This window comes from Leptodactylus fuscus, chromosome 9 (genome assembly GCF_031893055.1).
Source record: "Leptodactylus fuscus isolate aLepFus1 chromosome 9, aLepFus1.hap2, whole genome shotgun sequence".
Taxonomy (NCBI): Eukaryota; Metazoa; Chordata; class Amphibia; order Anura; family Leptodactylidae; genus Leptodactylus; species Leptodactylus fuscus.
The window spans coordinates 68,761,193-68,833,281 of NC_134273.1; the positions used below are offsets into that span (position 1 = coordinate 68,761,193).

Genomic DNA, 72,089 nt, shown 5'->3' on the forward strand with positions numbered 1-72,089 from the left:
TGCAGATCATTTATGCGCACTGGAGCTTCATTCACATGGAGGATGCAGTGGGATTTTCGGTCTTCCGTTTTCCTGATCAATGGAGGCCCCATTGTTCAGACCCCCAGGCATCTGACACTTCCACCGTATCCTGTGTAGGACATGTCCCCAGTTGGTAAGGCATGGTTGTCAATTTGTAAAATTTTAGTAGTAAAAAAGTAACCGCCCAACATATAGCACTAAGGCCTCGTTCACATCTGCGTCGGTAATCCGTTCGGGGGAAATCCGCATGACGACCTCCCGAACGCACCACTGAACACATTTGCAAGTGGTGTGTAGTGAAAGCACATGGATCCCCATAGACTATAATGGGGTCCGTATGCTTGCCGCGAGATCTCCACAGGGAACATGCGGACAGGAAAATACTTCACAATCTACTTTTCTGTCCGCTTGACTCGTGCGGAGATCTAGCGGCAAGCACACGGACCCCATTATAGTCTATGGGGTCTGTGTGCTTTCACTGCACACCGCTTGCAAATGTTTTTGATAGTCCGTTTGGGGGTTCCCCATGCAGACTCCCCAAACAGATTACCAAACGCTGATTTGAACCAAGGGTCAGAGAAGGTGCTTCACAATTATTTCATGGGGAATATAATTGTCTACTAAGATAGACTAGTTGGATGAAGTAACAGGTCCTCTGTGATAGTAATAGGAAATCCTAAATTATCATCATGACATATTATAGTTGTAAAACAACAAATTATTTTATACGTTTGCCAGGGTCAAATGTGTTGGACGACAGCCCTTGAAAAAAAAAAAAAAGACTACATTTGTAGCGATAAGTTGAACCAGTAAACTTGAAGCATACGTGTGATGCATTCACAAACTAGGGGTTTTGGGGTAGAAGTACCCCCTTCATCAGATCATATTGATTTTTGTGGCTCAGACTGATAATGATAAAACAATTATCAGCTACAAACAGTTACAATTACTAATAACATAACATTGCTCAGCTGATGCTTAACAAAGGAGTTATAATGAGTAAGTGTAATAACTTATTGGAAATGAAACTATTAAACTAAGCTATATATTAGAGAGTATTGCTCTCTTACCGCTAGCGTGTCAGATTGTTCTTCGACATTTTGGGATTTCTATTGACTTTTTATGTGATGACTGTATCAATGGATTCAGCTGCTGAACAAAGACTTAGCACAGTAACGGCACCATTCTCCTGAAATAGCAGACACTGTGCTACACTACACAGTGGGGGACAAGTAATTGTGTGTATTATGTGCCCTGCTTGGCACTGTAATATATGTGTAATATGTGCTGATGGGTACATTTTGTACTTGCTAACAATCTGTATTACACACCGGGACAGATGTGACAACGAGTGGACAATAATTTGGAGCAAAACACCATCTCAACTTTGCTAAAATAGGAACTGAGCAAATATCACTTTGTATCTACTAGTGGCAATCCAAATACAATACCTATTGTCAAGCCTGTTACTGAAGATGTCGGAAGTGGTCTTTATGCACTCCTAGATACTTATTTAACCAGGGGCTATCGGGGTAGCAGCGGTAGTGGCTGTCACAGGGTCAGGGCACTAGGGGGCTCAGCGGGCCCCTGATGGTTTTTTCTTTTTTTTAATATCAGCAGGCAATGGGTCCCGTTGACTTACCAATCCCCACTTGTGCTCACGGCTGCCTGCGCTTCCCCTTCTGCAGATGCAGCTCTGAGCAGGAGAAAGGATCGGCAAGGAATTCTGGCAACTAAGCCTTCCTTGATGGAAATAGGAAACTCACTTCAGTGCCACATTTTGGAACGTAAGACTAGGTTTACACCTATTTAAGCCAATTAGGTTTCCGTTCAGGGAGTCCCGAAGCAGTCCCTCAAGCTGGCCTGCCGCTGAACTCATTCCTTGTGTTGTGCCCGTGATTGTTCCGGCATCTCAGCAGCTTGCTGGGACGCCATATAATGAGCCTGTTGTTGGCACCAATGATCCCCGTCAGCTCTTCTTGAGGAAAACTCTGTTGACTTCTGGTTACGTTCATAGCTCTCGTTGTATTCGAATTTTGCAACAAATTAGATTTTCTTTTTTCCCCGACATGTTTAAAAATAGCAAACTGCCAATTTGGATTAAAGGTGTTTTCCCATCCAGTGTTTCAGCATGTTGCCCGGAGCTGATCAGATAATATGCAAATGAATGTACACAATGGACTAACGGTTAGCTGAGTGTTTACATAGATAACAGACCAGGCTTTATCAGAACCTGAGATAATGCTGCTGCCAAGAGCAGTGTAATATAGTATGTGAACATAAATTCATAACAGTCATGAAGCCATGTCATTTACCAGGATATAAAGTAGCCTATATGTTAATGGAAGTTATAATCTATCTATGTGCCAAATTTCATTCAAATCCATTCAGACGTTTTTGCGTGATTGAGTAACAAACATGCAAACATCCAAACCCACAAACTTTCACATTTATAATATTAGTAGGATACCTGGTATTCTAAGAAACCTAGAGACATCATCTGGTATTAAAGCTAAACCAGAAGATTTTCTCTGAAAGGAAAAGAAACCCATCTGAATACAGCTCTTTTGGGGTTATTGCCCCTCAGGGTCTCTCTTCCTTTTGGAGAAGATATTCTGGTTTGACTTTAATCTCAAACAATGTCTCTAGGTTCCTCTAGTGCGAACTGACTAGGATCAATGTTTTCTCCAATTCCAGCTGTTACCATGGGGTGCCGCTAGTCAATCCCAACTGATGTTCCCCACAATCCCAGCAATCTATGTAATGGTTCCCAACACTACAGATCAATGCCGCATGGTGCCAAGGGATTAATTATTAACGTAATCTTTGTCAACATGTGATTATCATCAGTACACAATGTTGTATCTCTGGCTGCTCTCTATGGACACTATCTAGAGGGCAAACTATGCCAATACATAAACTGGATTTCAGTTTTATTTTAGAAATGGACCTTAGAATCAATTAATATGTAGAAATAAAGCTTGGACCCAGTTAGGCGTTATAAATACACAATGGACACACCAAAGTTAGAGAATACTAAATGTGTTTTACCAAGACAATATGTAACTCCTGATTAGTATTCCTGAGGTCACTGAAGTGCTTTTAGTACAAGGTGTGCTTATTCACATTGACATATAGCAGTACACCAAGTCAAAGTCACTTGTTTGTTTTGTCAACCAGCTACAGCAAGTGTTAATAGATGGCTTTGCCGTCTGATATGGATTAGAAATGTCAAACTAAATTTTGGAAGGAATTATTGACCATAGAAGACCTCCGCATAAAATATACCTCCAATTTCATAAATGAGCATAAACTTTGTAAAATATTTTTATTAAACAAGTATGTTTTATTCTCCACTTTATAGGCAGAGATACTTTCTACATATTAGTTAGTCTAAAGGGGAAGGGGGACAGAAAAGATACTGAAATAACTGCCGCTTCTATACTCTACTGCCCTGTATGCATTTAAAACTGCTAGGTTGTAGATAAGAGGCTACTAGTGCACAGAATGAGACAATAACTCAATTAACCAGCTGGCAGGAGCTTCATACTCCATCCCCTCTTTGTTTGAGGCAGAATATGGTACTTATCTAATGTATAAAAGCAGTCAGACTGAAGATAATGAACAGGAGAATAGCTTAAAAAGTGGTGAAAGCTATTATTAGTATTATATTTTTTTAGGGTCAGTGTAGGGATTATTCATGTGGCTGATGAATGTGACATAACTGGCCTGTGAAGGCACAGACGCCATTTCTAAAAGTTAATCAGTGTTAGTGTTGAGTGTCACCCCTTGCCTATGTAATGTTTATGCCCTATCCTGAAGATAGGTCATTGAGATTTAAGTCCCCGTAAATATTGGTAATGGGTCAATTGTAGGGATAATAGGTAAGGAATCCCAAGAGATGCTTAGTCTCAAAACAAGCCGAGTGTCATACATAGGATTAGGTTAGTAGGTAATAAGGTTGAAAGATAGAAACCTAGATCTTATATTTGGAGCGTTCAAAACTTCCAGATTGCCATGCGTCTCGCCTTTTTAGTACAAGGTTATCCTTTATTTTCAGGGGAGATAAACCATCTCCAGAGGTGTTTGGCAGTGGCACACTCCCTTCTCCCCATCGAGAACACATACACTCATGCAAACTTCTGCATAGATGATGGCAAACCTATTGAGCTGCAAAAATGATGGGAAAACTGCCAAAACAAAAATATTTTCACAAATATTTTGATGTCAGAAAAGGATGCAAATTTTATTAAAGGTTCTGTCCAGGATTAGGTTTTTATGGCTTATCCTTAGGATAGGCCATAAATATTTATTTGGTTGGGGCTAACTGGCGGTCCTGGCACCGTTCGGCCCTACTCTGAAGCCTATACTATATACAACACAGTGCTGGAGGACGATAGTCCCCTGCATAGTAACTGGGTGCCAGTACTGCAGTTCATATCGCATTGTCTTCAGTTGGAGCTGAGTAGAAATACAGATCTATGGCTAAACAATCTTTTTCTGGCCATGTGTTGTTTATAGTATGGTTGTCAGATGTGGTGGTTCGAGGGGGAACAGCAGTTGGCCCACCAATGAGAAATTTATGGCCTAAGGTAAGGCCTAAATCTTTCACTCAACTCCCACACCGATCAATGGTTCTCTGAGCAGTATACAAAGACAGAAGTAGTAGGCTTTGTACACTGCACTGAGCTATCCGCACTAGCTCTGTGCATTGTTCGGAAAGCGTGTGATGCTATCCGTGGTTGATGGTATCTGCAGGTATGCTTGGAACCTATTCCCCACAGATACCGGGGTCTTACTGTAAACACATTAGATTCTGATATATTTACTTTGAGCTTTGCCAGCTTTGATTTCTTCAGGCTTCAACATGTATATAAATAAAACAAGAGCCATACGTCATTGTTTTCCATTTGGCTACATTGATACCTCTCATGATATGGCTACGGTACACCGCTTTGCTCTTTCAGCAAATGTAAAATTGATAGTACGTAGAATATTAATTACACGGTTTTATTTTTCCCTTCTTGACGATTCGTCTTGAAAGGAAAATATCCAACATGTAAGTGCTGAGCCTGAACTATCACATAGAGTATTGTGTAAGGACATTGAATCAGAGTGGATTAGGCGCTTTAAAGTAATGTAACTCCTATTATAATGCATAGGAGCGTTATTGAATTAGAGCGATTATGGGTGTGTAGAGATGTAGCATGATCTATGTTTCCATTTCTCTTTTGCTGACTCTCCAGCGTGCATCATTGAAAACAAGATTAAATAACAATTTAAATATCAAATTTAATCTATAATGAAAATTATGATTTTCTCCATCCGTCACTGTAAATCCCTCCTTGGGGTAAAATCAGAAATAAATAATGAATAAAAAAAATAAAAATAAAAAAAAAGAGAGAGAAACGGTAGAAGAGGAAACAGGAACTGCAGCAGCCGACTGCTTTATGTAAATACTAATTGTTTTATATTCGTTTCTTTTTGCAAAAATTCTTGTACATGACATTTTTGCTCCTCTAATAAAAGCAAATACATTTTTCTCTACCTATGAAGCACAGTCATATTGCTTTCTACCATTTGTAATGAATAAAATCGGTACCTGATTCTAGTACATTGTGGGGCTATTAATTTATTGGTATCTGTATATCTTGCACTATATCAGCAGACTATTAGGCTGGGTTCACATGGGGTATTTTGGTCAGGGTTTTGAGGCCGTATAAGCCTCAAAATCCTGACCAAAAAGACGACTCCCATTGAAATCAAAGGAAGGCGGTCAGTACTTTTTTCCAGGAGCCGTTTGTTTCGGCTCCCGGAAAAAAGTACGGACATGCTCATTCTTCAGGCGGAGTCACCTCGCAAATCTGCCTGAAGACACTCCCTCCTCCTGACTAGGCCTATTCATTTGGGCCTAATTCGGATTGCAGTGCCACGACTAGATGCCAGTGCACTGTAGCGGCATCCAGTCAAGGCTGCCCCGTATTTTGGACTGGAACCTGAAACAGCCTCTGTGTCAAATTCCGATCCAAAATACTCCGTCTGAACTCAGTCTTATGTCTTTTTGGCCCTGCTGTTTCAGAGGTGGGGGTGTTTGGTATGACATAAAAACTGTTAGTATTTACATAGAACCAGTGGCGTAAATAGGAATGGCGGGGCCCTGTGGTGAACTTATGTCATGGGGCACCCCCAACTGACATCAAAGACCACGACCGACCCCTCCTCTGCATCGCTGCGCGCTCTATTATGTCCCTTAGTGGCCCCTGCATACAGTATTGTATCCCTTAGTGGCCCCTGCACACAGTATTATCCCCCATAGTCGCCCCTGCACACAGTATTATGTCCCATAGTCGCCCCTGCACACAGTATTATCCCCCATAGTAGTTCCTACACACAGTATTATGTCCCACTGTGGACACCCATAAACAATTATTTTAATCGGAGACCCAGGGGAATCTAAACATAAAAAAACTACTGTTTCTTACCTGTCCCCGGCTCCTACGCTGTCGGCCTCCGCTGCCGTCCTTCTTCAATTACGTTGGACGTCACATGACCAGGCTGGGTTCATGTGACGTCAGACAACTAGGAAGGAGGCCTGGCAGGATTGTGGAACGGTAAGTAACAGAGTTTTTTCATGTTTCTTACCTCTCCCGGGCCTCCGATCATTATACTCGGGGGTCTGCAAAGACCCCTGAGTATAATGATAGTGTTTGTGGTGCCGGCGGTGTCACTTACCGATCCCGACCCAGCCAGGATCGGTAAGTAAATAGGGCCCGTAACGGCCTATTAAAAAAAAACAAAAACAACAGGCCGCTACCACGGTAATTACGCCACTGCATAGAACAGCAATGCTGGCCTCCTGCTACTGATAAGGCCCGGATAGATGGACCTAATCAGCAGGGAGTTTCAAGCCCCAGAATCCGCGGCAAGATCGAGCAGGATGCTTCTTTTTTCCGGGTCCTGTTGCGATCGCTGCCTCCCTTTGAAAACAACGGGAGGCGGATTCTGGGATCAATCTGCTCTGGGTTCAAGGGCGAAACCGCTCCCAAATCCGTTGCAAATTCCTAAGAGGGTGATTGGAGTAAATGACCAACCACCATAAAATGCATCACCTACTAGATATCCTCTATTATCTGAATTAGACTGCAATTGTTTCCATGAAAACAACTAGGACTGGTTATGTTGTTTGCCATGGTGTGTTTCCTTGCATTTACACAACCGAATTTCTTAGATAAACTCGGTCAACCTATTGGTCGGATTTACCGGCCTGAACAGTATGCTGGGAGATGGACTCCGAGCAGTTTAGTTATCTATGATAGTAGGATTTCCTGACTGTCCAGGGACATTCTGTGCTCCAGTGTATTGATTATCTTATGTTTATACTTGTACTAGCAGGCACATGGATCACTGGGTGTGGATGCTGAGCCTGGTGCTGTAACAACTCCATTGAAAAGAAGCCAACTGCCCGGTTCAGTCTATTTGAAGTGTTCGCTTCCTTTGACGTATGTAACCTTGACCCCATGGACTTCTTGCCTTGGATGTTTTGTCCATCCTCAAGTGTAATGGCAGAAAGGGTATTCAGCACTGCATGTGGTGTTGTCAAAACTGTCTACACAGCTCCAGCAACACCTCTGGTAGATAGGGTCTTAGGAGCCCTGAGGGTGTCACAAACTGTGAAAAAAACAGCCCTAAAAAAACAGCCAGTGCTGGTCCACTTGGAAGGACGTTTCGGGGCGCTGTATCCTTTATTAAGTGTACAAATGGAAATACATGAATACTGACATATGAATGAATGGGCCTAAACAGGAACATGTCTCGAGCCACAGACACCAAGGCTGATTCAGCCACGGAATCCACGGTAGGTCATCTCGCTTCTATTTCCGCTACTAGCTAGTGGAAAATAAAAGCGAGCGACTCCCATTGAAGTCAATGGGAGCCGTTTTTGCAGGCAGATTTTGAGGCGGATTCCGGGAACTAGCCCGTAATAGCTTGGGGTGCAGGACTTTTCTGTGCAGGACATTTCACTCTCAGAGCCATATAAGGTCTTAATGTTTGTGGGACCAATTTTTTTTCATGATGCCGCCATTAATTATTCTGTGTAATGTACTGGGAAGCTAGAAAAAAAATCAGAATGGGGTGGATTTGAAGAAAGAGTGCATTTGTGCGACTTTCTTACAGGCTTTGATTTTATGTCGTTCACTGCGCAGCCAAAATATGTCCCCTGTATTCGATGTTTCGGTGCGATTCCGGGGATACCAAATTTTATGTAGTTTTATTTACATTTTAACCCCTTAACAAAAATCCAAAACTGTGACAATTTTTTTTCCAAAAGTCGCCATATTCTGACAGCCGTAAGTTTTTTATACGTCCGTGTACGGGGATGCATAGGGTGTCTTTTTTTGCGGGGCCGGGTGTACTTTTTAGTTCTACCATCTTGTGGAATTGCTATTGCTTTGAGCACTTTTTATTTAAATTTTTATCAGAGGCAAAACTGTGAAAAAACGGCGGTTTGGCACTTTTGATTTCTTTTTTCCTGCTACAGCGTTTACCATACAAGAAAAATATTTCTATAGACTTGTAGAGCGGGTGTTTATGGACACAGGGTACCTAATGTATATGTGTATTTAAGTACTTTTATATGTGTTGTAGGGAAAGGGGGGTTGTTTGATCTTTTAATTTTTTATGATTTTTTTTTACTTTTTTTTTAAGCATTTATTAGACTCCCTAGGGCAGGGGTGCCCAATACGTCGATCGCGATCTACCGGTCGATCGCAAAGGACGTATGGGTCGATCGCGGGATGCAGCCAGGGATCCCCGGTGTCTGCTTGTTCACAGTGCAGGCTGAGAGTCGACTCTCAGCCTGCGCTGTGAACAAGCACTCCGGACACTTGCCGGCCGGGCAGCAGCAGCTCCGGGGGATGATGCGCTCCCTGCTCTTAGGGATGGAGCGAGCCGGGGTGCGGCTTGTTCACAGCGCAGACTGAGAGTCATCTCCGGACACTGGCAGGCGGGGCTGCCGCAGCCCCAGCCTGCCAGTGTCCAGAGATAACTCTCAGCCTGCGCTGTGAACAAGCAGACACCAGGGATTCCTGGGCGGCCACAGAACGCCGCTGTCTCCTGTTCTCACGCTCCCCCCGACCCTGCCCACATGTCCGGCCTCGCCCACAGACACACCCCGCCCACACCCACAAGAAGTGGGTAGTAGATCTATTGCCTTGGTCAGTTTATAAAGTAGCTCACATGCTGAAAAAGTGTGAGCACCCCTGCCCTAGGGCGTTTTGAACCCCAGGGAGTCTGATCACTCATGCAATGCATTACAATGCTTATGCATTGCAAAATACTGGCATTTCTATTGCAGGCTACCTAGAGTAGCCTGCAATAGAAATAAATTACAGACAGGCCTGGGAACCTTCACAAAGCTCTCGGCTATCATGACAACGGGATGCTGGTCCTGGAGCTTGCTCCGGGTGCTAGTTATCCCCGGCAAAAGGCTGCCTGGGTCAGCTTTGACTGAGGTGCCAGAAGGGTTAATGCCCGCAATCAGTGTGGGCACCGATTGCGGACATTAGCGCCGGGTGCCTGCTGTATAAAACAGCAGACACTTGGCGCTATGGCGGCTGCCATCTTTAAACACCCAGCATCCTCTGTACTGGTACGGCGGATGTTGGGAAAAGGTTAAAGCAAACCACAGTGTCCGTATACAGCCTAACGTGAAACCGACATGTTGCACAGACACAAAGTCCTACGTGTCCGACCAAAAAAAAAAAACGGTTTCACGGCGGAGAGGCTGCCTATGGACACCGCGGTTTACTATATAAACCCATTGAAATAAATTGGTTTTTAGCAGTCCCCAAGATGTTTTTCCTGGACATTGGCGCAAGTGTGAATGTCCGATATGGGACCTCACGGACTGTCTCAGCCCGCAGCCAGCTATGTCCCACTCCTGAGGTGAGGGCAGTAATCCTGACCAGCACATCCCATCTCTAGCAGACATATTAGCTGACTTCAGTCAGAGATGAGTATGAATGGTCAGGTGTCAGTCACTATGTGATGCCTCCATGTGCTGTCTGACTGTGAGGATGTGTAATGGCAGGCAGGCACCCAGGCCGCCATCCTCCGTCCACCTGCCAGGGCTGCAGCAGGGTGACACAGGGCAGCAGCAGCCCCCGAGATGCTGATGACAAATGGCGAGGAGGTTGTTATGCAATGTCTCCCCGCCTCCTCCTCCTCCCGTCCTGGCCGAGCTGCCTCTCTCAGTCACTCGCAGCCTCCAGGAAGCAGCCGCAGCTCAGCACACACACACAGCCGGCCGTGTCTATGTGTGAGCGGCTCTCGTGGGCTCCTCATGCCGCCCTGTGCCCGGAGCCTGTGACTGAGGGAAGGAGACACCTGCCCGCCGCGGTGGGGGAAGGGAGCGCGCCCTCAGCTCAGGTGAGAAGGAGCAGTCTGTCCATAATCCTCTTAACCCATTCATAGCCTGGGGGGTTGTATTGTCAGCAGGGCTGCATGCCTAGCACTGTATACAGTGAGCTTTGTGTATACTGCTGGCTGGAGAATACAACATGTCGCCTCAGTGCATGGCATTACAAATGACAGATCCTATTTGACCCATTTGGAGCCCGGGAGGCGATGGTGTCTGCTGACAGGTAGCTGTGGTCCGGTACAGACCGGTTCTCTGAGTGCCATTGCTATCACTGGTGTATGGCGCTGACTATGTCCTGGTATGTACGGACTTCTGGACTTGTATCTGCAGGACTGGATGATACTATGATATTTTTTGCACAATGCGTGCCCATATCTGCTCCTCAAAACTCCCAATCCAGTCATTGCCTGTCACCGATCTACATCCTGTACCCAAAATCTGCCGCACTAGTTACCTTGTGCGACCTGATCCCTTGAAATGAGACACTACTACATGGTCCTCCCATAATGGATTCGGAAATTGGGATGTCAAGGCTAAAGAAATCGGAGATCTGCCTGTTCATGGTGGGGCTGTGATGGGTCAGTAAGGTGAAGGATATCTCCGAGCTGTAGATAAATGTCGGGGACGCAGATAAAACCCCGTATTGTGACATCGATCAATATGTCGCATCAGCCGTGATGACTGAATCTGGTGAAGGGTGGTGGGTGTGCGATAGATATGGCACATGTCATCTGTATACTGGTCTTATACCAGGCTTATAGGTTGGCGCTATATAAGAGGGAGAAATAAATAATAGTGATCCTTCATTTCCGCCCCAGCTGGTCCGGGGGGCCGTCAGGGGTCCATTACTACATGTGATTTGCAGTATCCCAGGGAGTAGTATACACATTTATCATGCCCGTCCCTCCCATAGACATGTCTGTCAGCAGTAGTAGCAGCTATTACTTATGCCTGGTCCTGAGCCGTCACTTCTTGATATACTTATGTGGGTACCTGCCCAGGCGTGGGCATACATACCAGCGCCATCATTATAACTTGGCTTTTTGCTGATTTCAAGGATGGGGAGGGATGTTACTTCTCTGCAAGGGGTGAATTGAAGCATCTATACCGAATTATAACCCGGAGACTTGGCGACCACATTTGAGGGGTCCATGTCCACATTGGCAGCTATAAAGGTGCAGAGCTGTGTTCTGCCATGTCTGTGCGCCAGCTCTTCCGTATAAGAGGGCGTCCACGTCTGCGCCGTTTAATCTGTTCTTCTAGTCCATCGGAGATCCAGAAGAACGGATTAACGAGACAGATTTGACTAATGAACAGATAACAAAGGACCCTGTTTACCACAATGGGAACTGTTGGGCATCTCATTTTTTCTCTCCAAAAACTTGGACTTGCGTAAATTTTTCATCCTCAATTTTAGCCGGATTCTGATTCAGCTGTGATCATAGCCTAACCAAATGTGCGTATCTAGGTAAATACAGGAAGGCTGATTCATGTTTCTCTTTATATTACAGAATTCACAAACTTTGCTCCTCATATTTAGTATACGGAATGAGTCGTTGTTATATATTATTGATGTCAATTTACTAGTTATAGGATTTAAGCTGTAACATCTGGAAGACAAAGGGTTTATATTGCTTGCGCTTTCTTGCTTTGGATTACTTGAGCGTAACTGTTCGGGAAGTATATGGAGATTTCTTCCAGGTTATTACATTTCAGGGTGTATTTTCTTGTCTGCGCCTTGTCATTCCTCAGCTCCAGACATCAGACCACTTAAGGGTATGTTTTGAAGAGGATTTTGAGTTGGTCTTCTTCCTCAGGAACTTACTCCAAAAATTCCCTACAGAATCCGCGACAGAAAGATGACTCCCAGGTTTCTCATATAGTTCACACAAGTGTTTATCCTCGTACAACAGGGTTAATGGGCATAAGGCCATGGGTCACGGTTTCCGCAAATTTGGGCAGAACACTTCTTAGTTTGAGCATTATGAAAAAAAAATGGCAGATTGGGGCTGTGTTTTTGGAAGGATTGTGAGGTAGAACATTGTCTCGAATGTGCAACTAAGAACTCCATGTGCTTACTGCTGAAACAATCCCATTCAGATGAATAGAACTGAATTTTCTGCAAGTAATCGGCCTTGTGTGAGGTTCCTTGTAAGAAAGTGGCTGCTGCAGCATCCTTGGGTTAAGGCCTGTTACTCCTGTGAGGTCAGTCAGGTTTCAGCTATGGAAGTGACTAGGTTTATTAGTATTATTTATTTCACTACTATTAGTGTGTATGTATATATATATATATATATATATATATAATTATTTCATATGTTTATATAATTTCAATGCATTTTATGAGAATGTATTGATTTCTTTATATTAGTCCTTGTAATGTATCAGTCCTCCAGATTAAGACTAGAGATGAGCGAGTAGTATTCAATCGAGTAGGTATTAGATAGGCATTGATTTGCTGATTGCTATACAGTGTATAGCATTCGGCAAATCAATGCTGGTTCTGCGGCAGGCTCGTCCTTGCTAGTCGGGAGAGCTGGCAGCTTGCTGTTACGAGGGAGCTTACTTTTTCTCATAGGAATGCATTGACCAGCGTTGATTGGCCAGTGTACAGCATTCAGCTGGTCAATGCATTCCTATGAGAAAAAGTCAGCTCCCTCGTAACAGCAAGCTGCCAGCTCTCCCGACTAGCAAGGACGAACCTGCAGCAGAACCAGCGTTGATTTGCCAAATGCTATACAGTGTATAGCATTCGGCCAATCAATGCTGGTTCTGCAGGATGAGTAAGGGCCAGTTCACATTAGCGCCTTCCTCCCGTTCGGAAGGAGTCCGCAGGAGGACCCCCCCCCCCCCCCCCGAACGGAATATCAGCGCAACTGCAAGCACTGTGCAGTTAAAGCACACGGACCCCATAGACTATAATGGGGTCTGTGTGCTTTAACTGCACAGCGCTCCTCCTAAACACTCTCCTCCTGCTACTCGTGGACTTGGTGACTCTCCTTTAGTTGAATAGTGGTTTCCCCTGAAACGAGCATTTTTTCCCATAGACTATAATGGGATTCAATATTCGATCGAGTTGTCGAATATTGAGGCTATACTCGAAACGAATATCGAATCTCGAATATTTCACTACTCGCTCATCTCTAATTAAGACCTGTGCGATTAGATGACCTCTTATATTACTTCCATATGCCCTAATAGGATGTGCGGAGATAAAGTAACCAGAGCAGACTGTCCCTTCTAAGGTGTTGCTCAGCCATGTTTTAGCAAAACTTAAAAAAATAAATAAATAACAACTGTTTGAAGAAACTGTGGCACTCATGAGCGCTGCTCTGCTAATAATGTCACGTTCATTGGTCACATGGTATAGCAGCAGCTCAGCCCCATTCTAAAGAATATCGCTGCGATATCAAGCAAAGGTCTAGTTCACATCTGCGTTCAGTAGTCCTTTCGGAGAGTCCGCTTGGGGACCCACCAAACAGAATACCAAATGCAATGACAAGTGGTGAGCTTAGGAAAGCACACAGACCCCCATAGACTACAATGGAGTCCGTGGGTTTCCTCATGACTCGTGCGGAGACCACGTGGAAAACACATGGACCCCATTATAGTCTATGGGTCCTTGTGCTTTCATAAGCTCGCCATTCGCCCAACCGGACTCCCCGAATGGAATACCAAACGCAGATGTGAAGCCGGCCTTGGTGCTTGGTATTCAGGGAATAGGCTGCAGAATTCGGGGAAGCTAATTACATGCTTTTGGTTTAGTTGTTACATTTTATCTTTTAGTGTTTTGAGGCGGTATCCCAGGACTTTTTATGATGACGGTCTATCTTTTGGATACTTCATCAGTATGAGATTGGGGGGGTGCTGGACCCCAACTGAGTAGCTGATTGAAGGGACTATGGCAGTTGGGAAATGCTGTGACCTCTTTTTAGTGTCTGTCTACATCTCAACCACAGCTCAGTCCCATTCAAGTAAATTATATTAACCTGCTAGGCCAGGCACAGTCACTTGTGTGCCGGAGGCTGATTGGAAGCTTGTTCAGCCTATCACTGTAAAAGTCCCAGAAAATTAAATGGTTAAAAGAACCCAAAAAGTAAAAAACCTGTGATGTGAGATTTTCACTTCCATCTGGAAACGGCTGAAGCCGCCCATAGGGTTTATTGTGTAACACTTGACGCCATTGTCTCCCTATATTACCCAAATAAACTACAGCTGAGTATTTGTAGGATAATACATGTATCATATAATAGGCCAGGGCCCCACATTGCAGAAACGCTGCTTCTTATGTTGCAGATTTTGTTGCAGTTTTTTGAGCCAAAGCCAAGAATGGCTACATAAGGAATGGGATATACAGTATATAGGAAGCTGTCATATTTCACCCTTCTGTTCAATCCATTCTTGGCTTTGGCTCAAAAAACCGCAACAAAATCTGCAACAAAAAAAGCTGCGTGTCCACAATGTGGGGCTCCAGCCTAAAAAAGATATATAGCAATTTTTTTTTGTTGGGTGACCAGGACAACCGAGGGCTGGACTACTAAAATAGCAGTTACACACGGAGCCCGGCCGACCTTATTCCCTATAATGAGATCCATCAGATGTCCAGTGTTTTGAAACTGAAAGCAGCTGAGAAAAAAGTACTGTATATACTCAAGTATAAGCCAACCCGAATATAAGCCAACCCCCCCCTAATTTTACCACAAAAAACTGGGAAAACTTATTGACTTATTGTTGGCATTATGTCACATAGGTAAAGTGCCAATAGGTTAGAACACTGCTCTGTATTTGGCATACTCTTAGACCCTGGTTTCTGTTCGGGGAGTACGCATGAGGACCCCCTGAACGGAAACCTATACGCATTAAAAAACGGTTACCTAAAGGAAACCCGTGGACCCCATAGACTATAATAGGGTCCGTGTGGTTTCCGCACGAAACATGGAATGGCCTGAACGCAGATGTGAACCGGGCCTAGGCCATATACACTTCAAGTATCACTACCCGCTGATGGAGATTGACATGTTACAACTCCTTGTTTTTGTGAAGGTACCACTACTCTGGTTTCCTCTATTTTACCATTTTTACACTTTTCTTTATGAAAAATAAACCGATGGTAGCTCTGAGATCCATGAATACATGTCCTGTTTTGGATGGATATGAGCCCATTACTACTACTAAACAGAAACATAGTCGTCCACTGTGTGAAGAGGCATGGAAAGAATTATGTTGCCACGAGGCCGAACAATTAAGGCGTTATGTCAGATCATAAAATGTTCCTTACTAATGCTTATTTCATAGTCTCTTCGGAAGGTGTTTCAAGGTCAGAAGATGTTTGATGGCCATAAATCCGCTGCCTAAGTGTCTGTATTGATTAAAGGTAAACCTAAGGTATTGTGAAATGTTAGTGTAGGCGTCCGGGTGCGGATTCTCTCACCGATCACTAAAACACCCGCAGAGCGCGAAAAGATCCGATTTATAGACCTTCTGATAAGCTGTTCATAGAGGAACTCAGCTGATCGGTGGGGATCTCTTGCTCCAGATCCCAACAATCAAAACATTTGATGGGTCACAATGACTTGTCAAACCTTTTGTTTATTTATTTTTTTATTTTTAATAAAGGGTGCGCAAATTTTTTCACTTAAAGGGATTCTATCATTAGAACACCCTTTTTTAACTAAGTACACGTAGGAATAGCCTTAAGAAAGCCTATGCTTCTCTTACCTTTATTATTCTAATTCGTGCCACCTTTCCTGAGAAATATTTTCTTTCTTCCTTATGTAAATAAGTTTTCTCGCAGCACTGGGGGCGTCTCCAGTGCTGCGTGAAAATTCTCCAGCAACACCTCTGTCTTCTTCTCCGGACCGCCTCTTCTTTTTAGCTCGCATTGTGTCTTTGTCTAAAAGCGCCGACTGTGCATGTCCATAGGTTTACCTGTGGCTGAATGGGAGAGGCCACAGGAAAATGACCGATGCGATGGGAGCGCGAGAGAAGATGTCTGTGGCGGATTTCACATGCTGTGTCCACTTCTGTATAAACTTACCCTAAAAGTGAAATATTTTTGCAAATATAATGAATTAAAAAACTCGTACAGATAAACATTGTCTCCAGCCATTTTAGCGGTGACATCTTTTGTCTTGATAAGTTGCCTTTTGCTCACAACCATGAAGGCAGGAACTTTCTGTGGTCTGGAACTTGTCAAAATTCAAGCCATAATTTCCTTATTGTAGCCGGGTTATCTTCTTGTGCGCTGGCCCTTTCTGTTTCTTTGTTCCTGAAGAAGAAGATAACCAGGTGGTTAGAAAAGATCTTGAAAACTCAGCAAAATATTTAATTCTTTATATTTGCAAAAATGGGAGCTCCGGTAAGTGAAGGACAGCACATTTTTTATTATTTGTCCAATGCTTTTAGTTATAAAACGATGGACACCCAGTTGACCCCATTATAGTCAATAAAGTCTGTCAGGCTTCATATGTGTCCACTATTTTAGCCATCCTTTTGTCCATTGTTCTGATCCTCCGACAGATCAATATGGTGGACCCCTAACACAAGAGTGAACCTAGAGTACCTTGCTGTAGCAGTGACTTGACTATGTGTTGGATTCTGGATGAACAAATTATCAAACTGGCCACCCCAGGGTAAATTTTTCACATAATAAATTTAGGCTATTTTTGGGCTGATTACTGGAGATTTAAGGATATTACGTAGTACAAATGTGGGCCGGTATCTCCTGTACATGACAGATTCATCACAAAGGGTGCACTCCCTTTCGTTAAAGAGGACCTTTCACCATCTCCACCAGCTCATGTATTTTTGCGCCATTTAACCATCTAGTCGCCACTGGTTTTGGTGCAGGGTTGTTTTTTCTTGAGCCCCCACCATACTTGAACAATCATTGCAGTTAGTTTTGGTGACTAAGCTATGTACTATCAAGCAGTGGTGCTTTGGCCGAGCCTAAAAGGAGGCCTAACACTGAGCCCTGGCACTGTTTGCCTCTAATTGGACAGTGTTAAAGAACTCAAAACCCCACCCCCTTGTCTACTTCTGCCTTATACTGCCCACTTGACAGTCTGTTTTTCATATTGGGCACTATGGAGAACTGCACTGATTGCTCAGGCATGGTAGGGGCTAGAGACAAATTGCTTACAGAATCAGAATCCGTGGCGCGATACCTATTAAAGGTTACAGAGTGCTTGAGTTGGTGGAGGCGTTACCCTTTAAATATGGCATTGGATTATAAAACTGCCTGGTTGGACTCTGATAAATGTGTTTCACATTTGATATTTTGATAAATGATTAGAAATCCGAAGCCCTGGGCGATTTTTTTTTTTCCTAAATATAGTCCTTTGCACAAATGCCATATTTTATAGTGTGTTGACTACAGAAAATTCTGACCCAAACTGAACCTTAATAAATCTGCCCCGTTTTTCCTCTTTTTATATCATATAGAATATAGCAGGGCGGATTTATAAATGATACTATTAGCGCACTATAAACGGCACAGCGGCTTGACAAAGCATTTATTATGTCTGTGCTCAGCTGATCTGTACAAGTGCCGTTGCGAAGATTCTGGGACGAAACCTTGAATTATGTTCCTGTAAAAGATGTGACCTTTCTGCATGCTTAGGAGCTAAATGTTTTATCTAGTGCCTCCTTTCCCGTATACCGGGTCGCTGACTAAGTTGTTTTCAGCACTTTATAACTTACTTTACCGCCTAGTGTGGTCCTCTGTAGAGGGCTAATGATTATATGCATGGGTTACAATGTCGCACCTCCTTTTCTTACAAGGTTAATATTTAAATGACCTATTTTCGTGACCTTGTAGTATAGGTTTACTGCTCAAAGTGTTTTAGCTGACCTTGTATTTCAGATATAGACCCTTATACCCGCCTATTATTTTGTTTGGTATCACAAAAGCCATGGTTTTAAAGTGGCTCCTTATACAATGTTTTGGGTCGTGCAGTTCTTGCATTTTGGAATGTAAAGTAAACTCATCATAATTGTATGGCCAAGGTTCACAGTACAGCAGGGTGTGAGGAGACTATAAGCAGAGAGCGTACAGTTGTATCCAGGCAAGCGGTCAAGGCCTGTGGGGTTGGTAGGCCAACAACTCTTAGGCCTGATTCACATCTCTGTTTGATATTCCCAAGTGGACTCACTGAACGGAATACCCAATGCATTAAAAAGTGGTTAGCTAAAAAAGCACACGAACCCCATAGACCAGGGGTAGGGAACCTTGGCTCTCCAGCTGTTGCAAAACTACAACTCCCAGCATGCATACTTGCTCTGCTGTTCTTGGAACTCCTATGGAAGTGAATGGAGCATGTTGGGAGTTGTATTTTCACAGCAGCTGGAGAGCCGAAGGTTCCCTACCCCTGTCCTAGACTATAATGGGGTCCATGTGTTTTCCGTCCGGTGTCCGCAAGAATCATGTGGAGAGAAAAGTACTGCAGGCAACACTTCTCTCTCCGCATTTTTCATGTGGAAACCGATAAAGTCTATGGGGTCCATGGGTTTCTCGATTAACACGCTTGTTTATGTGTATTAGGTTTCCGATCGAGGGGTCCTCAAGCAGACTCCCCGAGCAGAAACCGAACACAGATGTCAGCCGGGCCTTACACTGGTTGCCAGAATCGGTGGGGCAGCAGCTATTAACTGATGCAAAGATCTAAACTTTTTGGTGGTGACGAAAAGTCCTCTCTGTGTTTTTGAAGAGGACCAGTCTGAAATGAGGCAATTGGCATGAGCCTCATGGGGTTTTTTTGCCTTCCCCTGGATAATCACTGTAGGGGACTGTAGGGTTATAGGTTGGACTTGATGGACTGATGTCGTCATCCAACCTCATCTACTATATAACTATGTAACTGTATCCGTAAAGCTCAATGACTGACATCAGTGTTAAGGAACATTTTGATGTTTTGTTTATCCAAATCTATTCAGCCATTCCAAAGATATAAGCCCTTTATATTGTTGATGCAAATTAGAGTATACTGGCCAAGTCGATGGTAAACTGCAAGACTTACAGCATAGTGAGCCCCGCTACCCTAATGTTCATCAACAGTAAGGGAGCATTCACACGGCGTAACGTCCCGCGAGATTTGGCACGTGTACGCCGCGTGACCCTTTGCGTGCCGTACACGCTCCCATTCATTTCAATGGGAGCGGGGAGCGTATGCGCCGCGCTAGTTTGCGGCCGTGTATAAATGCACGGCCGCAAACTAGCGCGGCGCATACGCTCCCCGCTCCCATTGAAATGAATGGGAGCGTGTACGGCACGCAAAGGGTCACGCGGCGTACACGTGCCAAATCTCGCGGGACGTTACGCCGTGTGAATGCTCCCTAAAAAGGACTTATATATTTGGAACAGTTGTACGGATTTTGACAAATAGGTTGACAGCACCTATTACATAATATGTTATTAGGGTTCTCAGACCTGGTGACAGGGGGAATGTTGTTTGAATGTTGGGCTGAGGGGTTTACGAGCGCTACAGAGTTAATTCCATCTGGAAAACCATGGTCTGCCAAGGTTAGAGTTCACCAGTATAATCTGTTCATATCTAAATATTTAATTTTCCTCTTTTATATATGAGTTTTATATAGATTGCCATCACTTGCATTAGTCTCTAAGGCTCAAAATCTAGATTGCACATTAACCTAGCAATATCTATTTGCAGTGTGTGAGAAAAACACAGTGTGGGGGGAGGGGGGATTTATTGCCCTATCTACGCCACTAGCATGCAATAAGGAAAAGTAGGCTGCAGCAAGTGTTAATGCAGCGTGCGGTCATGAGATGTATATCTGGTACCTTCATATTAAGAAGGTAGCAGCTGCTGCGCAGTATCGCGCTGATTCATTCTCCTATTTCTATACACCTGGCATTTAGCTCAGACTGTTACTAAAAACTGTTGTTGTGACGGGTACTTTTATGACGTCAGCTGGTCAAGTGGTTGCAGTCACTTGCTAAGGTCAGTGTTACCAGTGTATGTCATTGTCATTGGATAAGCTGTACTTCTTCTGTATTACTTGGCTATTAATGGCGTTTAGCCTGGCAGTTCACTATAGTAGTTATTCTTTAGTCTACTTCTTGTTCTTAGCAATGTGATCATATAAATCCTACTAATATGAAAGTTTGTGTGTTTGTTACTCAATCACGCAAAAGCGGCTGAACCATTTTGGATGAAATTTAGCACATAGATAGCCTGTAACCTCGATGAGCACATAGGCTACTTTTTAAGCCATATAAATTTTTACTTTACTTTTTACTTTTTAACTTTTTAAGCCATATAAATGATATGGCTTCACGCCTGTTATGAATTGATCTTCATCAGCTAATTGTACTTTGCTGATAAAACCTGGTCTGTTACCTCTCTATGTAAACACATAGATAACACTGAGTCCATTCTTATTATCTGATCTGCATAAGTGTTCTGTTCAGCCAGAGGGAGGAGAGGGGAAGACAAGTACACTCTAGGCAGCGTGCTGACACACTGAGATGGGAAAACCCCTTTAATCCAAATTGGCACTTTCCCAATTTTAAACATGTCGGGAAAAAGAAAATCTAATTTGTCACAAAATTCTCAAAAAACAAGAGCTATGAAGGTAGCCAGAAGTCAACAGACTTCTCCTCAAGCGGAGCTGAGGAGGATTCAACAAGCTAGGCGTCAAGCGGCTCTTAGAGCTACCGAAATGCTGGAGCAGGTGGATCATCAACGCCAACAATATGATCATTATATGGCGTCCCAGTGAGCTGCTGAGATGCTGGAGTAATCACAGGCAAGGCGCGAGGAACAAGTTCAGTGGCAGGCCAGCTTGAGAGCTGTTGAAACGCCGGAGCAGGCAAACCATCGCCGGCAGTAATTTGCTGAATGTAGGCGGATTATTGACACCAGCAACATGTAGACAAAGTCGCAGACAGAGGCTAGTTTTGGATTTTTGTTAAGGGGTTGAAATGTAAATAAAACCATATAAATTTGGTATCCCCAGAATCGTACCGAAACATAGTACACTGTTGACATGTCATTTTGGTTGTAGAGTGAACACACTAAAAATGAAGCATGTAAGAAAGTCGCACAAATGCACTTTTTCTTTATCCACCCTATTCTAAGACCACATATAACTTTGAGAATGTAAAAATAGAAAAAAGTTATGAGATTTGGAAGGGGAAGAGTCAAAAACGAAGATCGGAAACATAGGGTTAACAGACTAGAGTTGGTGGTGGTGGTGAAAATCCCTCTGTAACCCTTAGGGGGCATTCACACGGAGTAACGCCGGGTGTGTATCACAGCTGTACTCGCCAGCGTTACGGCAGACTGACGAACACTTCCCATTCACTTCAATGGGAGTGCTCGTAAACGCCGCTGTTACATTTTTTTTCTATGTACCACGTCGGAATAGCCTTAAGAAAGGCTATTCATCTCCTACCTTTCGTCGTCTTCTCCGCGCCACCGTTCTCCTACAATCCCGATTCTTGTCAGTATGTAAAGGAGTTCTTTCGCAGCACTGGGGGCGGGCCCCAGCGCTCAGACAGCACTGGGGGCTGCCCCAATGCTTAGAGAGAACTCTCTCCAGCGCCGCCTCCTCTTCTTCAGCCTCTTCTTCCGGTGATGTCTTGTAACTTCTAGGCCTCGGGCCTTGGGCAGAGCAGACTGCGCATGCCCACAGGCCACAAGAAAATGGCCACTTACAATACTGTGCAAGCGGCCATTTTCTGACTGATAGGATCCCTTGAAGTACAATCAGGGTTTCTATCGTAATAACATGTCTATGGTAGTGGTATATGATAGACACCATGATAGTACTTATGGGTTAAGTATATTTAAGTTTCCTTTGCATTTCATCATTTGCATTCCTGAATCATTTAAGGATTCAGGAACTGCAAATACGGCTACTCTCTGGTATACCAAGCATTAGACTGTAATGTCACTTTAAAATCCTGGGCCATTATTAATTCAGTGTTATTGTTCATTTTTTCCCACATTCTGTTGTATTTCTGTGTTTAAAATCAATAAAATCCAAAGAAACAAAATTCCAGGCTGAGCAGTGTTTCAGCAGAAATTTTAATGTAATAAATGATGAGATCTCCAAGGCGCTGCTCAGTACTGGCATTTTATCTTCATAGAAGTACACTTATTGACAAACAAAAACGCACCAAGGAGTTGTTGAAATGGAACGAAGCCTTATGTAGCGATGATCTATGGAAGCGATTACGGTATTAGAGTGAAAGGAGTTTATTGGGAGAGATTGTACGGTTGAGCGAAGGCTCTAGTACCCGATTGGGCCGATTGTATTTTCAATACTTTCCCTCCTGTCAAAAATTGAATTAAAAAAATGATCAAACTATCAGATCTTTCCCCAAATGGTATCAATAAAAATGTCATCTTATCCCGCATAAAAGGCGCCTGATCCATCTCCAGACGTGTAAATCTGAGAAAGTTACAGGTGTCACAATATGGTGGCACAAATGTTTTTTTTCTAATTTGCAAAGTTTTTCAATTTTTTAAAGGGTATCAAAACATTACAAATACTATATAAATTTGGTATCACCTCAGAATACAGGAACCATATCATTTTTACCACATGGTGAATGCTGTAAAAATTAAAGGGATCCTATCATTTAAATTCACGTTGGAATAGCTTTAAGAAAGGCTATTCTTCTCCTACCTTTCGTTGTCTTCACTGCGCCACCGGTTGCCTGAAATCCCGTTTTTTTTGGTATGCAAATGAGTTCCCTTGCAGCACTGGGGGCGGGCCCCAGTGCTCAAACAGCACTGGGGGCGTCCTCAATGCTGCAAGAGAACTCTCTCCAGCGCCGCCTCCGTCTTCGTCAGCAACGCCTCTTCATCCTCTTCTTCTGGCGCGCAGTGGGTCAATATTCAACGCATGCACAAGTCGGCTCTGCCAGCGGGCCTCGGGCAGAGCCGACTTCACATGCGGGCGGACATTTTTTTTTGTCGCTTATGCGAGCAGGTGCACTACGCTCCTGTAGATCTATGGAGTACAGAGCGTACTGTGCCTGCTTGTGCAAGTGGTCACAAAAAAAAAATATGGCTGCCCACATGTGAAGTCGGCACTGCCCGAGGCCCGCTGGCAGAGCCGACTTGCGCATGCGTTGAAATTTGACCCACCGCGCGCCGGAAGAAGAGAATAAAGAGGCCGTTGCTGATGAGGATAGAGGCGGCGCTGGAGAAAGTTCTCTCGCGGCATTGGGGATGCCCCCAATGCTGCGACAGAACTCATTTGCATATTGACAAAAACCGGGATTTCAGGCGAACAGCGGTGCAGAGAAGACAACGAGGAGAAGAATAGCCTTTCTTAAGGCTATTCTGACGTGTTAGGGAGAAAAAATTGTGTTTGAATGATAGGATCCCTTTAAGCTCACATGAAATTGGCACAGAAGCATTTTTTTTTCTCAAATTGCACCTCATTCAGAATTTTTTTTCCAGCTTTCAGTACATTGCACAACATGTTGAATTGTGCCATTACAAAATTCAATTTATTTATTTCAATTCAGTTTATTTTGCAAACAATAAGCCATCGTGTGAAAATTGAAAAAGTTAGGGGTCTTGAAATGTGGGGAGTGAACATGAAAATGCAAAAAACGAAAAATGGCCTGTCCTTAAGGGTTAAAGGAAAATGTCATTACCACACCCACATCACATGTTCTAGCCCCGACTCCAGCGACACAACAATAGTGTCACCTACATAAAAATTACCATAATGAAGAAGGAAAGCTATGAAAAAAAAAACATGAAAAATGTGAAAAACATTAATGTATTTTGCAGACACAAAAATTATTTGAATAACCCAAAGAAAAAAATGTTATAGCCCTCAACACTACGTGTACGAAAAAAAATCTGAAAATATATATAGTCCTAAAACAGGGAAAATAAGCTGGTACAGAGGTCTAAAGCTTTAACCAGTTACTAGCTACCTAGAAGATTTAAGAACCAATAACATCAGTTCTTGCTAATAATTGTTGAGCTGCTTTCCAAAGTCATTCCAGATCTTAAAGAGGACCTTTCACCTCCTGGGGCACAGGCAGTTTTATATACCGCTGGAAAGCCGACAGTGCGCTGAATTTTCCAGCGGGATTGAGATTGGAGGTTATTTCAAGATCGGCTTAACCCTAAAAGTGACTCTTCCCATAGAGAAGCATTGACTAGGGTTGAGGATCGGAAAAGATCGGATTCCGATCGGCGATCCAGCAAATTTCACGATCGAGATCGGCTGGAAAATGATAGGAAATCGGATTTTAAAATCGATCTTGAAATCTCAAAATCGTCTGAACCCTACTCTTGACCTTCTGCCTTGTTTTTCTGATTAATTTCTCCTTTTTAGTTCCTAACTATTGGATGTTTTTTTTTTACTGTTTTTGCTTGCTGATCTTTACCTCTATTATCGATGTACGGTGTTATGCAGCTACTTTTTATTTCTGACTCTCATAACAAACAGTGACAGCTTGTTTGGCCTTCAAGGCCAATCTTGCTCTGAAAATAAAATGTATGAGCTTTGTCAGTGTCAGTGGTTATGGTGGACTTTGCACAATACCCACAATGTCTTTTGGATTTGCATATAGATATTTTAGGGCTAAAGAACCATGTTGCGTTTTTTTTGTTGCAGTTTTTTGAGCCAAAGTCAAGAATGGCTGCAAAAGGAATGGGAAATATATAAAGTCACTGTAGGAACACCAAGCAGACAAACAGCTTAACCTGGAGTCCTCATAGGTAATCTATTAACTCTTTTAGTACCATATTATTACTATATTAACTTATTATATCCTTAAGCCACTAAAATAGTTTCTTAACATTCGGATTACTCTTGTTTATTACTTCCTCGCCAATCTGTTATCCCATCTACTGCTCTTCTGATATTTTGCAGAGTTGCTAATATTTTCGGCTTAGTGACCACACACAGTTTAGCGATTTCTAGTAGGCGTAGGATTAATAGCTAAAACTTTTTAGATGAATGCAGCCATTTTGGGCTTTTTTTTTTTTTGAGCACTTTATATTTGTGCAATGTTTGGAAAAGTATTGCCGCTGCAATTTAAGTACAGTATATGGAATATGGAAGTATTCCTGGCATGTCCTATATTCAGATGTGCGCTCACTTGTTAGTATATGTGAACAATCATCTTATTGGTAGAAGGAAGCATACAAGATAAAGTTGCTCCAGAATAGCATACTAGGAAACAGACATGGCAGATAGCTTCCATGTCATCTTTAAGGGTGTGTTCACATTACAGTTTTTGAAATGCATTGCTCTCATCTGACATAGGACTTCAGAAAGGCTATTCTTCTCCTATCTTTAGATGTCTTCTCCGTACCGCCGTTCGGTAGAAATCCAGATTTTCTTCAGTATGCAAATGAGTTCTCTCGCAGCACTGGGGGCAGTCCTCAGCACTCAACAGCACTGGTGGCGTCCCCAATGCTGTGAGAGAAATCTCCATCAACACCTCCATCTTCTTCTGGAACGCCGTCTCTCTGTGTCTTTTTTTTTTGTCCTGGCTTTCAATCTTCTAGGCCTTGGGCAGAGCCGACTGCACATACCCGGGCCACAAGAAAATGGCTGCTTACACAGTAAGCTGGTGTAAGCGGCAATTTTCTTGTGGCCTGGGCATGCGCAGTCAGCTCTGCCCGAGTCCTGACACCTAGAAGATTGAAACCCAGGACGCAAGAAGATACGGGGAGAGGGGGTTCCAGAAGAAGATGGAGGCAGTGCTGGAGATTTCTTTCGCAGCATTGGGGACGCCTCCAGTGCTGCGAGAAAACTCATTTGCATACCGACGAAAACCTGGATTTCTACCGAACAGCAGCGCGGAGAAGACTTCTAAAGATAGGAGAAGAATAGCATTTCTTAAGGTTATTCCTATGTGTTATTCAGAAAACAAGGGTATTCAATGATAGGATCCCTTTAACGGTGGTAGAGTGATGGATTCAGACGAAGTCCCCTCCATCTGCCTCCATTCCCATTCACTCTTATATCAAATACATGACAAGAAAGTTTGTATCATCTTTTTCCACCTGCATCAGTCACTCTATTGCTGTTAAAGTCCGTTGCCCTGATCCTATGATGGAGGAGAGCAACAGACTGTGATAATGTTAGTATGGAAGCACCTTATAGGAATCCTGTCACCAGATTTGGGGTGACATGTTCTTATGCTGCTACCTGGTAAGTTGAGTTCCATCTTTTGCTCAGTCATTGAGTTTCTTGCATTCGATCCTCTGGAGACGAATCCCCGGCTCCCCTCTGCAATCTTCTGGTGCACTGAAGCAAGGATCACTGTACTCTACGTCAATGAAGCAGTGCTCGGGCACCAGAAACTGCAGGAAACGATCCAGGAGTCATATCCAATGGATGGATTAAAAGTAATAAAATTCAGTACCTAAAAGATGGATGGGATTGGGTTTACCCGAGTTTATCTTGAGACCCCAAATCAGATGACAAGTTCCCTTTAAGTGGAGTCATTCAGGGTCTTGACATTGTAACAAGGTGTATTTAGAAGTAGGTAGAACCACAAATAAAAAAAAAATATATATATATATATATATATATATATATATATATATATATATATATATATATTAATCTAAATCGGTACAGGCAAAAATATATTGCCAGACGAGCTGTGTTTCAGTGGTTCCCATTCTTCTCAAATTCTATGAGACCTAATTTCCTAATACAATGTGACCCTATTGCTCTGATATTGTAGATGTAAATTATGCAATCATTGGTTCCTGCCACTGTTATTGTTCACATGAGACCTTGAGCTCAGTTTTTCGGTTTGCTTTGCTAAGCCTTGGTGCGCTGTCTGCCGTTCGCCTCCCCCTTCCAAATCTGAATGCGGAGAGGAGGTTGTTTGTATTGTAATGTGGCCACTCTTGTGTCGCCTGGTTCAGTGCGAATTATACTGCATCGTCTACACCGGCCAACATCAATTATATTCTAGATTTCTGCATCGGAGAGAGGGCATTTACCAAGCACAACATGATATAATGACATATTTTCATCAAGTTTTTCTTTGTTTGTGTTTCTTTTTTATTTATTTTAATTTGTTCGCCCCCTTCAAAAGAGATGTCCCCTCAAAGGTCATATATTAAATTTGTTCGTGTTCTCCAAGTGGGTTCTAACCTTTTATTTTCCCTGATGTTAATGTAGACTAGCTATTATAATGTCTCTGATACACTGTACACAAAGGAAGATATTCTGCTCTCCTGACATCTCCCATGTATTGTCAGGAGCGCGGTGTGATTTGGAGCTCTGACACTGGCTGCCTCTGATTGGTCGGAGAGTCCGCTTGGGGACCCCCTGAATGGAAACCTATACCCTGGGAAAACATGCAGAACCCATAGACTATAATGGGGCTCATGTGGTTTCTGTGCAAATCCAGCAAGCAGCATTTTTCTCTCTGCATGTTTCGTGCGGACACCAAACGGAAACCACATGGACCCCATTATAGTCTATGAGGTCTGCGTGTTTTCCCAGGTAGCCGCTTTACTATGTGTTTAGGTTTCTGTTTTGAGGGTCCCCAAGTGGACTCATCAAATGCAAACCCGAACGCTGATGTGAATGGGGCCTAAAATGGATTATCATGTAATAAAACCATAAATACACAGTATAACAATATAGCTATATGTATTCTTCTTTACTCCTGTGGTTACGTTGAGGGATAAGAGTCCTCACTTTTCTTTTTATTAACTAGAAAGATCTGAATTTAACATTAAACATAAATAATACCGTTCTTTATTTCCAACTTTATGACCCTAAACATTTCACACTGCTTTGCTATCCTGAAGAGCTTAAATGGATTTATGGCATGAGGTTTCTTACATCTTTGTGTTATATTGATAGACGTATAAAAGTGTCTTTTTTAGTCCACAACCCCCCCCCCCCCAAAAAAAAACAAAAAAAAAAAAAAACAGTTACTGTAAATTTTACTAGCAGGTTCCCAGGAGTCAGCTAATACACCTGGATATGTACAGTAGTACTACTAAGGTGTACTGGGATGTCTCAGGGAGATCGCATAGAGATGAGACATTCCCAACAGCAGAGGTATATTACAGAAAGCCAAACATGTAGACATTATAGACGTGTAATAAATGGACACCACAAATTTACAGGAGCAAGAGACCACTCTATGATGCCTACATGCCATAGAGGACCCTCCATTACAATGCTCATGACCCTTGGTTCACATCTGCATTCGGTATTCCGTTGGGGGAGTCTGCATGGGGACCCCCCAAATGGAATACTGAATGCAACGGCAAGCAGTGTGCAGTGAAAGCACAGGGACCCCATAGACTATAATGAGGTCCGTGTGCTTGCCGCACGATCTATGCACTGCACATGCGGACATGAAAGTAGAATGTGAAGAACTTTCCTGTCCTCATGTTCCATGCGGAGATCTCACGGCAAGCACATGGACCCCATTATAGTCTATGGAGATCCGTGTGCTTTCACAAATGCGTTTGATATTCTGTTCGGGGGGTCCTCATGCGGACTCCCCCAGACAGAATACAAATGGAGATGTGAACGAGGCCTGAGACATCTACTATGTGTGCTTGTGGGATATCACATAGCTTTTTTTAATACTTTTTTTTTTATTTTAAGACAAGTAAAGATAGTAAGACCGGCTACTGATCCTGTGTCATTTTTAGGCAATGTTAAATCAGTTTAGACTGTCTTAAATTCTTCCAGATTGACCGTGGCCGGTGCTGGATGATAAATCTGGTGCGGCTTTACACGGTCTATTCTAGGTTTATACCACTTTGTAGTTCCTATAGTTAGCTATAAAGCGCTGCGGAATATGATGGCGCTATACAAGGAAGCACAATAAATACATATTAAATACATTTTTATGCATCTAAGCCACAATACCTTTTTTCTGAGAATCCATACCCACTTGGCATAAACGCAGAGCATGTTCGGTGCAACAAGGCAAATCTTTGGCACATCTTGGTCTATCTAATTTGGGTTCAAATCTGTCACTATGTCAACATTTTAGCCTAAACTAGATACACCAAGATGTGCCAAAGATCTTCCTTGTTGCAACGAAGATGCTCCATGTATACGCCAGGGTATAGTCTTGACCACAATAGTAAATTTGGTCATTGTTGCAACTTATGTGCTGCCCCCTTGTGGGGCAGTTGTCTGAAGCCCATTCTAAATAAGGTGCACGGCATGTTGGCCAGTTCTATGGCACGAATGAAACTAGAATTAAAGTGATTTATAGCTTAGTTCATCTGCGCCAGTGTGTGTGTAAAGAAGATTTACGAGGCGTTGTTTGACCAGAGACAAAGCCATGCAGTTTATAGCTGTATGAGTGCACGAGTTTGACACCACCAGACCTTTCGGATGCAGTGGCCATTGTACTACAGGATAGCCATTGAGATGACCGGTTGTTCATATAATACATGGACTGATGAATTCTCCTTGACCAGGAGAGGTTCCTATACACAGCTCTTAGTTCTGGCTTTGTTCAGACCCTCTATATAACCTTCTTAGGCACTAGTAGGGTATTTGGTGTGGGGGGGGGGGGGGGGTTGTATTCCTCACGCAAATCCTTTCAGAACACTTTGAGACAGAAGTATACCTGGGCCCGCCTCATCACAGTCTTATAATAGTCCTAAGGATAAAGACTGGTAAAGATAAGAGACTCTCCATTAATATTCTATCACACGGGAGGGAACAACATGAAGTGCTGACATATGAGATTCATTCCTGTGCCGTTCCATCTGCTGTGTGGGTGGTTCCCATAAGCACACACAGGTTTTGCACAATGCCAGCTTGCCAGTAGATGTAAAATATGTCTGACACTTCTGTCTCCATGCACGGGCCTCACATGCAGGCAGGGTTCTATGAGAAATCTTCCGTGACCTAAGAAGATCTCTGCTGCCTCAGAGCACAGACGGCCCAGATATTCTTAGGGGCTGTTACATCAGCAGAATCTGCGCCGCTCTGGAATATATATATATATATATATATATATATATATATATATATATATATATATTAGACGTATCCTTTTTGTTTGATTTAATACTGGTTCAGGGTGGTATCCACCTACAGCATCCTGCTTCCTGCAATGACACATCTCCGTATCACGCTACTGTATTTCCTGTAATAACGTCTTCTAGGGTACCATCATTATATTTAGCTGATTACGTTTGACCGATCCCTTTTATAGCAGACTGATAGGCACGTGGGCTGGCGTGTTGGCATTCCTAGCACAGTGCAAAGCCGGCCATTCACATTAGACGGCTGTCGACTGAATCCTATTGCTTCTGAATATCCACAAACTCTTCTGCCAGAGGCTTGTCTTCCAAGCGAGCCATGTATCAGATGTATGGAAATCGTACAAATCTGATTCTTAGTTACTGGTGAAATATACAGTGAATGGCTACAGCAGGCGTGGGCTAGCCGCTCTAGTAGGTAAAGAACATAGGGAACGCCACAGCTTCTGGGTTACATTTCCAGGGGGTTGGAGAGATGAGCATAGGATTGTTTGTTTTGTTTTTTTTTTGTTTTTTTGTTAATTATTTTCTGATTTTTTTTTTTTTTTTTTTTATGAAGTTGGATAATGCCTTTGATTGTTGGAGTTGGATTTAGCTTTCCCTGTAGATATAAGACTTTAGGTAACCCTCATTATACACAGTCCAGTCCCATTAATGTGACCACCTGTCAAAATCCAGAATAACCCCCTTTGGCAGAGCGGACCGCTGCGAGACGTGCAGGAAGAGAGGGGATGTTGTGATGATGTCACTGGGATGTTGAGCCATGCCGACTCCAGAGCCATGGGCAGCTGCGCTAGATTACGCGGTTGAGCATCCATGGCACGAACAACCCGATCTAGGTGGTCCTATAGATTCTCGATTGGGTTCAAGTCCGGGGAATTTGCTGGCCAAGGGAGTACGGTAAACTCATCCTGGTGCTCCTCGGACCATGCACGTACACTGCGAGCTTTATGACCCGTCGCATTGTCCTGCTGGTAGATGCCATCATCCTGAGGAGAAACAATTCGCATGTAGGGGTGAACATGGTCCGCAAGGATAGATGCATACTTGTGCTGATCCATTGCACCTTCCACAATGATGAGTGCACCCACATGGCTGATGCCTTCTTTGATTGGTTATTTAACGTGACGTCAAAAGTAGGCGCTGGTCACATTAATATGACTGGACTGTGTATTAATGCTTGTATCCTATAAAATATCCATTCTGAAGCCTCTTTAATTATAACTCTGTTTAGTGCTGTCCCTCCTATTATTCCTCCTGAGTATTTACAACCACAATGGACAATAGGTTGTTACCATTGCGCTTGTCAGCGAGGACTGTCCGTACAATATCAGCTATGACTGGACAGTCAGACTATGTAGGAACATCTCCCTAACTGGGGATACCTAGTTGTTAATGGAGAAGGAATAACAGAGGTACAGCCAATATATAGTTAATGTGCCGTGCACAAACCCACATGTCAGACGAGACCTATTTAATGTTAATAAGATTACTTAAGCGGTCTAATAAACACATGAGGTTTCGTAAGAGAACTGTAAACATGTGTTGACCTACAAGGTTGTGACAGATGTTGATCGTTCTGGCTACCATACGTCTTACAAAGGTTTAAGGTCACATACACAGACATCCAGGGCTATGGAGTTTAGGCCAGAGTTGGGAAAAATACACCGACCCTGGCTTCAAAATAAAGTCATTATATTGTTATATTATAAAATTATAAGATACATAGTCTATTCCATATTTACTTTCTTAGGAATTCAATCACTTCTTTTGTCCTCGGTTCACACTAGTGTTGGGGTCCGCGGAAAACCAGGTCTGCCCAGTTTCCGACTGACTTTTTGCTCCGACAATTTGAGGCAGATTCCTATGAAGATTCCAACGCAAATGTGAATCCAGCCTTAGAGGGTCTTCACTGCTTCTGTCTGACCATGGCTATCCGCCATTTATGAAGGCATTAGAATCGGGCCAAGGGATCTACTTACTGTACAGCCCTATAGAGAACAGCGCAGTAATGTTATACGAGGGGTAAGATGAGGACACTGATGGCAATGACAGAGGGTGAGATTTGCTATGGGTTTGATGCACTGTGCGGTACATATGTTGCTTACTAACTAGAGATGAGCGAGTAGTGAAATATTCAAGATTCGATATTCGTTTCGAGTGGAGCCTCAATATTCGACTACTCGATCGAATCCTATTACAGTCTATGGGAAAAAAATGCTTGTTTCAGGGGAAACCACTATTCGACTAAAGGAGAGTCACCAAGTCCACGTATAGCAGGAGGAGAGTGTTTAGGAGGAGCGCTGTGCAGTTAAAGCGCCCGGACCCCATAGACTATAACAGGCCCATGCGCTTTAACTGCACAGCGCTTGCAGTTGCGCTGATATTCAGTTCGCGGGGTCTTCCTGCGGACTCCTTCCGGACGGGAGGCAAGCGCTAATGTGAACTTACTCATCCTGGAGAACCAGCATTGATTGGCCGAATGCTATACAGTGTACAGCATTCGGGCCAATCAACGCTGGTTCTGCAGCAGGCTCGTCTTTGCTAGTTAGGAGAGCTGGCAGCTTGCATTATGTGGGATCGGCCAATCAACACTGGTTCTGCCAGAGGCTTGTCTGTGAGGAGGCGGAGTCTAAGATCGGACTACAATGCAGACTGCTGTGGTCCGATCTTAGACTCCGCCTCCTCACAGACGAGCCTCCGGCAGAACCAGCGTTGATTGGCCGAATGCTGTACACTGTATAGCATTCGGCCAATCAACGCTGATCCATGCATTCTTATGAGAAAAAGTCAGCTCCCGCATAAATGCAAGCTGCCAGCTCTCCTGACTAGCAAAGACCAGCCTGCTGCAGAACCAGCGTTGATTGGTCAAATGTTATACACTGTATAGAATTTGGCCAATCAATGCTGGTTCTGAATCAAATCTTTACTGCGAATAGCAATAGTATTCGAACGAGTACGAGTATTTCGAATGCCGTAGTATTCTATAATACCTACACGATCGAATACTACTCGCTCATCTCTATTTCTAACCTGTGTCCTGCCAAGTTACCATTCTTATTTAATGTAAATTATTGGTGCAGATTGTAATTTTTTACAGATGATCATTTTAGGTAATAAAAACGATACTGTTATATCACAAGGAAAATCCCTTTATACAGTATGCAGTGAAAGGTTTCCTTATTCTCAAATTTTCGATGTATATCTTATTTCGGGTGTCGCACATGGAATCTGTACTTTAGCTGAGACTTGCAAACACTGAATAGCACAAATCGAATTTCACACCTGAAATCTTCTGCTGATGTGTGACTGTGATAAACCTTCCCACAGAATGTGGAAAAAGTCTATAAATTACTCATCTACTTTGTGTAGTAGTAGCAGCGATATAAATAGTATTTTCCTAGCGTACTTTGGCCCTGCACCAAAAAGGACCTTTTAGATTTCTATTGTTTTTTGAGTGTATTCAAATTTAACCTCCTGTGAGCTCAGGATTGTGATATATTTTACCTTAAAGAGGAACCCTCACCAACTCCAACTTTTTACATACTTCAGTCGATGCCGTTCCAATGATTCCGGCACAGAAGGATTCTTTTCTCTAGCCCCTACCGTTCCCAGACAATTGGTACTGTCAATTTCAACACCCATAATACAAACTAGGCTCTTCACTGTCAGTTGGGTGGTCCTGGGCTAGAGAAGGTAGTCTAGGACCACCCACCTGACAGTGTTAAAACTAACAGAAGGGGCAACACGTTGGCTCAGTGGTTAGCACTGCAGCCTTACAGCGCTGGAGTCCTGGGTTTGAATCCCGCCAGGAGCAACATCTGCAAGGAGTTGTATGTTCTCTCCGTGTTTGCGTGGATTTCCTCCCTTTCTACAAAGACATACTATTAGTAAAAAAAAAGTACATTGTGATGCCTATATGGGGCTTACAATCTACATTAAAAAAAAAAAAAAACACCTAACAGAAAAGATTACTTGGGAAAAATAGGGGTTAGAGAAAATATTCCAACTGTTTCGGAATCGGTGGAACTAAACCTAACAATTGTAATCTGAAATTTATTTTTTAAGTTTTGATTCTGGCTAATCCCATCCACACATGGCAGAAAAATATGCCGTCCACAGGCTGCCATTTGAAAAACCGTTGCGTTTTTGAAAATGGCCGCGTGTCAATTACACCTACGAAGATGCTGGCGTTTTCTGTAGAGGAATAATTTAAGCAAAAAGTCTGCAGAGGAAAAACCACAATATTTTTCCGCTGCAGTGTTTCCCAGTAGTGTCTTTTGCTGTGGCGCACTGCGAGTGGCTTTAGCCTAAAAGTTCCACTTTGTGTCTTATCACCACGATCTATCTAATGTTTCTAAACTCTTCCATGTTAAAGGGGTTGTCTGGTTTGTAAAATTGATCCGACACCTGGGACTCCCCTGCATCATCAGTACCAAGGGAGCATGGGAGAAGCGCACTGCTTACTCGTCATGCAAACTGTATCAGTGAATGTAAGTGTTGCAGCACTGCCCCATAGACTTCAGTGACGCAACGCAGCAGTATCTAATAATGATGGATAGGCCATGAATCTTACAAACTGGATACATTCTCTAAGTCTAAGACCCCACTTTGCGGAAACGCAGCTTTTTGTTGTTGCAGATTTTGTTGCGGCTTTTTTGAGCCAAAGCCAAGAGTGGATTGAGTAGAAGAGAGAATATATATATATATATATATATATATATATATATATATATATATATATATATATATAATCTCACGTTCCTTTTTCAGTCATTCTTGGCTTTGGTTCAAAAAACCGCAACAAAATCTGTAACAAAAAAAGCCACGTTTCCGCAATGTGGGGCCCAATGTGGCAGAAACACAGCTTTTTTTTTAATTGCAGATTTTGCTGCATTTTTTTGAGCCAAAACCAAGGATGGCTTCAAAAGGAATCCTAAATCTATATGAGATTCTTACACTTGTATCTTCTGCTCAGTCTACTCCTACCGTGCAGAGCCTCAGCCTAAGCTGCAAAAGATGGTTTGCTAAAACACCTTATTTTATATCATTACATAAAATATACTATATCTCAGAAATGCAAAATCTAAGTTTTGTGCCAGTGGATGGGATATGTTTTTGTGAAAATGCTCTAAACCCGCTTTTCATATGCCTTCTACAAAGTGGTTTCAATTTCCTTTACATTATTTTTAACTCCGGCTGTGCTGCAGGAAGTCCTGGCTCGTGTAAAGCTGATTGTTGCATTTTTAATTAAAAGAAAAGCTTAGTCCTTTTATTTGAACTTGTACCCTTGGGAGATGGCCATTATAAAGCCTACCCAATAAAAATAACCCTATTCTTAGTACAATATAGTTGTCACGCTGTTCTCAGTGTTTTTGCTACTTAATAAAGTTATATAGCAGACTCAAAGAAAGATACCACTGCTTTGCATATTCTAATTGCAGAATCCACAAGAATGACAGCAGCTCGTCACTATCTAATATACAAATCTATCATCTTATTTATGCATATGACATTTGGAAGCACTGGGGGGAAATTATCATTCCTTGTATGCAAGTCGTCCTCCATACAATATGCCCCTTATAATGTTCCCTCCAGCTTTCCATCACAGCCCAGCGACATGCACACAGTCATGTTTGTCCCGTGTCTCCACACACCCCTCTCCTGCTAAGCTGCTACTATTCCTAAAAACTGTTTAAAGCACATAATACATGTGCAAACTTGTATAGTAGGTTTTTCCCCATAAATTAAGCTTCAACTCTATTGCATTTATCTTCGTTAATCTCTCAATATGAGAAGAGTGGGGTCCCATCTGGCACCCCCTTGGAAATTTTAAAATGTTCTCAGCAGACGCTGGAATGGTGGACATAATATATGTAAGATCTCATCAATCTGATACTGACGACCTATCTTGAGAATAGGTTCTCAGATATCCATAACCTGGAAACCCCCTTTAATCTATTCTTGGGTAGGGGAAAGAACCTTGTGAGTGTTTTGACTGTGGAAGACCTCTGACCTTAAAATTTACTATACATATGTATCAGACTCTAAATCCATCAATTCAATTCACAAACAGACAGAACACTCTTATGAGGTTGTTACCAGTTATGTCAATTTGGAGAAAACCTTTATATTGATTGTTACCAGTGTCAATCTGGTTTTGGATTAAACCATTCCTGTGCTATGCTTTCCATCCTTTAAGCTATTCTCTCCAGAATAGCCAGTCAAATTCTTCTAGTGTCTCCTTGGGGCCCATGTACAAGACCATGCCATTTGATGTGGGGCTGAGATTGCAGCACAATGCAGTGCACTCAGATGGCATTCCAAGGTGCAACCGAGGGTCAAGCAAGTTCTTTCCGTGATATACTTACCACTATGGGGGCTTCTGATGTGTTCTCTGATGACACAGAGCAAGATAGGAGCTGCTCTATGTTTATTGGAACAGATGATTGGTGGAGTATCGATCTGCACATTCAGTCATGTGCATTAGACCTTAGCAGCAGACTACGTGTCCTCGACTGCATGCTAATGCAAGAGGGCAACTCTCCAAATAGTAATGGGGAATCTAAACTCCCCCCCCCCAAGCATATTCAACTGCCACCACCATGTTACAGATGACATTACTGTAATAAACAATTTTGAAGTCTTATGTAAATGAGGCAGTGGGCGGGCCTTCTGCCCCTGGTTAAATAGGATGGGTGATGTCATAACAGTGGTAGTAGGATCAACTCTCACTGCACAGGATGGCGCGGGCAGGAGATGGCAGGGGTCTGAGCAGTAAGAGCCTTGCTCCAGGATTGATGGCGCGCCCCAGTGCACCAACTGGCTCATTTACATAAGACTTCAAAGTTTATCTCCAAATCTATAACAGGTCTGATTTTTATTACTGTAATGTGCTCTGTCATATGATAGTGACAGTTTAATATGCTCGGGCAAGATGGTAGACTTTCCTTTTAAAGGGTTTTTCCTACCCAACAAACTTATGCTCTATAGGGTTGAGCCGATCTTGACTTTTCAGGATCGATTTTAAAATCTGATTTCCGATCATTTTTCATTCGAACCTGATCTCGATCCCAATTCTGATCCCAATGCAAGTCAATGGGATTTTTTTATTAATCGGAGATTGGATTTTAAAAGCTATCCTATTCACTATACAGCATGGAATCTAACAATTGAACACTTTAATTGTTAGAATCCACGCTGTGTAGTGAATCACTAAGTAGCCAGAGGATTTTATTTTTAATCCTCTGGCTACTTAGTCCCCCCTGGTGTCCACTTACCTACAGAGATGGCTACTCCGGTGCCTGGTGTTCTCCTTCTTCGCCTCGCTGCCGCTCCACGCTGCTCTTCTCGCCTCGCTGCCCCCTGCCTCCCAGATTAGGAGAGTGTGGGCGGGGACTGGGAGGGGAGACGTCATGTCTCCCTGCCCTGTACCCGCCCACACTCTCCTAAGCCACAAGCCCCGCCTTCCTAGCTCTTTAAACACTAACCTGGGAGGCGACGGCAGCGATGCGAGAAGAGCAGCGTGGAGCGGCAGCGAGGTGAAGAAGAAGAACACCGGGCACCAGAGCAGCCATCTCTGGAGGTAAGTAGCTACTAGAGATGTTAATTTAGTCTCCCATTAGAATGAATGGAGGCAGCCGGCGCGCAGGGGGTTAAGGTTATATGCCGGCTGCTTCCATTCATTCCTATGGAACCGCAGCGGAGTCTTCACACTGAGTATACACTCCAGTCAGAATGAGCGGAGCGTATACTCAGTGTGAAGGCTAAGCAAAGCATTGTGGGAAATGGTACCGATCTCGATCCCACCTAAAAAGATCGTGTTCGGAATTCCGATCGTGATCGTGAAATTTTCTCGATCACGATCGCTCAACCCTAATACTCTACCTTGTAAGCAACATGTTACACACTCCTTTATCACAATACCAGTCTGTTGCTCAGCATGGTAGTCTTCTGAAAGTACCGCAGATTTTACATGGTTAATACAATTACTCCGCAATGTCTGAATGTGACATCCTTTCCATTATGAACGATTGCTTCCAATTTTATTCCATTCTTTATTACACTTTGGAATCACAGCGGCAACAACTATCTTTTTCTATTGGGGAAATGTCATTTTATCAACCCTGCGAATAAATAAATCAGCCTTTTCCCATCTCAAAGTATTTGCAGAATCTGCCGACATAATAACGTCATTAGTTATTCCGAGGATTGTTTGTTTGTGAAGATTTGAGAAGCTTCTCGACAATATTAAATGTTTTTGTCCTCCGGCAAGAAAGGCTAGAAGATGTTTTTGCTTTGATCCGTTGGGGCCCAGCATTTAATGGGAAGGATTACATAGAATTACAATGTATTTGTATTATTACGCGACTGGTCAAATATTTCAAGAGACAGTAACTTCTCGTGATTGACCCTTCCCCGTAGTTACTGTTTATTTCTACTTCCTGTTCTGTTTCCTGTAAGTGTAAAGGTTCAGACACTGTTATGGTTTCTCCTATCCCTTCCATAGAATCACAAAAGGTCGTCAGCCATTTGTGTCACATCCCAGAACCCCTCCTTTAAATACCAGCGTTGTCATCCATTCCGTTTCTTATTGCATCCTACAAAAAATCATAACAAAAATCTTGTGAAAATGAAAAATAGGTGGATGGGGCTCGTAGCTCTATGTGACGTTTCCTCCAAGTTTTTGGTGCCACCTTGGATTTATTTTCTTTGATAAAACAATCCCTAAATGTATGCATGTACAGCTAAAGAAAAATTCCAATAAAACGTTTTAACTAGAGATGAGCAAACAGTAAAATGTCCGAGGTTCCACATTCGTTTCGAGGAGCCCCTCAATATTCGACTACTCGAATCGAATATCAAACCCTATTATAGTCTAGGGGGGGAAAATGCTCGTTTCAGGGGTAGGCAAAATTCGATCAAATTATACTTACCAAGTCCACGAGTGAGGGTCGGGCTGGATCCTCCGAGAAGTCTTCTCCGTGCAGCGTCCCCGCGGCATCTTCCAGCTCTGAATTCACTCTGCCAGGCATCGGGCCTGGGCAGAGCCGACTGTGCATGCCCGCACTACAAGCGGACATGCGCACTCGGCTCTGCCCAGGCCCAATGCCTGGCAGAGGGAATGAAGAGCCGGAAGACGCCGCGGGGAAGCTGCGCGGAGAAGACTTCTAAAGGTAGGAGAAGAACCAGCGTTGATTGGCCGACTGTATAGCATTCGGCCAATAGATGCTGGTTCTGCATCAAACTTTTACATTCGAATAGCGAGTGGTACTCGATCGAGTACGAGTATTTCGAATACCGTACTATTCGATCGAATACCTACTCGCTCATCTCTAGTTTTAACCATTTTTGTAGCCTGCATTAGAGATGAGTGAATATACTCGATCGAATACCTCGGCCGCATAGCTCCCAGTGGGAGGGGCAGTAAAAATTCGAAGCCCTGGAAGTGTTTTTGCATCGGGAGTTATGCGGCTGAAGTATTCGATCGAGTATATTCGCTCATTTCTAGCCTGCATGTCTCTTTTTACATTGCAGGATGCTCTGTCCCAATCTCAGTAAAATTTGGCAGATGAGCTGAATGACAGCTAGCCCCTTTCTCTGCTTTCCCGAGAACTCATAGGGCTTCCACGTGAACACATTCTGTCACGGCTGCCGCAACGGGATGCCGGTGCAGTGCACTGACATCCCGTCGCAGCTTTGCGCTCGTGATTAGGCTCAAATGAATGTGCCTAATCTGGAGGGTAGTGTCACGAGGCGGATGCCGCGGCTGAATGAGCTGTGGAATCCGCCTGAGGAAAGGGCAGCTCGCTTCTTTTTTCCGCGAGTGGTTTGTTCCCTCAAATTATACAAAAAGTAAAAAAACATTCCTTCCGTCTCGAAACAGTGATTCTTTCATTGATAAACTGTGTCCGGTATTGCATCTCAGCCCCATTCAAGTGAATAAGGCCAAGTTTCAATGCAAAATATAGCGCATAGAGCAGGGATCCGCAACCCCTCGCACTGGTGCCAGAGTCAGAACCTAAGGCCGATCTACCTGGCACTGGACACTCTGTTGCTCCAGGTGGCGATTTCTGTCTAATGGACTATGGAAATACAGTTGGAAGGGAGGATGCACCGCGGGCGAGCATGTGACATGATTCCCTTACTATTATTACATGGCACGCTGACTATTTCATCTTTGATTTTCTTTTCAAAATTGACAGCCCAGACAAAAAAGGTTGCTGACCCCTGGAAATAGACTCTCCTTCTAGTTCTATATCCTTGTTGATTTTGTACCTTTTTCCAAATCAATAATCCAATAAGAAAATGACTAGAGTAAATAACATTCATTTTTAACAATTTTTCTAATGCATGTCTGTGTGGTTGCAAAGCATCGCAAGATTTCACAAAAAAAAAAAAAAAAGTCTCTAACCTTGATTGTATTATTTTGTTAAACCCTTGTTATAGTCGTGGTTATCCTTGGCACCACCGATCTGCATCCTCTGGGCAAACTTATTTTTGCATTTTTCCTTGGAACGAACAAAGATTTCACCTGTTTATTGCTGGTTTTAACCTCTACCAAATCTATTTTCTTTTGTTAACCGTTTCTTGATCTTGACTATTTAAATATAGCAGCCACGATAGCCGCTTGGTATATACCGTAATACATGCAGGCACATGCGACACATCACCGCAACAAAGACAATTGGAGAGCCACTAGAACTGGTTGCACTTTTATTTTGTGACTTTTTTTATATTTCTCTTTAGCCTAATTTTTTCGAGTTTCCGAACGCTTTATCCTCTTCACTATGTGTGTTAGTATTTAGGGTCTGCTCGCTTTTTCGTAAGGTCTGTAACTGCATTTAGTTTGTGTCTTGGTCAGCTTGTTGCTACTGTTCTTTATTCAGATTTGGGCTGTGTCCAAGAACTTGTATCGCTGACAAAGTTAAGAGATTCCAAAAAGTTGGAGAGTTCTCTTCCCAAGTACCACGGGGGATTAATCAGTTATATTGTCTCTGCAGGAGTCATGCTATTGTTTTGTTTTTGCATAAGATTTGTTCCACCTCTATTTAAGGCTTGTGAGAGAGTGAAGGATGTGGTCTGGGAAGACAGGTATGTCCCAGCCAGGCAGCTAAAGGGTGTTTGGTAAAGACCCACACCAGGGAGGTCAGCTGACTTATCAGGCTCTAATAACAGTCTGAGTGTGAAAACTAGCAATATGGCACCACACTGACAGAGTTGAGCTGTCCAGACCGGACCTCCAAAGCAGGTATTGTGCCACCCGTTGTTGTTGCCAAGGTGGGAGACTGGTAGCCAGTCTCCTGTATAGTCAGGGAAAAGTTTCCTTACGTTTAAGTTAGTTTCTCAGCCAAGAAGGATTTTGTTTTGTTTATCCTGTGGCTTTGCAAAAGCAGTGAATAAAGCCTGAACTTGTGTGCAATCCAGTGTCTGTGTCCCTGTTTCCTCCACTGCTACAAGCATCTACCTGGGCGATTCCCCACAGGCTACATGTGACAATGTATCAGCACTTTATATTTTCCTTTGATATTCCTTGAACTTTTATTATCTGCTGTAAAGTATCAATTTTACATCTTTTTCAGCAGGCCTACATGATATAATGGAGTCGTCATTTCATTAATGCGCTTCCTTTGATGTTACAAAATGCAGAGACAGTAGTTTCGCTCGAGTAAAATCTTTACAAGTTTGCAGTTGTCACATTTTTTTCCAAGAAAGAAATAACTGTTTTGCGTATACAGTCCTTTTATGTATGCTGGAGTAACATGGCATACATGGTGAGGTCAGGTCACCTGACGGAGGCAGTCACTGCATATCAGTATGTATGCAACATAATACGATATGCCATCAACTTGATATATCATATAGGCTGGATAAATACACAAGTCCAACCTATAAACCTAACAAGGTGATCCAAGGGAAGGTAAAGAACTCCACGAGACTGACGCCAGTCGCCAATCAAAACAATTCCAAACTACAGATATGGCAATGGGACTAATAAGTCCCTGAATCAACATCCTATGCCAAAAAACTCTAGCTCCCATAACCTATGAGATTCTTATATGTACATGTATAAGTTTTCCGTAATCCCCACATCCCGGGACAGTGGGTTCCATAATTTTACAATGAAGAAGCCCCATCTATGACTAAACCTCTAGACATAGAGGACGCCACTTGTCACAGTTACAGGCCTAGTTGTAACAAGATCATTGGAATGATCTCTGCCCTGTCCATTCATATTTGTACTTGTGTTTCCAAACCAAACAACCCAAAGTTTAATAACCTGTTTTCATACTCCAATCCAGCCATCTCCGTAATTATCTTGGATGTCCTCCTCCGCACCCACACTAGTTCAGCTATACGTTGCTTATACACAGGTGCCCAAACTTGTGGCCTGGCCATTGATTTGTATAGTGGGAAAGCAATATTCTTGTCACGAGCGTGTCGTCTTCTTCTCTTAATGCAGCCTATGATTTTATTTGACTTGGCAGCAACTGCCGGGCATTGGTTGCCAAAAGTAAATTTACTGCCCACCAATATCCCCAAGTCTTTGTCAGCAGAAGACTTATCCAGGGATTTATTACTTAATATATAATTGAAATAGTTGGTTCTATGGCCTAGGTGCAGAACTTTACTTTTATTTGAAATCTGTACCCTACTTCTCACGGGGTTCCTCACGGTTGGGCTCTTGCATAATGCAGTGAAGCTGAGATGGGGAGGGTCACTTTGAACAGCGATATCTCAGGAGCTATAAAACTTACAACTGTGGTTCTGATGTAATCTGAACGATGGGGTTCTCATATTTCATAACACACCAAGTTTTACCTATATTATATCCAGAGATATCATCGGTTGGAAACAAAGTTTGGAATGGGAGCAGCTACAGCGTCATATAAATATACATGCCATGTTTTTTTAACTTATGAAATCTCAGAAAAATCATACTGAAGTCTTGGAATATGAATATGATATTCTTATGTCTCACATGGCACCAGAGTCACTGTTCTAAGTTTTATAATAATTCGCTAGAATTCCATCCACGTGGGGCTATAGCCTGATATGTTATCATTGAAGGCCAAGATACAGAGGCCAGTGGGAGACTAGGCGACTAGAATGGAGACAGCAGGGAATCAATAAGGTCAATAAGTTATTATTTTATAATATCCAAGACATTTTTTTGATGGCTAGAATACCCCTTTAAGGCTAGAATGTATTCAGAGTTGTACAGTTAGAGCAATGTAGATAAATTTCTGAAGCTGTTGTGTTACATTTCACATATATATCACTATTCCTTGAAATTTACTTCACTGATATCTGCTCACGTTGAAGAAAAGAGGTTCAGTGGTCAGATCCTTAGTAAAGTGTGAGATTTGTTAAATTTGTCTAATCTGGGTTATTCCTTATGTGAAGTTTTATAGAAACCTTGAAATGCTGCATAAACACTACGAAAAGCAGAAATGTCACGTATATCCTGCCTTATGAATAAGAGGAACAACCTTGTCACAGTAGGGTAAGGGCCATGACAGCATCGCAATAAAGCTAGGAATGGCCTATATGTATCATTATTTTTCCAAATGGTCTGAAAATCTAATATTTTTACTGTTGATCGTGGATGTTCTTATAAGTTCCTTTGCGCATATCAGCATTGCATTAGAGATTTTAAAAAAATAAATAAATACATTTTTTTAAAAAATAGAATTTGATTATTTGTTGTTGGTAGTCATTAGTTAAAGGGGTATTCCCATGTCCCTTACTCACCAGTCTTTGCTGCTGCAAAGACTTCTTTCTTCCTGGTTTTTTACGTCAATTTTTGGAGGGTTTTCATATGCAAAGCCATACTGTCCGACTACCTCCAGTTTTGCTCCACCCCAAATTAGCGTGTAGCTCCGCTCACCACATAGCGTGATCCTATGAGACGACTGAAGGGCCTGTGATGTCATCAAAGGTCCTATAACACTTGGATTTAGCTTGTTCTATATAGAGTTGGCTAAATCCTAGTGGGCTAAGGGATCAGGTCCTTTAGCCCACTAGGATTTAGACTGTTTTATATAAGAAAGCAGCACTCATTTCCCCCCTCCTTTATCTGAGAGCAGGAAGCTAGGTCACATGTGTGGTGCAGACACAGGAACAGCTACAGGCTTGCTCCCGTGCACTGAGCCCCTCCTCCCTCCCCCTGAGAGCAGGCAGCTACATAACTTGACATTTGAGCAGATAATCCCAAGGACCATAGAAACGCAGTGTCAACAATGAAGTGAATAAATTAAGATAGTGGACAAACGAAGCAATTTTGCTGAAGCAGTCTATTTAGGAAAAGTCTTAAATCCACATTAACAAGCAGTATAGATAGGATCCTTGTTATGGGACAACCCCTTTAAGGTTTTAGAGATACCATCAGTAGTGATGCTAACAGATATAGACTGGATCTCCTTAAGAAATCCACTTTGAGATTAATGTGATTGGTATTCCATATTTAGCAATGACATATGATATGATATGAATACCATTTGCTAAATTGGTCATTACTGCTTTTGTTTCTGCCTGTGCTCTCAGAAGTGTTGCTGCTTATGTATGCATACACATACAGTATATAGCCTTTGATGGGCACAGAATCTCTTTGCGAGGATCTGTCTGATATGGAAAAATGGGCAATATATCTGTCTAGAAGCAATGAAAATATTTTAGCCATTACTTGGTCATTTGTGGGGGGTCTGGTCTCTGCAGCCCCCACCATTCCTCAGAATAAACTGGCTACAACACTGGTGTAGTACTGTTTTTCATGCACAGTGCTGCTTTATTTAAAAGGGGGCCTGAGGCTTCTTTAAAAAGTTAAAATTGCTAGGTGATCTGTTTTATGGCCTTAATACATGACAACTTATTGATTTTTTATTTTTTTTTGCTGCTAATAGCTCCATTATGGCTGCAGCACATTTTTCTTTAAATGTTTTATAGTACAACAATCATACATTAACAAACTAGCATTAATTAAGTTACATTAATTCTCATATAACTAGATATTTGCGGCTTTGCAAATCGCAGCATGTCAATTATATCTACGGAAACGCCGGCGGCTTTCCCGTAGATATAATGTTAAGAGAAAGTCTGCAGAGGAAAACTCTGTGAACTTTCTCTTAAAAGCGCTGCGGAAAGAACTGTAATGCGTTCACGCAGCGGTTCCGTGGGGCCTCAGCCTTGGAAACATATTGCGTTTTTTTCCTGCACTGATTTGTACAGAAAATCTGCATAGTATTCCTCTGCAGACTTTCTTCCCCAATTATGCCAGCATTTCCATAAGTTTAATTCACATGCTTCCATTTACAAAAAAGTGTGTTTTTCAAATCACAGCCGCAGATTTTTTTTCTGCAGCGTGTGGATGGGATTAGCCAGAATCCGATCCAATTTGCAGGTGCTGTAAAAAGTTGCAATTTTTGCAACATAGAGCCCCGATCTAACTAGAATAATCCAGCAAGTTGCCTATGGTTTGCATCTTTGTCAAATTAGCAAGCAAGTATCGCTGATTTCATTTGGGGTGCGTACCTTACACCCTTATCAGACAATTCAGGATTTTTTCCGTTTTTAATTCGACAACGGTAAATTCTCGCCGCCTTTGGTAATTAGGCTGTCAGCCCACTGTACACATGTTTGATAATGTTGAACAGCTTCTGCTTAATCTCGGCGGGAATTACTATTAATTGTCTTTACTGGCTTTGACTCTAATTGCAAAAGAATTTCTTGGCTTTGAGATGAGAATAAATCAATCACAATTCTGCACCTCATACGGAGAGCGTGCTATATCTGACTATGGCTAGCATTCAAGTAATGGGAGGCAAGATATAATATTACATCAGTCTAAGTGGTCATTGCACCCGGCACAAGGAAAGCATTAAAAATGAATATAGGAAATCATCTTGCATATTGCTTCTTGAGATTTTATACAGGGAAAAGGTAACTGGTGTAGAGTATAGAAATATCTGATATAAACATACATGTATTTCAGTTCTAAATGCCATGTGAGATAGTTATTTAGTTACAGAGAAATTTAGACTGATCCCGTAGCCTAATAGACATCATTATATTAAAGGCATACCTCTCACCAGCTTTACTAACTCCACTCTTTGCATCCTTCACAGATTCCTGCACAACTGGAATTTTTTCCTCTAACCTCCACGATAACCGAGCAGTAGGTGCTGTTTCTTTCAGTATCCAGTTAGATTCTCTGCTGTCAGACAGGTAGTCTTAGGCAAACGGTCCAGGATGTAGATGGCCTAAAAAGCATATTAGATGCTGAAAATAACAGCATTGATTGCTCAGGAATGGTGGGGGCTAGAAAGAAATTCCAACTACAAAAGAATCGGTTAAGGCTAGTTCACCTGGCGGAAACCTTTTCCGCTGTGTTGTTTCTCTATGCGGCTGGCCGTAACGGGATGCCAATGCAGTGCATCGGTTTCCCGTGACGGCATCCCGCTCCTGATTAGGCCCGAATGAATGGGCCTAATGGGGAGTGAGTCTTGCGCCATGGACGTACTAGGGAGACAGGGAGGGGAACTAGGGAGACAGGGAGGGGAAGAGAGCAATGCATTATGATAGTTGTAGGATAGAAGCACAGGAAGCTACACCATTAAACAAATGCAGAAGATACCAGGAGCTCCCAGAGACACCCAGAAATCACTCAAAACACTGCTAAACATATATGGGTGCACTTCTTAACCCATTAATAGCACTAACAGACCTTTTTTTTTTTACAAAATAATAAAAAAATAATAATATTTGTTCGGAAAAACCCCTTTAAGGTGGTTATGGTAGAGTGGGGCCCCATTGCAAGTATTGCTAAGGGGCCCCATTGTTACTTGCTATGGGGCCCCTCATAAATCACTATGATTCTGGGAGTTCAAATGAGCTGAGGCTGGACCAGAAGTTGTGGCTAATGCCATACAGACAGTAGGCAGAATATATCAACCCATGTACACCTGTTTTGTGGCATAGATGGGTGTAACTGTGGCGCATCTTTGGCGCCCTTTCTTATATCAAAGATGTGCTAGATCGTTTGTTCTGCACCTTCTTCATCACTTTTTGTGAAAGTGGGCATGGCAGGTTGGTGAATAAAACGATCTTCAGCTGAGGCCCCACATTGCACAATCGCACCGTTTTCTGTTGCAGATATTCCTGTGGTTTTTTGAGCCAAAGTCAATTTTCGAAGTAGTAAGAGGGAAAACGTCTAATCTGCAACACAAAACGCTGCGTTTTGCAATGTGGGGCCTTAGTGGTAACGTTCCTGTGTGATAATGGTGGGGTTTCCTTAAGTGTTGGGTGGTAATTGGTTGGGGTCCCTATGTAATTTTGCTTCTATTAGCGGTTTCTTTTTGTGTTCTCTTGTTTCAGTGCACTAATCTCTGTTTAGAGCGAGAAGATTACAGTCGCTTATGTCGAGATCCCTAGTATTTTATACATGACCCCTGAGGGTCCGCTAATTTACGTCTATTACTAATACTTATTTAAAGAAATGACAGTGCTACGGCCACCCTTCACATTGCTACAACATGTGATTCAGGAACGTCTCAGGCTTTCGGGTACATTTTATTTGTCAGGAATTGTATGTATAATGGACTGCATAGGGTGAGGAGCAGACAAATTCGAGTTGCATAGCAACTAAAGGTTGAAAATAATGTGCCCAATGATAAAAGGGCGTTTCGATAATTCACATGCTTCAGGCTCGTTGCTTCAACTAAAAACACAATTCGGATAAATGGGACGGTCTTACAAATTTCTGGCATATATGAATTCCCCTCACATCGAAAGATATTTTACATTCTTATAATCGCTAAAATTGATGTTAACATCAATCTATGAATCGTAATGACTACAGTGCCTATAAATAAGGAGAAATCTTTTTTTAGGGTTTAGTACGTTTGGACAATACATTTTTTTTATGAAAAAAGCAATTTTATGTCACTGAATTGATACTTAGTTTTTATTTTTTTGGGTCTGTTACCAAAACCCACTATATCATTCCAGCCCTATAGGTCGGATTGATGTTTTGCCCTTGTGAATCGGTGCCTGTGTTGCTGGAATATCGCGGTTTTAGTTAAGGAACTCTTTGGCACAACAATGGCAATTTCTGTTGTGTCTAAGGCCTGGTTGACATCTGCATTCGGGTTTCCGTTTGGGGAGTCCGCTTAGGGATCTCCCAAATGGGAACCTATGCGCATAGAAAAGTGCCTACCTGGGAAAACACACAGACAGGGCCGGCTCCAGGTTTTTATGGGCCCTTGGGCGACAGAGCCTCAGTGGGCCCTCTTGTAAAGGAGGTGGGGGAGTCGAGACACTGTGTGTTGCAGATGAAGCGAGTGACGTCATGCAGGAGTGTGGCGTCACCAACGCCATACCTCCCAATCTTTTAAAGAGTAGAAAGAGGGGCAAAATGTGCGGCGCGCTCTGCGCGCCGCGGCAAATTTAGTTCCACCCACTTTTATGTTGATTCCACCCATTCTCATTCATTTATTATGTGCTCCCACACAGTATAATCCTCCTACAGTCACCCGTAAATTATATGCCCCCCCTCCATCTCTCCCCCAGTTTCATATACACCCTTCCTCTGCCCCCAGTTTCATGTCCCCCCTCCATCTCTGTCCCCAGTTTCATCACGTTCTCCCCCTTCATCTGCCCACAGTTTAATGTCCCCCGTCTCTGCCCCAGTGTCATGCCGTCCTCCCCCCTTCATTTGCCCCCTCAGTTTCATTGGGCCCCCTCCATCTCTGTCCCCAGTTCCATGCCGTTCTCTCCCCACCCCCTCCATCTGCCCCAGTGTCATGCTGTTCTCCCCCCCTCCATCTGCCCCAGTGTCATGCTGTTCCCCCCTCCCCTTCATTTGCCCCCCAGTTTCATGGGCCCCCTTCATTATGTTTCACCTTAATATGTAATGTAATACAAAACAAACACTTACATCACTCACCTTCTATCACTCACCTTCCCTCGTTCCCCCGATGCTCCTCTCTAGTCACATACGCGATGCAGGAGCTGTGAGATCAGCTCCTGCTTAGCTCCGGACCGGCTTGCGTGTGTAGGCGTGATGCGATGACGTCATCGCGCCTACACACGCAAGCCGGGGCCGGAGCTTTAAAGCAGGAGCTGATCTCACAGCTCCTGCATCGCGTATGTATTTCAGCTCATCGGCGGACGGACGCCGATGAGCTGAAATTGTGACAGGCAAGTGCCGGGGGGCCCCCAGAGGCTCTGTGGGCCCCGGCACTTGCCCGACTATGCCGTGCGCTGACGCCGGCCCTGCACACGGACCCCATAGACTATAATGAGGTCCGTGTGGTTTCTGCACGAAACATGCCGAGAGAAAAGTTCTGCTTGAAGGACTTTTCCCTATGCATGCTTTGTGCGGAAACCACACAGACCCCATTATAATCTATGGTGTCCATGTGGTTTCGTAGCAATCTACTTTTTAATGCATATAGGTTTCTATTCGGGGGTCCCCAGGTGGACTCCCCAAACGGAATACCGAAAGCAGATGTGAACCGGGCCTTAGAACTGATCGCTGCATAGAACTTTTCTGACAAAATTCTGGTACACCGCTTTTCTATGCGTATAGGTGGTGGTTGGGGTCTCCAAGTGGACTCTCCATTAAAGGGTTAAAGCGAGAATCTTTATTTCATAGAGCAGTAACAGAACATCTAGCGCCTTATATCCAGGTGTATCTCTGTATTGTCTTCTAATGGTGTAAGGAAATGAAGAACTCAATACTGAACCTACTTTGTATCATTGAGAGCCCAAGAGATGGCAGAACAGAGCAAAAAGCAAATCTAGAAAAGTGGCCGCAGAGAGTTAACTTTGTATGTGTGTAGTTTAGGGATGTACATTGAGATGGTCGCATGATCGAATTTATTTTTTGTAAGTTTTTTTTTATCTTTTACTATGCATGCACGGCTTATTTTATGTTTTTGCAGAGCGCAGACTCTGGACCGGGATAGCCCTTACAAATGCATAACTATTAGCGAGATTACGACACCTTTACACAACTTATATTAACTATTCTAGTCAGCTATTGTGACCTTTCATCTGTGACAGTCGCTGTTCTGAGTCCTGCGGCCGTATCCGTTGATCATGTGGTCAGTTACAAAATCGCCAGGATTACTGTAGGACACGTCTGCATCCTGTACTTGTACACACAGCTTGTAAATCACAGGGCAGAAGTGATACGTTCTTGCTTCTCCTTTCCCTCTGGGACTTTCAGCTGTCACGAACAGTTGGGTCCATGGCTAGTAAAGCAATGGTGTGCCAGGTTTAGGGCCCTGTGCGCTATTCTACACTACACCAAATGTAATAGAAGTTCAAAACATTAGCCTTACCTCCAAACCTGTGGATAGGGGCTAAGTTCACATGTGCGTTCTGGTTTACATCCGAGGGGTCCGCTTGTGGACCGCTGTACGGAAACCTAATCCACATAAAAAAGTGGTTACCTTAGGAAACCCTCGGATCCCATAGACTATAATGGGGTCTGTGTGGTTCCTTTCGGTTTTTGCCCGAAGCAGGGTGAAAAATGGAGAGAGGAGAACAGAATCCCCAAATGTACTACAGGCACTGGTAGGACCCCTGCTGATTAAAAGGACTGGATTGTTTCCCCACCACCCCCAGCATTGATTGCTGCTGCTCCATTCATTTCAGTAGGGCTGCCAGAGATAGCTGAAGTACAGTGATCAGCTATCTCAGGTCGTCCCATTGAAATGAATGGAGCTTCTGCAAGGCAACTCAGTTACTGTTATCAGTAGGAGTAACTCGTTTTGAACTTCCTGTGACTGGACAACCCCTTTAAAGTATATCTTTCACAAGGCAAACCATATTTTTGACCTCCTGAAAGGGAATTCAGAGTAATATTCAGCTATAGCATATAACATATACAGTCCTATGAAAAAGTTTGGGCACCCCTATTAATCTTAATCATTTTTTGTTCTAAATATTTTGGTGTTTGCAACAGCCATTTCAGTTTGATATATCTAATAACTGATGGACACAGTAATATTTCAGGATTAAAATGAGGTTTATTGTACTAACAGAAAATGTGCAATATGCATTAAACCAAAATTTGACCGGTGCAAAAGTATGGGCACCCTTATCATTTTATTGATTTGAATTCCCCTAACTACTTTTTACTGACTTACTGAAGCACAAAATTGGTTTTGTAACCTCAGTGAGCTTTGAACTTCATAGCCAGGTGTATCCAATCATAAGAAAAGGTATTTAAGGTGGCCAATTGCAAGTTGATCTCCTATTTGAATCTCCTCTGAAGAGTGGCATCATGGGCTACTCAAAACAACTCTCAAATGATCTGAAAACAAAGATTGTTCAACATAGTTGTTCAGGGGAAGGATACAAAAAGTTGTCTCAGAGATTTAACCTGTCAGTTTCCACTGTGAGGAACATAGTAAGGAAATGGAAGACCACAGGGACAGTTCTTGTTAAGCCCAGAAGTGGCAGGCCAAGAAAAATATCAGAAAGGCAGAGAAGAAGAATGGTGAGAACAGTCAAGGACAATCCACAGACCACCTCCAAAGAGCTGCAGCATCATCTTGCTGCAGATGGTGTCACTGTGCATCGGTCAACTATACAGCGCACTTTGCACAAATAGAAGCTGTATGGGAGAGTGATGAGAAAGAAGCCGTTTCTGCACGTACGCCACAAATAGAGTTGCCTGAGGTATGAAAAAGCACATTTGGACAAGGCAGCTTCATTTTGGAAACAAAAATTGAGTTGTTTGGTTATAAAAAAAGGCGTTATGCATGGCGTCCAAAAAGAAACAGCATTCCAAGAAAAACACATGCTACCCACTGTAAAATTTGGTGGAGGTTCCATCATGCTTTGGGGCTGTGTGGCCAATGCCGGCACCGGGAATCTTGTTAAAGTTGAGAGTCGCATGGATTCCACTCAGTATCAGCAGATTCTTGAGAATAATGTTCAAGAATCAGTGACGAAGTTGAAGTTACGCCGGGGATGGATATTTCAGCAAGACAATGATCCAAAACACCGCTCCAAATCCTCAGGCATTCATGCAGAGGAACAATTACAATGTTCTGGAATGGCCATCCCAGTCCCCAGACCTGAATATCATTGAACATCTGTGGGATGATTTGAAGCGGGCTGTCCATGCTCGGCGACCATCTAACTTAACTGAACTTGAATTGTTTGTCCAAAATACCTTTATCCAGGATCCAGGAACTGATTAAAAGCTACAGGAAGCGACTAGAGGCTGTTATCTTTGCAAAAGGAGGATCTACTAAATATTAATGTCACTTTTCTGTTGAGGTGCCCATACTTTTGCACCGGTCAAATTTTGGTTTAATGCATATTGCACATTTTCTGTTAGTACAATAAACCTCATTTCAATCCTGAAATATTACTGTGTCCATCAGTTATTAGATATATCAAACTGAAATGGCTGTTATAAACACCAAAATATTTAGAACTAAAAATGATTAAGATTAATAGGGGTGCCCAAACTTTTTCATAGGACTGTATATTAAGGAGTCATGTCATGCATACAAATGGCAATATGCATGTAAGAGTATCTTTGTAAAGTACTTTAAAAATATTTCCTTGCAATTATATTCTTGTAATAGTGCCCCCTGGTGTTCCAAATTTGTAGGTTTCTGCCCTTCATTTTAGAGAGAGACTCTATTAGAAATGCACGCTCATTGGAATACAGTACAGCTTCTGCTGTATTCCAAGTTAAAAAAGAACAACCCCCTCCCCCTCCAAACAGTAGTCAAATACCCCTGTTCAATGCTATAGATAGAAGGTATAACCCCTTTAAGGCCCCCTGCTATACAAACACATTAACATCTTATATGCCTTATATAAAATATATTGCATCATTCAAACTAAAATGTTAATCCCGGAGAAAGGGATTTTTTTTCTGGTCCATCCAATTATACCTAGTAATACATCTACAGACAATCCAAAGTAACTTTATTCCCCCTCATAGCCAAGGTCCCTGAGATGGGAGTCTTACAGAGTCTTAGAGTATTTCCTAATATTCTATTCTTTTACGAGAGGAGGATAACTTGTCACACGGGTTGTATGTTTACACAGCATTACTGTTTCATGCATGTTATGCAAACAGAATACTTGGATACATTAAATATAAGGTTACGTCTGAAGACACTTGAGTTTGGAACAACAGCAGAGAGGCAAAATGTTCCCAACGTGACTCGCTGAAGAACTGGAAAATTACCGAAAAAATTGTAATAAATAAAAACGTCCGGTACTCACTGTGTATTGCTAATATCTATGTTCACTATATGGAACAAATATTATATGGGTGCATTTAGCCTCTCTGCTGCCTGAGGCGAACTGTAGAAAGGCACCCTCCTCCCTTTACTAACACCCACACTGTATAGTCCCCCTTTTCTGGCAGGCATAGTATATTGCCTCATGCACAGTATGACACCCCCTTTAGTACCCCACCACATACTATGATCCCATTCTATCAGCCCCCCACAGTAAATGACCACTTTTTTGGTCTTCCGCACAGTATATGGCCCCACATATATGACCCCGTTTTTTGTTTTTTTTTTTGCTTGGCCCCACCAGTATATGACCCTCTTTTTGCTTGGCCCCACCAGTATATGACCCTCTTTTTGCTTGGCCCCCACTAGTATATGACCCTCTTTTTGCTTGGCCCCCACTAGTATATGACCCTCTTTTTGCTTGGCCTCCACATCAGTATCGGTAGCGGCTAATTAATAAAGAATGCTAAATGTCGCCTCATAGCAGATGTTCCACTGGATTTACTGGAATATTGGGGTTGGCTTTGGAACTCTGTGGACTTATCAGACTTGTTGACATTTTGAAATAAAATTTAGTTTTAGAAATCTGTGTACTGTGGACTTTAGTGACAGTTCTCATAGGAACAGAATGAGGAAAGGGACAGGAGATGAAGACGAAAAATAAAGTAACTAGTAAGGATACGTTTCAGATATACGGGTGCCTTTGTTTGCAGATCTCATATCTCATTTCAGTACTATCATTCAGCACAATATGGGTTTGATATGGTTTCATTACAGACATTACACAAAACAGATTAGAGCTAAACACTGGGATTATATTTCTGCCAACTCACTGTACCAATAATTGTTCCTACTGACCGAAGAAGCGTTTTACACAGATCTCTCTGGTCTGGGCCTGTATTTATATACAGATTTAAAAAGCCAGACTTGTTCAGTATATTTCTAATTGTACTTTCATTAACTGGAACATGTAACATGCTTAGCCTTTAGAGTCTTAGATGTAGCTCTTGGGTTATTGAGTATTGCACAATCTGACCTTTGTGGGGTGAATTTGCTGGGAAATTTGTCAACTGCTCATAGGCAACTTGTGAATAATGTTTCTTACTGTAGAATGACGGACTTCAGACTATTTGGAAATGGCTTTATATCCCTTCCCAGATTGAAGGGCATCAGGATTCGCTTGTCTAAGATCATTCCTCTGGCATTGTGTCAGGACAGGAACTGTCCCTATGGGCTTTGTGCATTGACGCGGTACATAGATGACGTTCCCTGTAGTGACCAATAGTGGGAAATACTAAAATTTATTATATTACTTTTTAATACTTTCTGAAATGTTAAAAAATTAATAAGTTGCCAACATATCCTAAAATAAATTAGAAAATAGTTTAATATAATAATTTCATTCCATTGTTCTTTATAAAAATGTGGCTTATTAAACCAAGAGTGTAGCATTTCATGGATCCCAGCACATTGAAAATGCAGTTCATTCTGCATACAGTGTTTTAGGGCAAAATCTATATGGTATATGTGTGTGTGCATACTATATATATATATATATATATATATATATATATATATATATATATATATAAAATTATATTATTATTATTATTATTATTTATTTGTATTTTATTTATTTATTTATTTATGTATTTATTTTAATTTTTATGGAACTTTATTCATTGAAAAGTGAGTCATTCTGGGCTCCGGCATCCAGTGGGTCCAACGTAGTGACAGCTAATAGACAGCTGTCACTTTATTTAAACTCATACAAGAAAAGCCTAATGTGGACTATTGCTTAAATAAATACATTTCCAGTTCTATTCTCTGACAACAAATGTGTATATAAATTATCTTGGTTCATTGTACTTTAAAGTACGGTGCCTGCAGATTCCTCTCTGACAGTTTTGCTGTAAGATATATGGTTTGCCCACTAAATTACGTTATTGCACTTCACTATGAAAAATTCATTGCTGTGCTTTGAGGAGTTGCACTTGGCATGAGCATCCCTTACTTATTAAATGAACTTGGGCGCTGGCATTAAAAAGCATAAGCGGGGTAAAATTATTACAGATATCTGCGTGAAACCAAGCGCTCCACTGATAATTTCTGTATAGAGAAAGATTTCCTTTGTCATTAGCTCTGTAGGCCACTTTCGTTCATTCACGTACAAATCCAAACAATGAGGGGCCGAGGACATTTTCTCTATGGACCACACCTCTCATTCCACATAGCAGAACACTAAGGCTTTTATTGGCGTTCACACACTGTGTTTTGTTCTCTCGGAGGGCACAATCTATCACCATCCAGCGCATTAACATTTTAGAAGTGCTGAACATAACAATTAATCTGGATGCAATTGCATTGCCTGCAAGTAAAAAGTCTCCTATTTTTCAAATGAAAATGTGGCCGTGTTTTAATTGATGGTTTCACGTAAATTGAACAAATACGTGCAGGGAAAAGAGGTCTTTCTTCTATGTAAGCAAACGCTCTTTGGCCGTAGATGGCACAAGTTTGGCTTTTGATCTGATGTTTGTGACAGTATCCTTCTGTCACCCACCCCTTGTACTGGGTCCAGGGGCTCCCCAGGACAGAGCTGGCCCTCCTGATCAGCCTGTCAAGTCTATTTCTGTCCCTGGTTGATATACTGCTTCCCCAGCAGGCCACACCGAAAAAGATGGCTGAAGCAACCACAGAGTTGAATAGGCCCCCTACCCAGGTTTGCCAATATGATCACTAGATGCTGGCCGTATACTGGTAGACACATGGACTGTTAATTACCGGTAAATACAGTACAGGATATATTTAGTGACTTATGTGACGTTCACACTTGCGCCCATATCCGCCCATGGGGTTTCCATCCTAAGCCCTGGAAAAAACTGCTTAGGAGACAGCTTGCCAGTGGTCAGTTTTAAAGCAAACTGCCGGTGCCCGTATGCAACCTCTCCGCCGGCGAACAGGTTTTTTTTTGCATAGACACAATGTTGGACATACAGGACTTTGTGTCCGTACAAAAAAAAAAAACGGTTTACAAGTGATTAGAGATGAGCGAACAGTAAAATGTTCGAGGTTTGATATTCGTTTCGAGTAGCCCCTCAATATTCGACTACTCGAATCGAATATCGAACCCTATTATAGTCTATGGGGGGCAAGTGCTCGTTTCAGGGGTAGGCAACATTCAATCAAATTATACTTACCAAGTCCACGAGTGAGGGTCGGGCTGGATCCTCCAAGAAGTCTTCTCCGTGCAGCGTCCCCGCGGCATCTTCCGGCTATGAATTCACTCTGCCAGGCATCGGACCTGGGCAGAGCTGACTGCGCATGCCCGCACTACAAGCGGATATGCGCAGTCGGCTCTGCCCAGGCCCGATGCCTGGCAGAGTGAATTCAGAGCCGGAAAACGCCGCAGGGAAGCTGCACGGAGAAGACTTCTAAAGGTAGGAGAAGAACCAGCATTGATTGGCCGACTGTATAGCATTTGGCCAATCAATGCTGGTTCTGCATCGAACTTTTACATTCGAATAGCGAGTGGTACTCGATCGAGTACGAGTATTTCGAATACTGTAGTATTTGATCGAATACCTACTCGATCGAGTACTACTCGCTCATCTCTACAAGTGATGTCTCTGACTGTAATTGTTCCTCATCCCTTCCTTCTAGACCACATTGCCATGACCACTCTTCCAGTTGTTACTTGTCACTGTAAAGTTTGCAACACGGACAGTGTAGCCTCTCCCTTTTCCAGATAGAATCTGCCACGGATTTGGGGGAAAATTCCATTTCCAAATCCGTAGCAGATTCCTCTGCGTGAACCTAGCCTAAAGGTTCTTCCATTCCGATGATGGTCAGAGAAGCTGGACATCCAGTCATCAGACTTGCCAGTCATAACAATAGGTTATCCATGTTTCCATCTTGAGAAGCCCCTTTGATTTCAGTTCTTATAATCCTTGCTACTTATTTCCAAGCTAATGAAATATTGTCTTCATTGTGGGAACATAAAACTATCTATAATATATTTACTAAGTTCATTTTATGTTTTCTTTTGCAGGAATGTTCACCCTTTCAGAAGTTGCTTCACTGAATGACATACAGCCCACTTATCGAATTCTGAAGCCATGGTGGGACGTGTTCATGGATTATTTGGCGGTGGTTATGCTCATGGTTGCCATCTTTGCTGGCACCATGCAACTAACCAAAGACCAGGTTGTTTGTTTACCAAAGTTAGAATCAGCCGTATGTTTAATACCTCCAGCAAGCCGAGAAGGACAGAACAATCCTCCAGGGACTGCTAAATTTGAAGAAGCTCCTACTACAGAGGCTAGTAAGGAATGGCTAAGTACCTCACCTGACGTTAAACATGAAACCCATTTCAGAACACAGACAGAAACTTTGATAAATCCAGCTCCTACCCTTCAGGGTCTTAATAGCCCTGGAGGAAGAAAAACAAATCTGGATTATCAACAGTATATATTCATCAACCAAATGTGCTATCATGTGGCACTTCCATGGTACTCCAAATATTTCCCATACCTTGCACTTATACATACAATTATATTAATGGTCAGTAGTAACTTTTGGTTTAAATATCCAAAGACCTGCTCAAAAATCGAACATTTTGTCTCTATACTTGGCAAGTGCTTTGAATCTCCTTGGACAACAAAAGCTCTGTCCGAGACAGCATGTGAAGACTCGGAAGAAAATAAACAGAGGTTAACCGGTGCTCAGTCACTCCGAAAACATTTCTCAAATAGCAGTGAAGAAGGAAGTCCGAGTCCCAGCACTCCGATGATCAGTAAATCTGGGTTAAAGTTCTCAATAGACAAGCCAGTGGGAGAGGTGCCGGGTATGACCATCTTAGACAAAAAGGATGGGGAGCAAGCGAAAGCTCTTTTCGAAAAAGTTCGAAAATTTCGCGCTCACGTCGAAGACAGCGATTTAATTTATAAACTTTACGTTGTTCAAACTGTGGTTAAGACGGTGAAGTTTATTTTCATCCTTTGTTACACCTTGACTTTTGTAACCGCTATACGTTTCAAGCATGAGTGTATCCCTAAAGTGGAGCACCTTACAGGATATATAGAATTCGAGTGCACTCACAACATGGCGTATATGCTAAAGAAGCTTCTCATCAGCTACATTGCTCTTATTTGTGTTTATGGCCTTGTCTGTATATACACCTTGTTCTGGCTTTTTAGACGCCCCTTGAAGGAATACTCATTCGAAAAGGTGAGGGAGGAAAGTAGTTTTAGCGACATTCCCGATGTTAAAAATGATTTTGCCTTTCTTTTACATATGGTGGACCAATATGATCAGTTATACTCCAAGCGCTTTGGTGTCTTCTTATCCGAGGTCAGTGAAAATAAATTACGCGAGATCAGTCTGAACCACGAGTGGACCTTCGAAAAACTCAGGCAGCACATTTCTCGAAACGCCCAAGACAAACTGGAGTTGCACCTTTTCATGCTTTCCGGAGTTCCGGACGCCGTCTTCGAGCTTACCGATCTTGAGGTTCTAAGGCTTGAACTTATTCCCGAAGCTAAAATTCCAGCAAAAATTTCCCAAATGACTACTCTTCAAGAGCTACATCTTTACCACTGTCCCGCAAAGGTGGAGCAGACCGCGTTTAGCTTTCTAAGAGACAACTTGAAGTGCCTGCATGTGAAATTTACTGACGTGGCTGAAATTCCTGCCTGGGTTTATTTGCTGAAAAATCTACGGGAGTTATACTTGATGGGTAATTTAAACTCTGAGAACAATAAGATGATCGGACTTGAGTCTTTGAGAGAATTACGACATCTAAAAGTTCTTTATGTGAAGAGCAACTTGACCAAAATTCCATCCAATATCACCGATGTAGCTCCTCATCTAACCAAGCTTGTGATTCATAATGATGGCACCAAGCTGGTCGTCCTAAATAGCCTTAAGAAAATGATGAATGTAGCAGAGCTGGAACTCCACAATTGTGAATTAGAGAGGATTCCACATGCTATATTCAGTCTGGGAAACCTGCAAGAGCTGGACCTTAAGCTGAACAGTATCCGTACCATAGAAGAGGTGATAAGCTTTCAGCACTTAAAGAGACTGACTTGTCTGAAGTTATGGCACAATAAAATAGTCAGCATTCCTCAGTCTATCTCACAAGTGAAAAATTTGGAATCTCTGTATTTCTCGAACAACAAACTCGAGACACTCCCCGTAGCCCTCTTCCACTTGCAGAAACTACGGCATTTGGACGTGAGCTACAATTGTATCTCGGCGATTCCTTTGGAGATCGGCTTACTCCAGAATCTTCAGTATTTGTACGTTACAGGGAATAAAGTGGACATCTTGCCAAAGACACTGTTTAAATGCGTCAAACTAAGAACTTTATGCTTGGGTCAGAACTGTATCACGTCGTTGCCAGAGAAGATAGGACATCTAGTACAACTCACGCATCTAGAATTAAAGGGAAATTGCCTCGATCGTTTGCCTTCTCAAATCGTTCAATGCCGTCTTCTCAAGAAAAGCGGGCTGGTGGTCGAGGACCACCTTTTCGATGCTTTACCGTTGGAGGTGAAGGAAGCATTAAATCTGGATACAAATGTACCTTTTGCTAATGGGGTGTAACCATGTTGGCTATTTACAGAACAAAGATTTGGACAGGTATTTTTTTTTGGTCAGGGCGCACAAGACTACTACTTTGCTCAATGCAAGCAAGGATTTTTTTTTGGTTTTTTTTCCAGACAGAGTTTGTTTACTTACAAAATTTCCATTATTCAGTAGCCAAGCAAATAACTGTCTTAACTAATGCAGGTATATTCACATAATTCAATCAATTTATACATTTTGCAGATATTAGAATAAAAATGTTCTGTTTTCTTATGTGATTTGAAGATACTCCTATCTGGCTGTTTACAAATGATCTGTATGCCCACATGTTTATAGATCAGATGCCTAATAAATTTTGGTTATAATTGTTTTCTTTTCTTTTGTTAAAAATAATGAAAAAAAAAAAAAATCAATTTTTTCCCCCCAAGAGCATTCAGGTATCTAGTGCATGGCATAGATTACGAGACTATTTTTGTCCAAATACCTGTTTTTGTTAACTTTTCAAGGCCTCGTTCAAGTACATGTTATGCCTTTGAACAAATTCTGAGTATAGAGTATAATTATTATGTGTAGGGCTGTTTTGTACTTCTATGTTGTACAAAGTTTTGTTTCCCATGTATGGCATTCTATTATGTAGTGTGGGAGGATAGGCAGACACTAAAGTTCAAGTCCAACAGGGTTTACCAAAACAGCAAAACAAAATATGCCTTAACTTTCGAGCAAAAAAAACAAAACAAAACAGAAAATCCTGCTCGTCTGAGCTACTAGCTAAACAGAGTATTTCCTAACTATATGCGTGGCTTGCTTCAGCCAAGCGGTCAATATACAACGCAAAACAATGGCAGCATGAACTGGAGCCTCACCGGTCTTCTCAGTGTGGGGACAGAACCCGGCTCCTCCGATCTCCCCAGAAACTGATGAGGTCTTGTCAACCTGTTATAGGCCTTTAATAAGGCCCAGCTCCCACCTGTGTTTGAAGGCTCTTCCCTAATACGACAAAAAGTGGATAATAGAAAGGCTTCTCACAGCTGAGGTTTTGTTACTGACGTCTGTGTTGTAACCTCACCAGACATAAGTGAGGAATCTGGCGGAGATATAGCGACCTTCTAGAATTTTCCCAGTCACCTTCTCACAGTAGGTCTTTCTAAAATAAATCTGAGGCCCATGTAGGTAAGTTATGACCCTACTTTAGAGGTTACATGGATCTGTAGTATACCCATGCACATGCCTTCAAATTGATAACACTCCAGAGGGCCACAGTTACAGGGCAGAAAAATGTAAAAAAAAAATTAAAAAAAATGTAAAATCAACCCCCACTTTCTGTAGATCCCAAATCAAATAAAGTCAAACACGAGAACACATCAGGTGTCCCCCATGTTTGGAAATGCCTAAACTGTGCATACGTAATAATATCCCATCAAAATCACTGAACTGCCTTTTTTTTTGGTGTTTCAACTCCCCCCCCCAAAAAAAAAATAAAAAAAAATAAAAAATTGAATAGAAAGTGTTGAAAGTGTCTCAGAATCATATGATGTGATTCATTCCATGATGCACATGTCCATATAAATCACACATTATCATTTGGATAAACGCCATTCAAAGTTTGGCCAGAAATATTGAAGTCCAGTATTTTTCCCATTAATATCAATCGTTCTTTGTCAAGTCAAAGCTATGAATAAACATCAAGTATATGTTAATATGGGCTTACTGTATATCAAGTTTTATTTAAAATGCTATAAAATAGTTAAAAATGTGTATATTATATCTACTGCAAAATGATGCAAAAATATTAGGCAAAAAAGAAAAAAACACAACACAAAAAGCTATGACTATCCAAGCACAAAAAGGCAAAAATGTAAAAATATGTAATAACAGGCCAAAATTGACTCTTAGGCTAAGGCCCCACGTTGCGGAAACGCACCTTCTTTTGTTGCAGATTTTGTTGCGGTTTTCTCCAGCCAAAGTCATGAATGGATTCACAAAGAATGGGAAAGATATAGGAAGTTCTTATACGTCTACCTTTTGCTCAATCCACTCCTGACTTTGGCTCAAAAAACGACAACAAAATCTGCAACAAAAAAAGCTGCGTTTCCGCAATGTGGCCGGAAACACAGCTTTTTTTTGTTGCAGATTTTGTTGCGGTTTTTTGAGCCAAAGCCAAGAATGTCTACAAAAGGAATGGGAGATATTTAGGAAGTTCTTATACTTCTCCCTTCTGTTTAATCCACTCCTGGCTTGGGTTCAAAAAACCGCAACAAAATCTGCAACAAAAAAAAGCTGCGTTTTCGCAACATGGGGCTTCGGCCTTAAGGGGTAAATGGAAATTGTAGCTCAATGTCATAATATAAAATGGATCGGTCATTGTTTGAAAATTAGGCTGTAGTGATTGGTTAAAGCTGAATTGGGTGATGTTATCTTGCATTTACAACACCAGACTGACAAGGAGGATGGGAGCCTCCGTTACGCAATGGTGGATGGATGATTATGGCTGAAATTATATTAATATGACCTCACCACCACGGAAACTTTACAGTCTCTGGATGCTCTCTTTAAATAAAGAAGGTAATAGGTGGTCAGGTTATCCTTAAAATGACCCTACAGGAAGGTAATAGGGGCATGAAAAACGGGGAACTATGAGCAGTTCAATGGGTAGAAGAGCGCGGAGGCGTTATCGCAGAAGAACAAGGGGATGGGACTCTGACGGATCTACGGTTCCATAGTAGTTCTCCATGGTATCCACAGGTAACAGAGAGAGACCTATTGTTTGTACAGTAATCCATGCTAGAAAAAAGATGTCACGTGGTGATCATTTCACTTATTGAAGAAGCAGGATAATAAATATAGTTAGTGACTAGACAACTACTACTGTGGGGATTGTAAAAAAATACCGCCAGTGTGTCCCTTTCAATATGCCGCATCCTGTATCTAATATTTGGCTATCCTGTCATTTTGAAATGGAAGAAACATTTGAGCAGACTGCTGTACCGCCCTTCCTGCAGTATACTGCAATATGCTGCTATGCAGAGGCTGCGGCCAACATCTTAGCTGAAAGCAAGTCATATATAGCTCTTGGCTCTGTACAATGTTATTGCAGCTCAAACTCTGTAGTATTACATTAACGGGATAACTTCTTCAATCAATAAGCTTCCTCCTGAAGGCTCCTTTTCTCTTACCAAATTATAAGTATAGTAGATACTGCTGGACCTCACGGAAAATGCTTTATACATAGATAGGACAACATTATTCATGCTTAAAGCTTGTGCCACTATGGAGACCCTGTCCTGTGGACAGAGGATTAGTGGTGGCCTCATCGCCAGGTCCTCCAAGATCAGGGATTTAGGGATCTAGCGAATCCCATCCCCATATTGTTTATATGCTTCCAAGACCCGGGACAGAGAGTGGAATTGCATTAATCTCAACACCTACCTCTGGAAGATAACAGGCACTCCTCCCCTATAGAGAGCAGTGAGTCACGTCACCTTCCTGAGATCGGATAACAGGCCGGGGACCTAGGAAATGTTGTGTAACCAATAGGAGGAATCATTTCACATAGCAGGTAATACAGCATTGATAAAGCAATGTATTTAGGAAAACTCTTGAGTTTACAAGCAAGATAGATAGATAGATCTTAGAGATGGGAATACCTCTTTAGAACAGTTCAGAGACCTGACAGGTCTCCTTTAAGTAGTGTCTGTTGTCTAAATTGACAATTGAAGCTAATTCTGTAACTCCTTCGTGTTTAGTGGCAAAAGCCACAAGATCCATTTGCCTAATGCCGTGTGGTGAGACCATTCGATGATCTAACCCACAAAAGGGTGCAGCATTTTTATTAGCTGGCTTAAGTGGTCAATTTCTTGTCCTTTCTAATAACCCTCGGCAGCCATTGTATTTTACAGTGACTGTAGATTAGGGTTGAGCAATCGTGTTTGGAAAAGATCGGAATTCCGAACACGATCTATTTAGGTGGGATCGAGATCGAGGATTATGTCCTCACTACTTCCCCTTAGCCTTCACACTGAGTATATAGTGTATACTCAGTGTGAAGGCTCCGCTGCGGTTCCATAGGAATGAATGGAAGCAGCCAGCACACAGCCTTAACCCCCTGTGCGCTGGCTGCCTTCATTCATTCTAAAGGGAGACTAAACTAACATGTCTTGTAGCTACTTACCTCCAGAGATGGCTGCTCCGGTGTTCTTCTCGCTGCCACTCCACGCTGCAGTCTTCTTTTCCTCACTGCCCCGCCTCCCAAGTTAGTGTTTAAAGAGCTAGGAAGGCGGGGCTTGTGGATTAGAAGAGTGTGGGCGGGTACAAGGCGGGGAGACGTGACGTCTCCCCTCCCAGTACCCACCCACACTCTCCTAACCTGGGAGGCAGGGAGCAGCGAGGCAAAGAAGACTGCAGCGTGAAGTGGCAGCAAGAAGGACACCGGAGCAGCCATCTCTGCAGGTAAGTGGACACCAGGGGGGACTAAGTAGCCAGGGGATTAAAAAAAAATCTTCTGGCTACTTAGTGATTCACTACACTGCATGGATTCTAACAATTAAAGCGTTCAATTGTTAGATTCCATGCTGTATAGTGAATAGGATTGCTTTTAAAATCCAATCTCCGATTAATAAAAAAAATCCTATTGACTTGCATTGAGATCGGAATTGGGATCGAGATCGGGTTCAAATGAAGAATAGGAAAACAAAAATGGAAGTCGGCACTCCAATTGATATCCAAAAAATTAAAATATACTTTTAATGTCCATGATTAAAATAAATTGACAAAAACAGAAGACCAGTGCAAAACTTGAAAAATACGAAACAACACTTACAGCATGATGAAAAAATAGACGTGCTCAAAGCATAGATGAACCAGCGTTAGTAGCCTACGCGTTTCAGGGCTTTAGCCCCTTACTCATGGCAGAATGCAAGTTTAGTGTGACACACAGTGGATATATATATACGTCAAGCCCTCTTACGTAACACTTGATAGACAATGGGCTACATGTGTGACTCACAGAGTATGCATACAAACGAACCAACGTAATTGAAAAAACAACACACTATATGCTGAGAGACATAAACTTGTTACATAAAAAAACATATACAAAAAGAATACCCCCTACAACCCTACTTATGTGCAATACGTAAATAAAAACAATGTATGCAAAATACATGAGGGTGTTGTTATATCCCTTGCTTGGCTCTATTCTATTTAATAATGATAGATCTTCTTATTCCCTTTTGCCAACTTGTGCTTGAGTCCTATGTAAAGATAATTGGATGGATATCCATACTGCGTTTATCGGCCCTAAGAAACGCAAGCGTGTGAGACAACAGCAATATTATAAAAAAAAATTATTATTTTTTTTTTTTGCACCAAATTTTGGACTAGAGAACGTGAGCTTCATATATGTATTGAAATTGCTACATGCAGGCCTGTATGGCCACCATATGATATTAACCAAAGGAAAAAATATAAAAAATAAAAAATGAGTAAAATGAAAAAAGGAAAAGAAAACGTGCAGAATGATGTGCACGAAATAACAGGGATAAGACACATTATTAGAAAAAAGGAGGAGCTATCATGATGAAGTTTGACCACGCTATATAAGCTAACACAGGTACCACTCGACATATTCATACAGTAGGAGTTCAAACTAGTAATCCATATTTTTATCCGGTCAAGTCTAGGGTACCATGTTTGGATCAGTTTCAACATGCTATTGAATGTGAATTAAAATCTCTACATAACGAAATGACAAACAATCGCAAGAAAGGCAATCTCACACATAAAGAACGGCTAGCTTTACAACAGCTAGCACAAAATGATTCTATTTTAATTAGCATGGCAGACAAAGGAGGCCTAGTGGTTGTCCTAGATAGAAAAGATTATATATGTGAGGTTTTGAAAATTCTACAGGATGTTACCACATATAAATCATTGTCCTCGGATCCAACGGACATTTTCAAGTCTAAATTACAGAATTTGGTACAGGAGGGAGTGGACTTGGGCATCCTAATGGATAAACAGGGCAATTATTTGGTTCCTGAGAATCCAGTTATACCTGTTTTCTATGGGATGCCCAAGGTCCACAAAGGCATTTCTCCCCCACCATTACGCCCTATCATTTCAGGGATAAATTCCCTAAATGAAAGAATATGTCTATGGTTGGACAATCTTCTCCAACCTTTGGTAGCTAGGGTACCTGGTTTCTTGAAGGATTCAAAATGTGTTCTCAGGAGGTTTGACAATTTCAAGTGGCTAAGCAATTATGCTTGGATTACATGTGACGTAAGCAGTCTCTATTCGTGCATACCTCATAATTTAGCGATATCTGCTTTATCGCATCATTTGTATCGATACACAGAATATTCTGAGGAATTATGTGAATTTGCTGTTTCGGTCACCCAATATCTATTAACACACAATTTTTTCTGCTTTGATGAAAAATTTTACCTCCAAATTTGTGGTGCCCCTATGGGGGCCCGCTTCTCGCCATCGCTCGCTAACATTTACATGGCGTGGTGGGAGGAGCTCTTTTTGTATGCTGTCACCAATCCATTTGCATCACAGATCTGCTGGTACGGCCGCTATATAGACGACCTCCTTATGGTGTGGTCGGGTGATATAGCGGCCGTACCAGCTTTTGTGCAGTATTTGAATGATAACCACTTGAATTTGAAATTCACTTACAATGTGCATAGGACTACAGTGGACTTCTTGGATATTTCCCTACAGGGAGATAGTGTCAATGAGAGGGTCATCAGTACTCTGTACAGAAAGCCGAACGCAGGCAACACAGTCCTACATGCTAGTAGTAATCACCCTTTCCATACAAAAAAGGCCATCCCTATGGGAGAAATGGTGAGGGCTAGACGCACTTGTTCGGATGACAACAGTTTTTCTGTGGAATCTGCGAACATTTATCGTAGACTACAGGATAGGGGATACCCTAAGTGGTCTTTGGACAGAGCTACAATCTTGGCCAAAAAAAGAGATAGATCAGCTCTTTTAGTTGATAACCCCGACAACAAAAACAAAAACAGATATCAAGATTCAAATACCAATGTATATTTTTGTACTAATTATAGCAATAATTATAGTCAGATTACGGCAATTATACGAAAACATCTGCCCATACTATACCAAGATGCTGTTCTTCGGGAGATAGTTCAAAAGGGGTGCAATTTTATATCTCGGAAAGGTCAAAGTCTAAATAACATGCTTTCTCCTAGTATGATGCCTAAACAACGTAAACCTGTTGCAAGCACGTGGTTGGACAAACAAGGCTTCCACAAATGTGGAATGCCACGGTGCCAAATTTGCAAATATGCTAAAAAAAACTAAAGAATTTTATAATGCAACTTCCGACAAAAAATATCAAATACGCAGTTTTTTAAACTGCAGATCAGATCATGTGGTGTACACAATATGGTGCAGTGCTTGTCAGTTGCACTATGTTGGATGCACCACTCGGGCATTAAAAATCAGAATAGCGGAGCACATTGCGGATTCCATCAAAATGTCTGCAACTAATACATCGGGAGCTTCCAAGCACTTCTCTCAGAAGCATCAAGGTAATATGGATACATTGCAATTTTGGGCTATACAACGGGTGAGTAGACCCTTAAGAGGAGGAAATTGGAAGCGTAAGTTGCTGAAAAGGGAATTCTATTGGATCTTAGAATTAGATACCAGATTCCCAAAAGGTCTAAATTATAAGACGGATCTCTCATATTTTTATTAGTACATTTTTATATTTTCATTTCAGCTTAATTTGATAATTTCATTTATGTAGTTCTCAATATCTGTGATCATTATTGGGAGGGCCATAATGATACTTACCATTAGGTTCAATAGCATTTAATATTACATATACAAGTTTCATACAAGTCCTTTAGTTTTAGGCACCCTAATATTTATCATCTCTAGTCATTATGGCTTAAAGATACAGACATATATGTGATCATTTTGTTTGTTTCATGGACAATTTTATCATCAGTTATCCGCGTATAGGTAGCCTTTGATATTTACACCATTAGTAGCGTAGCATTTACTACATACAACTAATTATATTATTATATATTATACTATTACCATCTATTTTAGTTAGCAAAAGGGTTCTAGCTTATATAGCGTTGTCAAACTTCATCATGATAGCTCCTCCTTTTTTCTAATAATGTGTCTTATCCGTGTTATTTCGTGCACATCATTCTGCATGTTTTCTTTTCCTTTTTTCATTTTACTCATTTTTTATTTTTTTTTATTTATTTTTTTATTTTATTTTTTATATTTTTTCCTTTGGTTAATATCATATGGTGGCCATACAGGCCTGCATGTAGCAATTTCAATACATATATGAAGCTCACGTTCTCTAGTCCAAAATTTGGTGCAAAAAAAAAAATAAATAAATTTTTTTTATAATATTGCTGTTGTCTCACACGCTTGCGTTTCTTAGGGCCGATAAACGCAGTATGGATATCCATCCAATTATCTTTACATAGGACTCAAGCACAAGTTGGCAAAAGGGAATAAGAAGATTTATCATTATTAAATAGAATAGAGCCAAGCAAGGGATATAACAACACCCTCATGTATTTTGCATACATTGTTTTTATTTACGTATTGCACATAAGTAGGGTTGTAGGGGGTATTCTTTTTGTATATGTTTTTTTATGTAACAAGTTTATGTCTCTCAGCATATAGTGTGTTGTTTTTTCAATTACATTGGTTCGTTTGTATGCATACTCTGTGAGTCACACATGTAGCCCATTGTCTATCAAGTGTTACGTAAGAGGGCTTGACGTATATATATATCCACTGTGTGTCACACTAAACTTGCATTCTGCCATGAGTAAGGGGCTAAAGCCCTGAAACGCGTAGGCTACTAACGCTGGTTCATCTATGCTTTGAGCACGTCTATTTTTTCATCATGCTGTAAGTGTTGTTTCGTATTTTTCAAGTTTTGCACTGGTCTTCTGTTTTTGTCAATTTATTTTAATCATGAACATTAAAAGTATATTTTAATTTTTTGGATATCAATTGGAGTGCCGACTTCCATTTTTGTTTTCCTGTTTATATGGCCTTGACCGGGAGGTATGAAGCCGTGAGCACCCAAGGAGAGTATTTCTAGAGTATCGCACACTATACAAGCACTTTTTACGGGGGCTGTGTTCACTTCCCATATGTTTCAAATGAAGAATGATCGGAAATCGGATTTTAAAATCGATCCTGAAAAGTCAAGATCGGCTCAACCCTACTGTAGATGTTTGCAGAATAGGGGAAACTTCTATCACTTTCTACAAAATATCTCGAATAATAGCATGAAATTCAATACAGGTTTGTGCTGATACAGATCAGTTGTGTAGATTAGTTCATGTGAAAGGCTGAGACCTCACGTTGCGGAAATGCAGCTTTTTATGTTGCAGATTTTGTTGCGGTTTTTTGAGCCAAAGCCAGGAGAGGATTGTACTGAAGGTAGAAGTATAAGAACTTCATATATTCTTCCCAATTCTTCTGTAGCCATTCTTTAGCTTTGGCAAAAAAACGCAACAAAATCTACAACAAAAAAAGCTGTGCACACGCTCACATCGCTGTCAGCCGCTACAATGTTTAGCATGACTTTACTTAACAAAGAGTAAATGACTACAACTAGCATTAGATTCTGGTAAATTGTGGATGAACTGCATTGTTATGTCAAAACCTAGGTTGTATGCTATGTGAGGGCGTAACAAGTAAAAATGGGGTCTATAACGGGCACTATAAGGCAAAAGCTGATATGTTGTTTTTTTTTAAATTTGTTGCAGATTTTGCTTTTTTTTTGGGACTGAATTACAAATGCTTGGCAGATTTTTCTCATTCCTGCTGTAGCCCCTTCTACAACTGCAAGAAAAGGAGCGTTTCTACAACATGGGGCCTTAGCCTTAAAGGGGTATTCCCACATCACATACTCACCAGTCTTCGCTGCTGTAAAATCTTCTCTCTTCCTGCTTTGTTGCGTCATTGGTGGGCGGGGTTACATATGCAAAGCCAGCGGCAAGATGACGTCGCTTCTATGCCGCTGGCCCTGCGTGCGCGCTGTATTGCCGTCTATGGGACTTTCTGTATATTACTATTGCGGCTGGGGGGGGAAGGGACCGCCAATACAGACCCAGCATCCGCTGTAATAGAAAGGCGGATACCGGGGAGGGTTAGACGCTGCTACGCTCCTGCCCTGCATGAAGCCAGCAGCGGGGGGACTAATAAAATAGTTAAAAAAAAAAAAAACACTTTAAAAATATTTAATAGCTCCAGCACTCAATTCCACTCTCCTTTATCTGAAAGCAGGAAGCTAGGTCACGTGGTGTAGATACAGGAATAGCTACAGCCACAGGCTCTCTCCCGTGCACTTAGCCCCTCCTCCCTGAGAACAGCAGATACATCACTTGACTTTTGACCAGATAAGTCAAGGGCTGTGTCAACATTGAATTGAATAAAGTAAGATAGTGGACAAACAAAGCAGTTTTGCTGAAGCAGTGTATTTAGGAAAAGTCTTATATTCACATTAACAAGCAGTGTAGATAGGATCCTTGTGATGGGACAACCACTTTAAGCAGCAAGTTAAGGACTAGAGATGAGTGAACAGCGTTTGATCGAGTACATGTTCGATCGGATATCAGGCTGTTCAAGATGTTCGATTCGCGTCGAACACCAGGTGGCAAACTCACTAAAAATTTGATTCCCCTCCCACCTTCCCTGGCGCATTTTTTGCACCAATAACTGTGCAGGGGAGGTGGGACAGGAACTATGACAACGGAGGCATTGAAAAAAAATCGAAAAAGTAATTGGCTGGCTAATTCAGGTGACCTCCAATTTATACAAATAGTGGATTTAATATCCGGTTCATATGAGACTGTGAACTATGAGATTGTGAGACAGGGACAGATGTACTGGCAGGGTTAGCTAGGGATTACCTTTATTTAGGGGGGATGTCACTCACCCAGGTCTTTGGGGCTCTATCTGGTCGGGATCCCTGTCAGCTTGTGTTATGCACAAGTTGACTTTTTCCCATAGGAATGCATTGACCAGCGTTGATTGGCCGAATGCCATACAGAGTACAGCATTCGGCCAATCAACGTTGGTTCTGCCGGAGTCTCATCTGTGAAGAGGCGGAGTCTAATATCAGCCCAAAATGGAGACTGCTGTGGACCGATCTTAGACTCCGCCTCCTCCGGCAGAACCAGCATTGATTGGCGGAATGCTGTACTCTGTATTGCCAATCAATGCTGGTCAATGCATTCCTATGCTGAGATGAGCACACGGCCAGCACTGCTACACCGGCCAGCTCTGCTTCATCTCTGGTGTAGCAGTGCTGGCCGTGTGCTCAGCTCGGCTGCATCTCCGGTGAAGCCGAGCTAAGCACACGGCCAGCACCGCTGCATCTCGGCATAGGAATGCATTGACCAGCGTTGATTGGCCGAATGCCATACAGAGTACAGCATTCGGCCAATCAACACTGGTTCTGCCGGAGGAGGCAGAGTCTAAGATCGGTCCACAGCAGTCTCCATTCTGGTCCGATCTTAGACTCCGCCTCCTCACAGACGAGCCTCCGGCAGAACCAGCGTTGATTGGCCGAATGCTGTACTCTGTATGGCATTCGGCCAATCAACGCTGGTCAATGCATTCCTATGGGGAAAAAGTCCGCTCCCGCATATCGCAAGCTGACAGGGATCCCGATGTAATACCGTGACTAGGCATGTTAGATGCCCCCAGACATGATTCCTCTGCTGTCCCAGTTGCATTCTAGAGTGT

General features: G+C 42.2%; 1 protein-coding gene across 3 annotated transcripts; it reads left to right on the forward strand.

Annotated features, from left to right (window-relative positions):
• Window positions 1–10,295: 10,295 nt before the first annotated feature.
• Window positions 10,296–60,676, forward strand: LRRC8D (leucine rich repeat containing 8 VRAC subunit D). 3 transcript variants are annotated; one of them, XM_075286547.1, is made up of 3 exons: window positions 10,296–10,449; window positions 25,055–25,158; window positions 57,772–60,676. In XM_075286547.1, exon 3 carries the CDS (start codon window positions 57,774–57,776, stop codon window positions 60,327–60,329), a length of 2,556 nt encoding a protein of 851 aa, XP_075142648.1. In that variant the 5' UTR covers window positions 10,296–10,449; window positions 25,055–25,158; window positions 57,772–57,773; the 3' UTR covers window positions 60,330–60,676. The 3 variants fall into 3 exon arrangements, with proteins under 3 accessions (XP_075142648.1, XP_075142647.1, XP_075142649.1); XM_075286548.1 differs by lacking the exon at window positions 10,296–10,449 and adding an exon at window positions 20,170–20,400; XM_075286546.1 differs by lacking the exon at window positions 25,055–25,158.
• Window positions 60,677–72,089: the final 11,413 nt, after the last annotated feature.

Bases quoted from the DNA above. Each gene is read 5' to 3' on its own strand.
- LRRC8D (XM_075286547.1), top strand. From the start codon at position 57,774: ATGTTCACCCTTTCAGAAGTTGCTTCACTGAATGACATACAGCCCACT.